Source organism: Cupressus sempervirens, chromosome 11 (genome assembly GCF_028749045.1).
Source record: "Cupressus sempervirens isolate cs-2001-9-10 chromosome 11, ASM2874904v1, whole genome shotgun sequence".
In the NCBI taxonomy this organism is placed as follows: Eukaryota; Viridiplantae; Streptophyta; class Pinopsida; order Cupressales; family Cupressaceae; genus Cupressus; species Cupressus sempervirens.
In genome coordinates this window covers 371,594,270-371,666,358 of record NC_143128.1, presented here as the reverse complement: position 1 = coordinate 371,666,358, position 72,089 = coordinate 371,594,270, and the positions used below count along the sequence as shown (strand labels likewise).

Here is a 72,089-nt window from a genome sequence, read left to right as displayed (position 1 = left end):
GGCATACGATACAATCACGGAACTCACGATAGAACTCCAATGGGTGTGCAACACTTTATTGTATCACGCCATATTGACACATGGTCATCCAAGAAAGCAAGAAAACTACTCTTAAGGGTCAAAATGAGGAATGAAATGGAAAAAAAACCTCCACACTAGGGAGTACCAAATCCACATAGATCAAGGAGCAAACACTGAAAGCAACATCATAGTGAACATAAGCAACATCACAATGTACAAAAATAATATCACAATAATTGAACAACCAAGCTAAGTATGCAGTTCCTCCCAACTATCAATAACATAATAAGACCATCATGGATCTTAGCCATCCCTTGTGCATAACATCCCAAGCCACTAACTAGATTGTTAGTACTATTGTAATAGGGATGTCACTACTAAAACATGCTACAATATAAGCATAAGGAAATCTAACATGCTAGTAGTAAAGCATAAGATAATCCTACAAGTAGATAACATCACCTGTCTAATGCTAAACGTCAATAAGCAATAGGTGCACCAACAAAGCAATTCACATCATCTAATCATATGCTAAACATCATAATATAAAAATGCATCAAATAAATTAGCATCATCTAAACATGATATCCAAGCATTCCAATGAAAGCATAAATCACAAGAAAGCATACTCTGGAACCCAAGAATCAAGTCAAAACATCCAGCAATAGTTGCACTAAGACAAAAGATCGTCTCTATACACTGGTCCTTAGCAGAGGTGAAGGTAGCTATGCCTCCCAACCATGTGGCACCCATAGGTCCACACCCACTATGCTAATGGAGATAATGATCCAATGACAAACACACAAAAAAATCATCCATGGCTAACACCCACATTAGAAAGTATGATGGCTATAACCAAGAACCTAAGACAATGCAAGGAGTATAGGTCTTGGTCAAAAAATCAATAGGCTACTAAGTAGGGGCTGACATCATGGAGAGTCACTTGGCATTAACAAGCCTAATCTTGGATCATGCAGACACACCATCCCTCAATAGAAAGACTTGAAACATACATTTTATTATCTTAAGTTTTATTACCACTCACGTATTTTATTTAGTTATTACTTAGTTAAAACTTCCTATCCTCCACCAACCTCTAGTGCCATGGTTGCTAACCTATGAGATAGAATCCCCTTCTAGATGCTACCCTACCTACCCATGCTCATCCTACGACAAGTGCCTGTGGAAATGTATACTCCCATCCCAAACCCAATGATCATAACTTTTGAAAGTACCATGGAAGATCAAGCCTCAAGGGTCACTTGAAAAATGTATGCACACATACTCATGTGTGGTGCACCACCATCATGAAGATCAAAACACAAGGACTAGATGAGAACATAATGCAAAACAAAACACCCAACCAAAAGAAACTCAAGAGGATAGATTCTACATGAATCCCAAAGCCAATAAAACCATACATCATGAAATCACTAAGCCAGCCTCAATCTGGGAGTATGGATTCTACACAAATCCCAATGATGCAACAAGACCAAACATTATGAACTCACTCAACTGGCCTCAATCCAAGAGCATGGATTCTACACGAATCTTAATGTCCACAAAATAAAATCAAAGCTCCAAAAGAAACCATAACGCTAGGTATAAAAAAATCACTCAACCGAACACAAAGTTGAGAGTATAGATGTGACACACATCCTAATGCAAACACAAAAGTGCAATAAAGGTTTGACTGATATCCAAATAGATAATCTATGTCCATGACCCAACTCGTGCCAAGAAAACCTAAGAAAATAGGGTGGCATTCAAAATGAGGTAAAAACCCTCAAATTTTGGAAAACTTCAAAATTAAAACCCATTTGACCTTTGGGTAAAAAAATCACAAAAATCCAAAAATAATTGAGTTTGGAAACCGTGTGCAAAAATGGCCAGCATAATGGTGCAAAACCCCAAAACCTCAACTTGAAAAATAGAGAAATGCTCATACCTAACCAATCGAGTAGAACCAACAAATAAAAATGGAGGGGAACACTAGTTCTCAGCCTCCAAACAAATGGATACCAAAAACAAAAGTAGAAATAGAGCCAAAAAAATAGAATAGGAAAGCCCTACCTCACAGCCAAAAGGGAAAAATGGAAATCTAAACCATAAAATAAATAGCTCATAGAAGTAGCTTAAAATTGCAGCAATCCAAGGTTTTCCTGAGCTAGATCCAACGAGCTCAACCTCATGAAAATCCCACACCTATAGCTCCCACAATGAACAAAACAATAAATTCTCATGAATGGGATTTTGGGTTTTACTCTCCAACTTTTTAATTCAAAAGTGAGAAGTGAGGAATTAAATTCCCTTTTAGATATTTATTCACTTTTTGAGTGAATAATCGATTAGGAAAAATAACTAGCCAACCTTGTTAAACCCCAAATCGACCCAAATGAAAATGGGCTATTCCTAGAAATAGAAATTTATCTATGGAAAAGCTTCCAAAAATTAAAATAAATCAATTAAAAGCCTAAAAACCCAAAAATGCATAAATTTCTTTAACAACTATTACGATAATGTGAACCTCTAAATGCACAAACACACTTACTGGTCTAATCACATAATGGAAATGAGTTCAGATTTAATAATCACCAAAAGGATTAATTAAATACTTAAAATAAGGATATGTTGACCATAAATGGATGACATTGGTAAAATATAAATAGTTAAATCACTAACTCCATGTGCCACTGCCAGGGATATAAATCTTGCACACTAAACAATAGTGCAATTGCATATAACAACATAGCTGAAGCAATAAATGCATTAAATCACCTATTTTAACCATTTATTTAATTATATCTAAATAATCTATTTACATCACTAACATTTGCATAAAGCATAACAATGCAAGAATGAAGTAAATACCCATAGCATTAAATCCATCACACAAAACAATCAGGGATATGTTCAAATACTAGATAACCAAATATCATTATAAAACACATTATCATCTCAAAATGGCATCATCATGCAATATGATCAACTGAGTAGCATAGTATTCTAACATTTATGACACTGAAATCAAAGTATAATATCTAACCCTCAGGTCATCTCAAATGTAAAACATAACATAGGTAAATATCTACAGCACATAACCAATGAATCCAACATGGAGAATCTATTTCTAACTATTTAAGCATTTAATAATTGTTGTTTAAACAACATAAAAATGCACTAAAACACATAATAGAACACACTCATAAACATGACTAACCACTACTATAGGAACCTAGTCCAGTGTAGCATGGTAATAGTACATAGTGCAATCTCTGCACACATCTCAGGGTAATTGCGGAATAACCTCATGATACCACATCAATCCTAGTAACCATTGGCACAAACCTCAGTGAATGATAATCACATCATAATCTCCTAAATTAGTCAAAGCATAAACAAAGCAACTAATACAATAACATAAATCCAATCATCTCAACAATGTAGACCACTCATAGTCACAATCATGATCCATCACAACAAAATATCAACAAGGTTGCATCCATCAGGATGATTTACATAAGTCAAATAGGAGAGGCACTACATAGATCCTTAAGAATCAAATTTATTTAGATGTAGAAAGTTGATAGGCTCAATGAGTTGTTCCCCTTAAAAGAAGAAATCTGATAAGCCCTAGATCCAAACACTATTGTGATAATGTAAGGACCCAACTAGATGGCTCAAATTTTTGCTTTTGTTCTTTTTTTAAAAAAAAATTAGGGTTATTTGGACAAACAATTTTTCCCACTTGGAACTCTTGAGGGTTGACCTTTTTGTTGTAGCTAGTAGATATCTATTTTGGATAGGCCCTAATGTAATCAAAAGAAGCCTTGCATTTCCCATTGAGGTTTTCTATCTCATTTATCCTTATAGTTCTATGATCTTCATTAGTTATCAACTCATGTAGGGAGACTCATAGTGAAGGAATATCAACTTCTAATGATAAGGCAACCTTAGAATCATAAACTAGTGAAAAAGGTGTAGCCCCTGTAGGAGTATGTATAGTGGTCCTATAATTCTAGAGTGTTCTATTAATTTGCAAGTACTAATCCCTACTAGATTTGTGGACTATTTGGTGTAGAATCTTGAGTGGTGTCTTATTAGAGACCTCAACTTGGTTGTTTCCTTAAGGATATTATATAGAGGACTAGTGTTGTTTTATCTTGAACTTCTTACAAAGTTTCTTAAGGTCCTTATTTTTAAATTATCCTCCATTGTCAGTAATAATAGAGGATGGGATATCATAGCAACAAATAATATGGTTGAGAATAAAAAAGGCAACATGTTTTCTTGTAGTAGCAAATAAGGGCACAACTTCAACCCATTTTTTGAAGTGCTTAAACATTGTAATGATAAGCTTGTGGCCACTAGATGAGCTTGGATGAATGTTTCCCACCAAATCAAATACCCACTACTGAAAAGGCCAATATGTGATAGAAGGGATAAGCTTGTGCCTAGAAGCATGAATTAGGTTACCATGTAACTGACACTTCTTGCAAGATTTATCATATCTGACATCATCATCCTACATAGTCAGCCAGTAGTAACCCTACCTAAATGTACTCTAAGAAAGTGTGTAATACTTCAAAATTGGCTCATTGCCATGATATCAATTCTGATCTGTTTTTGACCAATCCTAAAGTCCTATTCCATTAGGCAAATTCTTATTTGGCTACTTGCTACTTGACTTAATTGTCAGATGCAGAAAACCCTAATCTGAATTCATCATGCTTATTATTTAGTTCTTATAGTATTTACTCATATTAGTCACATTAAACCTATTGATTAATATTTAATTTAATTACTAAGTATTTATACTTTAATTAAATTAAATTATATCCTAAGGCTAATGTACTATGGAATTAAATTTATTTAATTTAATAAATGTGCCTATTTTAATTAATTAAATGAAATTATTTAATTAAATGGAGAACTTACTTCTTAATTAATTAAACAAAGTTATTTAATTAAATGGGAAGTCATTCCTAATTAATTAAATGAAGTTATTTAATTAAATAAGAAAAGTGTCTCTAATTAATTAAATAGAATTATTTAATTAAATAGAAAAGGTAATTATGAGAGTATATCTCATTTTATTAAATTAAATATCTCACCAAAATCTCTCTTCAATTCAAAAAAGGGAAATTCCTAGTTCACTGTTGATCAAAAAGGAAGTAAATCAATTAACTCCTTATTCTACTCAAAAGAAATAAGTTAACTCCCTTTAATTTGAGAATCTTCCTTTATGACTGAACTTCACCTTTAATCCTAACTGTTGATTGAAATTGATCTCAACCATTGATGGATTATAGGAAAGTCTATTTAAGAGACCCTCATCTCTTCATTTTAGGGAGAGGTTGAATGAGAATTTGCATCAAATTACTACTGGATTGTGCATCCATTTGAGCTCATTACTTTCATAAGATATTCATTTTCTAGTTTAATCTCGTTTAGCATAATATGCATACATTTTAGCATAATCTTCTTTTACACGTTCTTAGATTAAACATGCATACTTCATCCTAGATTAATCTACATTCTCATATAGATTAGTTGCATTTTTTTTTAAATCCTTCGTTCGTAGAGGGTCTGGTCGTTTAAGACCTCAAATCTAAAGATATCTAACAAGCAAGTCCCTTTAGATAGAAGGCAATAGGTCACCTTGCCAGCTAATTTTCAGATGAACAATCCAATGTTCACTCTAGGATGAATCTACAAATAAGGACTATGTTGAAGTCTATGTGTTAGCATAGGCCACATATTCACACATACATTTATGGCACCCACTGTGGGGTCGAGAAAATCATTTTTTTTTTGTCTCTTTCTGCATTTTTTAATCATTTTTTTGTTCTTTGTCCATACTATTCGATACAGATTCAAGAATATTTGTGCGAGATTGCTCATTTTCACGTGAGGATCCAAAATCTTCACATGAAGATTCTTTTTGTATCATGCAAAAATGTGCTTGAGCATGCAAATCTTCACACAGTGCTAGTTTCTTCGTACAGGCTGTGTTAGAAATTTGTGTGAGTTGAAAAACTTCTTCGCACGAACTGTCAAGAATTTCGCGCGAGACTCTGTTGACTGAGGCTTTTTTTTGGCATTAATTTTAGTGTTTTCTGGTTTTTCTGCTAATTGCTCACTGTTTCTGGTTTTTCTGTGTTTTTTGATTTTTTGGAACAACATAACAACGATTTGCAAGACAATTGGAAAAGCATGATAAAGTTGCTAAAAATAGGTAAAACATCTACTAAATGCATTGCGAGGATTAACAGGTAATTCTCTTTGGCTGATAACACTTCATTTGGACCTAAAATGAAAATCTCTCATGTCAAGCTTGTGTGTATTTCCTTTCATGTTCTCATTTTACAACACATGCATAATTTGATACTAGGTTGTGATCTCCATTAGTTTCATCTAGCAGGCTTAGTTACTAGTGATAGATCTAATTAGCTATCTTGGGTTATTGGACTCACTAATCTGTTGGCCCCTCGTTTCACCTAGTGGTTGCAAGATTAGCACCACGTTAAAGGGGAGGGGTCTATAGGAAAGAAGCATTAAATACTCCACTATGCAACCCTTTTGTGCTTTCTAGAACTCACTAGTTTATAAGTTGTGGACTCGTGTTGGCTTGTGTGAGAGGTTAAATGTTCCACATCTTTGGACTCACCTAAAATTAGCTAAAGCATTAAGTATACCACCTTGTGCTCTTTGATTGCTTTTGGATAGATTTTCTTTCAAGAATTAACATCTATACACACATAGTAATTTGGCCCCATGAACACTATTTGTGGATCTTGAGAGAGTGGGTTCCTAGTGAAACTCCTCTCTATGATGGATTCCTTGTAGGTGGGGAGCATACTTTGAGCATCTCACAGATAGATGAATCTTCAACTTGTTTATTGAGGCATCCTTTCTTTGAAGAGGTTGATAGATCACTAGGAGTTGATATCATAGATCTTTAAGAGATACTCTTAGTTTAGCGTGTCAGATTAATCTATCTGCTTTGATTGGGATAAAAGTGAAAAGGTGTCAAAACTTTGAATCTGGAAGCTAAGTCCCCTTGTGGTACACTATTGTGAGTTGGTCACCTTTAGAGAGGGTTAACCGTAGCAAACAATTCCTCTACAAGGCAAACTGCATGGATGGAACCTCGAGCGGTAATAGCCATTTTTGACGTGGTAGTGGCAATCGCTATATAAATTTCCTTGTGGAAGAAATCTCCACAAGTGTGGTTCATTGTAAGTTGTCAGATCTCCCCTGTAGCTCTTGAAGATTAAGTTCTCAGACTGTGTTGAAACCTCAGTGTGCTGGGATTGGAGGTCACCCCTCTGAGTCATAAAAGTTACAAAGTCAAAACATTACTAAAAACCTTAGAGAGGCCAACTTTTATTTTCTATGGATGTATGCATGATTGCAAAACCTTTTGAAAACATACACAATTAGCTCTCTTAGGAATCAGCGCATACTAAGTCATTTGATTGTTCATGCACAAGGTTGCTTTTGCCCTTGCTCATTGTTTTCAAACATGCTTGATATCACCTGCTTGTTGTTCTACATGCCTATTTATCTACTTGCTTACTAAAACGATCAAATTTAGTTGTTGTTGTAAAATTGGTCTGCCTTCTTGTGCAAAATTATTTTGGTCTCATGCAAAATCATATGGTCCTCGCACGAACTCATTCCATTCTCGCACGAAATTAAACTATTGTCATGAGTCTTCACGTGACCCTATGAACTTTCTCATGCAAAATTAAAACACTATCATTGACCTTCACATGAGCCAAAAAACTTCTTCGTGTGGCCTGTAAAACTTCTTCATGCATCCTGTAAAGGTTTTTCATGTGAGATCTTCTGTCAGCATTACCAATTTGGGTCTATTTTATCTATCTACGAACTACACACTATCTTTTTTTACATCTATTTATCAGTCTCTGTCTACAAATAGTCCTAAAATAGTGACACTTCACTTAGCTAAAGACTTGTGTCTTGCACCTTGACTAGTCTCATCTCATAAGTAATTTTTGGTCCTTGTCTTTATGCTTGTCATACTTTGTGTCGCATTGGTCATAATCTCTGGCTATTCTAGCCTTTAAATCAAACCATTTGTGCCTTAGTGAACAACATTCTTACTATTATCTTGTCCTTTTTGAGACTCAGTCTTAGTGTAGCCCTTGTCCAGGTTTTAGCTTCTTGTCCTTGTCTATGACTATCACAACCAGAAGCAACAACTTGTTTTATCCCTATAACCCTAGATGTGGTTGTGCTAGGGGTCATAATCACAGTAGAGGTCACTTACCTTTCATTATGCAATCTGTATCTAGTTCTACTAGTGAGGCATCTTCACAATCTCCCTCACCTACCAGGTCATCTCGAGTTCAACAAAAAAATTTCATAAATTTGCAACAAATTATGAATCCTTTTTACCAAGAGGATACTAAGATAGGTAGAGGTCCTACATTCCCAAACATGATGCATGATCCTTTCTCCAGGTACCCTTTTGAAACACAACATACAGAAACTAAACACATTCCTATAATGACTAATCGTGAACCTGAACATGGTAGTCATAGTTGACATGAAGAACCACCTAGGAATGACAAAGAAAAAGAGAAAGACTATGACACCAATGAGGAACAGGAAGAGGTGGAAATCCTCGTTGAACACATAGCAAAATGTCGAAGAGACAAAAACTTTCAAAAGGTCATGGGAATCCTAATCAACAAAGAGAAAGAAAAATATTTTCTCAAACTTGCCCAAGAGGAAGCAAAGTTACCTTCTCATTTCAATGTAGAAACCATTGTCAAAACTGAAGAAGAAACTGAGACTTCCAAACTCCAAAAACAATTGAAAATTATGCAAGACCAATTGGCTCAGATGATGCATGAGAAAGAGAAACCCACAAAGACATACACATTGGATGCTCTTTGTTCATTTCCATTTGACAAAAGCATAAACATGTCACCTTTCCCACAAGGCATACAGCTACCCAAATATGATAAGTACTTTGGTATGACTGATCCCCAAGATCACTTGTGGGAATTTGGTGCTTTGTCTATAGAGTTTATACATGATCAAACCTATCTCGTGTGTTTATTCCCTAGAAGCCTAGGTGGTCAGGCTTTGGAGTGGTTCTTACATTTACCTCTTGGTATCAAAACATTTGACAAAATTGCCAATCTCTTTTTTAAGAAATATTCTCATAACATACAACACCCTGTTAATATTTGAGATCTATGTAACCTTAAATAGAGGGTTGGTGAACATTTTCTCACTTTCCTCCAAAGGTGGAGAAAACTATACACTAAGTATTCTCGTAAAATGTCAGAAATGGAGAAGCTTGACATTTTCATTGATAACCTCCTACCTGATTTCGAATAACCTCCTACTTGATTTTGAATACAAAGTCCAACTTCAAGGTCCATGTACCTTTGAAGAAATGATTACACAAGCTATCCATATTGAAGAATTTATGGTCAAGAAAAGTGAAATCACTCTTCAGAGAGACATAAAACAAGGTTCCACTTCCAACAGGGATAAAACCAAACATGTCAACAAGAACTGAGAAGTTGTACATGATGGAGTTGTTGACAATGTCACACCAAAATTGGCTAAAGTGGCATTTAATCTCACAGACTACCCCAAAGTAGCCAAAAATACTGAGAAACCTTCCCTTAACAATAAGACATCTGGGAACAAACCGAGAAACTCATGGACAACATGACCCAAGTGAGAGTATATTCCTTTGGGAGAACCTTTGGATATGGTTTACAAAACATTGCTACAACACAAGCTTATTTCACTAATGGATAACCCTCATCCCTATGATCCACAACCATGCCCACCATGGTGGAATGAGACCTCATTTTGTGAGTATCACCAAAACAAGGGACACAAAACCATCAACTGTATAAACTTGCATCATAAACTGTAGGACATGATTGATGCTGGTGATCTTGTGGTAGATGGACATAATAAAAACTTGAACCACAAGGCGTTCAAAGAACCTTTCCTAGCTTATGAAAAAAGAAGAGCCTTCAAAACTAGAACCCTATAATTAGGTCAACTATACATATTCCAATGATGACAATGTCATTCATATGGTTGAACCTGTAGATTCTGAATACTGCTACAATATTACCATAAAGGGCAAGCAAGATAATGACAAACCCAAGACACTATTTTTCTTGAGGGGCCCTACTTCCAATGAAATGGATAATGCATCTTTGCAACACTGTGCTAACGTTGTTACTCACTCTCATGCTAAGTTGGTGCTCAAAGGTCCTGTGCCTCCTACTTCAAATCCTAAACAAATCAAAAACAAAGCCCTTGCTAGTCCATTCGATAAAGGTGAAAAACCCACAACGAACTTGGCCGCAACTAGTTATAATATTTTTGATCAATTAAAATGAACTAATGCTTAGATTTCCATCTTTGAGCTGCTTAAAATCTCACCTTCTCACAGGTAGATTCTAGACAAAGCCCTCGCTAAGGCAAATGTTCCTCAAGATCTTGATCTTGAGCAATTCCAATCCATGGTAGGTCATTTGACCTCACCTTATCTTATGACCTTCTCCGAGGAGGATGACAACTCACTGAATCACCCACAATCAGCCTTTGCACATTGAGGTTATGATCCACCAAACACATGTTCATCAGGTACTCATTGATAATGGTGCTGGCCTAAATATTGTCTCTACTGCTCTACTTAGACAATTGGATTATTCTGAGGAATTTGTTGATCCTCGATGAAAGATCACTATCAAAGTGTACGATGAAGTGGAATGAAAGTCACTAGGTCTTGTGGTTTCACCAATTCACGTCGGCCCTATCGAAAGGGATGTCACTTGTCAAGTGCTTGACATTCCCTTGGCGTACAACATTCTATTGGGATGGCCATGGATACATGAAATGCATGATGTGCCATCCACATACCATCAATGCATCAAGTTCCCATTTCATGGTTCTGAAGTTACTATTCCTACCACTACTAGCTACACTTGCAATATGCTAAAAGCTGCTAAAACTTTTGTCCCTGCTAACCATGAGTCCATTGATTATCATGATGATAAGTTGAAACAAATTGAGTAGTCATTCAAACTAAAAGAAACTAGTATAGGAGAGTACCACATTGAACCACTGCTGTCATTGACATCTCTCCCAGAGTATCCTCGACATTATGGGAGACCCTCAAAAGCAAAGAAGTTTTTCATGCTGACACCGTAGACCAAGTATAATGGAACTTTTGTTAAGGCTATAGTTCCTTTAGAATATGAAAGTGAAAATAGAGCCATTTCTGCATGGCTTTACAGAGAAGAGGCTCTAGTGGACCTAACAGAACAAGCTCAAGAAATCACTCCTAAGAAATATGGACCTGGTCTTAGGCTTATGAAGCTTTTTGGCTACAAGGGAATTGGCCCTATCGGGTGCAATAACAATGGCCTAATTGATCCTATCAAAGAAAAAGCTCAAGGCAACAATGATACAACTGGCCTAGGGTTTAAGAAGGTCCCTTTCTATTTGGGATCAAATCAATTCATCCCCAAATATGAGAGTTCATCTGAAAATGAGTCACAAGCTAACTTAGATACTCGATAGGAAGAATCTGATGATGAGGATTCCTACCCTCATCCTATTCCTTATGATCTTGCTAAATTCTTTACTGAGCCAGATAAATTTGTGACATGTGTTAGCACTGTGGATGATACTAGTGATTCTTCTAAGGACAATACTGAGAAACTCAAATATCATTAAAAAAAGGGAGAATCTAGTCAGTCATGCCATATTGAGTATTTGTGTAAGAATCCAGAGGCTAAAGGAGAGTATGTCCCTATCACTTTTGGGGAGTTTTATAGTCTCTCACCATGTAGCACCAATTCTCATGAATATGAGTTTGACAATATTTCAAAAGCTACTACTGATAAAGACATTGACCAAGTGCATGTCTATGAAAATTGAATTGAAGTGGGTGAAATGTCTAGGGTTAGGTCACAGGGGTCTAATCCAACTAGTGTCCTAGAGTTGTCAATTACTAATATTCATACTTTGAGGCATTTGAACATACCTATGGATGAAGTTGTTGTAGGTCTCGAATTGCTGTTCCATGCACTTAATGACTATACTATGAACATAATTGAACCAGCCACTCCTCTCTCACTCACACATCATGAGCTTACAGACTAGAACCCCAATGCATCTAATGAAGTCCCCACATTCTAGAATGACTATGCTCTTGCCTGTTACCTAAACACTATAGAACCTGTAACATCTTCCACCTATGAGAAGAGCATAAACATGACTGAGGCTGACATCAAATATTTTAGTCACACAATTAAAAAGAAAAAATGCAAGAGGTCCAATGGTGAAAACCACATTGTGGCAATGTCGGATCCCAAAAAAATAAAAACAAAAGACGTATCCAAGGGTGAAAACCTCTCTGAGGCACTCGCAGATGAGATATTTGATGTCCTTCCCAGTCACTTTCAAGAGAGATCATCAATGTTAATAAATCCAATGCAACCAATTAATCTGGGCACAGAAAAACATCCTCATATGATACATCTAGCGCAGTCACTATCACCTAAAGAGAAGGAACAATTCATTGCTTTTTTCAAGGAAAAGAAAATAAATTTTTCCTAGACATATTTTGACATGCCAAGATTAGATCCTAATCTTATCATGCATCATTTGTCCATAGCACCAGGCATCAAACTAATTAAATAGAAGCTTCAAAAAATGCACCCTCATTTTGCATTGCTCGTCAAAGTAGTATTGGAGAAACTCCGAAAGGCTAGTTTTATCTGTGCAATTGATTATGCCGAATGGATATCCAATATTGTTCCTATTTCCAAGCGCGATAAATCTATCAAGGTTTGTACAGACTTCTGTGATCTTAATGTGGCATGTCTTAAAGACAACTTTTGTCTCCCCAATATTGATATGATCATGGACATGACAGTTGGCTATGAGATGTATTCACTTATGGATGGTTTTTTTGGATATAATTAGATAAAAATTGTGCCAAAAGATCAGGAGAAAATAGCTTTCACATGTGCATGGGGAACCTTTTGTTCGAATGTGATGCCATTTGGTTTAAAGAATGATGGTGCTACATATCAATGGGTTGTTACTATAATTTTCCATGACATGATGCATAGAACCATAGAGGACTATGTTGATGATACCTTGGTCAAAAGTGCTAAACGCAATAATCATCTACAAGATTTGGGTCCCATCCTAGATCGTATGGAAAAGTTCAGTCTTTGACTTAATCCTAAGAAATGCACATTTGGTGTCACATCAGTAAAATTGTTGGGATATATTATTTCTGCAAAAGGAATTGAAGTAGATCTAGAGAAAGTACAAGTGATAATGGACATGCCACCACCTTAGAACATCAGTCAAATGAGAGAACTATAGGGAAGGCTTCAATCTGTTCGCAGGTTTATTTCACAATTGGCAGATAGATCATAACCCTTCACAAAGACCTTACATAAGGGTGTGAAATTCAATTGGAGCCAGGATTGTGAGCAAAGCTTAAAACAGATCAAACATTATCTTGTCAATCCACCAATCCTGATGCCTCCTATGCATGGGAAGCCTTTGCTTTTATACATTTCAGCCATTGAAACATCTCTAGGAATCCTATTGGCTCAGGAAAATAATGACAACAAAGAAACAACTATTTATTACTTGAGCCGAACATTGGTCTCTTATGAGAAGAACTAAAACATTATTGAGAAAACTTGCTTGGTAGTTGTCTTTGCTTCTCAGAAGTTGAGACACTACATGCTTGCTCACACTACATGGCCTGTGGCTAAAATAGATCCACTAAAGTACTTGCTTAGTAAGGCAGCTCTCACAGGATGATTGGCTAAATGGGTCATGATACTCAGTGAGTTTGACATCCAATATGTTGAATGCAAGGCTATAAAAAGACAAGAAATTGCAAACTAGCTGGCCGAGGCACCCATACAGAGTCTTCTACCAATAAATATTGATTTCCCAGATGAGTCAATTCTAACACTCACTCACCATACATGGGTTATGTTCTTTGATGGGTCCTTCACACAATAAGGATTAGGTGTTGGATTACTCTTTATTACACCATAGAGGTACTCATTTCCCAAAGCATACAAGATTCTATTTTCTTATACAAATAATAGTGCTAAATATGAGGCTTTCATCAATGGTGTGAAAATTGCAACTGAATGGAGAGTGGATCAGTTAGACATCTTGGGTGACTCTCAGCTTGTTGTCAACTAGGTAAACGATGTGTATCAAACAAAGGATGAGAAACTAATTCCTTATAATCACATGGTTGATGACTTGAAGAAGTATTTTGCACACATCACCTTCCAACAAGTTCCATGAGCAGATAATAAAGTGGTTGATGCCATGGCCACTCTAGCCTTCCTACTAAAAATGCCAAAAAATGATCTCCAACATGAGTTCTTGGTGGAAGAATTACACTACCCAGCCTATGACACACCTGATTCCAAGATGATCTATTCTATTATAGGACAAGAATCATCCCACTACCATCACATCTATTCCTACCTTTGTAATCAAGCCATTCTAGAAGGTCTGACCTGGAATGAGAAACGTTACATAATCTATAATGCTTCAAATTATGTCATTATTGCTTACGATTTGTATAGGAGAGGTCTTGACGGAATACTCCTTAGGTGTTTAGAACTTGAAGAGTCCAAACACGCACTAATTGATGTTTACGAAGGCATTTGTGAATCTTATTCCAATGGCCTGACTCTAGCTCACAAACTCCTTTGTGCTAGTTACTACTGGCCCAAAATGGAGCAAGAAGCTATCAAGTATGCTAGGTCCTACAAGCAGTGTTAGCTACATGGGAATCTCATTCACACTCTAGCCAAAGAGCTAATTCCCTCTACTACAACATGGCCATTTCAACAATGGGCCTTCGACTTGGTGGGGAAGATTCACACAACCTCTTCTAATAGACATAAGTTCATCATCACACCTACAGATTATTTCACAAAATGGGTAGAGGCAGTCCCTCTCATAGTTACTGATGGAAAAATTGTAGAACTTTTCATCACAAACTACATCATCTACAAATATGGTGTACCATCCTCAATCATTACTAACAATGGAGGACAATTCAAGAATAAAGACCTCAAGGAATTGTGCAAGAAATTCAAGATCACACAACATTAGTCTTCCATTTATTACCCCCAGGGTAATGGCCAAGCTAAGGCATATAATAAGGCAATCCTCAAAATTCTTCATCGCACAGTTCGCAAATTAGGGAGAGACTAGCATCTCGAAATCAATCCAGCTTTGTGAGTATATAGGACAAGCATTAGAACTCCAATGGGCACAACTCCCTTTGTGTTGGTGTATGGGGCAGATGTTGTGCTTCCAATAGAGGTCAAGATTCCTACCTTGAGAATCTTTATGAAAGGCCTTATCACTGATGATGACTACAAGATAGCTCGGCTTTAAGAGCTTGTCTTATTGGATGAAAGACAACAAGTGGCATGTGATCATCTGTGACCATATCAACAATGAATGGCATGAAGCTACAATCGGAGGGTCAGGCCACGTGACTTCCAACTGGGTGACCTCATCTTTAGAGAGAACCCTAAGAATCAACAACAGCAAGTGCAAAGGGGAAAGTTTGAACCAAACTGGCTAGGTCCTTACATCATTATTGCAGTATATGGATCTAGCACCTATCAGCTTTCCACAACCGAAGGAGAAGTTCTTAAAGAGCCGGTCAACACTCTCCACCTAAAGTGATTTTTCAGTTGATTTAATCTCAAAAAGCTCTTTGTACATATCTAAATGTCCTGAAAAAAATCATAAAAATTAGAAAAAGTCTTGAAAAAAAGTGTTACCCTAGTGAAAACCTAGCAATAGGCACCTTCGTAACACCAAAAAAAAGAAGAGAAAAATACAAAAATACAAAAAAATTGAAAAAAAAAAAAAAAAATTACCATTGGTGAAAACTTGGAAATAGGAATCATGGTAAACAAAAAAAAAAAAAAGGAAATCCTACCAAGAAGGTGAAAACCTAGTAAACAGGTGCCTCTTGTTCCCAATGCTCCATCCTGCAACGCACCTTCTGGCTATTTTGTATAATTTCTCTCATGCTTTTTCTTTCCTACTTTTCCTCCTTTTTTGCTCATGTATCGATGGATTGAGTCTTGTCATAGCTCTGGGGCATTCCCCCTTAGTGTCACTATTTTTGAGATTCTCTTTATAGAATCTCCTTCGCGACAGTCACCAGTGGTCCTCATTGCATCTGCCTATTGTTGCTAGTGTAACTCTTTTCAAAGATTCTAATCATAGAATCTCTTTCATGATAGTCACTAGTGGTCCTCACTACATCTGCCTACTATTGCTAGTGTCACTTTTTTCAAAGATTCTCTCCATAGAATCTCCTTTGCAATAGTCACCAGTGGTCCTCACTACATCTGCCTACTATTGCCAGTGTCACTCTTTTCAAAAATTCTCCTCATAGAATCTCCTTCGCGACAGTCACCAGTTGTTTTGATTGTGTCTTCCTACTATTACTAAGGTCATGTCTCCAGATTCCTTTATGGAAGATCTCTCTTGCATTGATCACCAGTCATGTTGGCTGTGTCTATCTACTATTGCTCAGTCCCTCTTACGTTCTTCATCGTGAAGATTCCTCTTGGACCTCGGTCACTAGTCATTCTAACTGTGTCTTCCTACTATCATCACCTTATTGAAGAGGTTTCTTTCAAACATGTTCTAGACACTGACACTTGACATCAATCCTAAAATATTGTACTCAAAAATGACATAATTGTTTGGATATGTTAAGCATTTTCTTTGTTTGCTTTATTTTTCTTTATCACATCCCCTCAAAAAACTTGATGATGTCATCTTCAACTAGAAAAGTAATGACTGGGGGCATGATCTTTTTTTTGCTTTCTATTTGTGGTTTAGTTCTAATAAGTTGATCTATTCCTATAAGAGGGGTGTCCACTATAAGAGCCTCCATCTCGTATTAGATGGCCATGTGTGCCTCGACTCCTTTTATTTGAATACACCAATAATGTTGGTTCTTCTCCTTGTTTGTTGGAGTAAACTCTTCATGCTACAATAAATATTTATACTTGTTCTGCTAAGTGAACATACGAGTCACTGCGAGTATATCTAGTGCACCTCTATCTCAGGTTACGAATGCAAGGGTCATTGCAGACAGAATAAATACTGAATGCTTAGCATAAGATGGATCTCTCGTGTGTTTGGTGTGTCTGTTATGCAAGCAGCATTCAATTCATCCTAGCATTTATGCTCTGATGCTTATGTTAACTTGCTACATTAAAAGGGACAAATGTTCTGATCATTCTGGCTTCTTGTGCCTTGAATGCTTACATTTAATCCCAACAAACCAATAACATATGTTATATTCATATTTCCATGATTACAATGTAAGTGGGAATTGTATGATCTATGAGCTTTGTTCTATATCCGGTGATGATTAATATCAAGGCTTGGTAACCAAACCTAGGGTTGCATTTAACATAGTCTTGCATTACATACTTCATTTGCATAAGCATGCAATTCGATGGTCATTTTATTCCTACCCTTTGTAATGAAGGATTGGGAGGCATATCCACATATATCAAATTCTTTCACAATTGCACAAGCATTTGGTTCGTCGATTCACACTCCTCAATGGAATCCCTATCACCGTCAAGCAAAAACACGCAACACTATGTCAGATGCTAGTCCATACATATGCATTCTATCCAATTACAACATACATCTCATGTGCATCAAAGTAAACCAAAATAGACAATGACATGTACATAGGAATACTCAGATCAAGATCTCGTATATATATATCAAAAGAATGGGTCAGTATAAATATGGGTGCTACTCGAGCACAACCGATCAAAAATGATACATGTGGTGCTGGCACACTAGTCAATATATAGCTAGGGATCAAAATCACAGTCAGCCACTGAGCATCTAGCTTTGTCCTATACCCTCACCTCCAAGAGGAGCAGAAGTAGTAGGTGGCAGAGGCAACGGTGGCATATCTGGCTTGACAGGAGGTCATGCACACCTAGACTCTCGCGCATACTAAGAAAAGCGTTGCACCTAGAGTGTCTCATCTAGCATCGTGCTGGTATATGTAGCATTGTAATATGCTGCCTAAGCCTACTAAAACTGGATCTCATCCTATGCCAACTCCAATCTCTTCTCTGCAGTCTCTGTGCACTCTCTCCAAAGATCTGTATCCTACTGTCGCTCCACTAGTTGCACATCTCGAACTTCCACTACAATTTGTAACTCTCCCAACTGTCGAGAGGCCACATGAACCCGCTCTCGGTACCTTCATACCATGTCCTACACCCCACCTACTAATTGATCAAACACATCCTCAACTAACATCTCTAGTGCCTACCATTGTGGTGGCACCTGTTACTGTGGAGCCTCCTACAAAGGGGCCTCCTCCTCCATCCTTTGCATGTGGCGCCAACTCTGTCCAATCCCACTGCTCCCGGCACCTGGGTCTGATCCCATCTGATGTGAGGGAATCTGCATCTACTGAACTCAGTGCCAAACTTGTGACTACTATTGTGGTTGAACTAGTAGCTATGGTTGTGCCTGCTACTTCTGGGGCACCTGTCTCTCTACCTGCCCTGCCATCCTCACTAGATCTGTAAAATGTGGAAATGGATGGCTAATCAAAAATGCCTGATATGTAGGTGTCATCCCTACATCTACTACCTCTAGAAGGTAGTCCCACTGAACTATAGCTAGGCTATGAATATCTATCATGGACCACCCTGGGTCCATCCGTGCTGTCCAGGCCCCCTCAACATCCTTCTGCAACCTAGCATAGGTGCAGTACTCATCATAAATGTCCTGTGGTCAGCCATACTACTACCACACCCGTGATATCACAAATCTCTCAATGATAGACATTGTCCTACCTGCCAGAGGTCGAGAACTAAACATCCAGGGTAACTCTCTGGGAGCATCATCCCAGTCCTCTGTCTCTCACCAAGGTCACCATAGAATGGACACCAATTCATCAAGACGTATCCTCCATTTCTCTATCTTACCTAGGTGGGCCTGGGTAATATGCCCTCAATATCTGCAAATATAGGGCTCTATGGGCTCTTAGGCATCCTCAAAAATTGGCCTACATATAGGAAGATGCTCCTAGGCCTAGATTTGCAAAACATACACTCTGGCTGCCATGGTCTTCTTCTTGTGGAAGACAACCTCATGCATCTCATAGAAAAGGTGAGCCAGCATGCACTAACCCATGCCAAAAATCCCAGGTGCCTCTAGCATCCTACAGAGCATGACTCCCCACCCACACTCCAAACCATGTTGTCCTCTATCAGGACATAGGAAATAGCTCAAAAATATAGCCAACACAGCTACCAACCTATGTGTCGGTCCATAAGTGTGCATAAGCTCATCCCAGATAATGGCCCTACCCCTTGGTAGCTCTTTCCCAAATACAATAAACAGTGCCTCTATCCCTACTTGAGGCACTATATCATAGACAACCCGAGTGCCCTAAAAAGGAATCTGCAAAATCCTCCATATGTCCTCTGGTGTGATGGTCATCTCACCCATCGACAAGTGGAAGGTGTTCATCTCCGAATGGAAATGCTCTACCAATGCAGTGGGAAGGCCATGATTCACCATCATGGCTGGAATTTGGCACAAAGAAGACAAACCTAATTGGGCAATGTGGGCCTGATTAGCATCATTGAGACTTTGCAAGAGCTCCCCATATGGTGGGAAATGCGATTTGAATGCAACATTACCAAAGACCTCCTGCATGCACAACAAGAAACAACAAAAGAAACAATCAGTATCAAGTCAAAATGATGCATCAAAACAAATTAAAATGTAATTTTTGAGTGCAAAATCCAAATTTTTAAGCATAACTGTCATGAGATTTTGTGCAAAATTTTTGAAATCTCCCGCGAAGTTCTCCTAGTTTCTCACGAAATCATTCTTTCTTCGCTCTAAGAATCATGTCATCGGGAAAAAAAAGAGCTGCCTGCATGAAAAAATATTTGGTCGCACGAGAAACGAAATTCTTGCATGATAAATGAATCACCTTGTGTGAAGAATCTCATTCTTCATGTGAAACCTAATGCTTCCGACGTAAAGATCCTGCTGCCACATGCAAAGAAATAGCGCACCCTGTTACTTCGTATGAAGAAAGAAGATCTTTACACAAAAGGATATAGGTCTTGGGTGAAGACTGATTGAATAATCCTAAAACATGCTAAAATGTGCAATAAATGACATCAAAATGCATGAAAGTGAAAGTACAAAGGAAGGGAATCAATGACTCACCAATGGTCCATAGTCTGCTAGGCGGCTGTGATGTCTAGAGCACTCAAATCGATGATGTCTCATGCTAACTACCATGTCTCTCTCAGAGCTCAAATCAATAGAAGACAAAAAGCACAAATGAATTGAAAATGACCCCTCGAGTCCTTATATGGCTATTAACCAAATTTTTCAAAGTGATCGAATTTGCGTGAAAATCACACCCCTAGCTAATTTGACCATTCTAAATCTATTTTCAGGATCGAATTCAAAATTTGACACACCTAAGAGCCTAAAAAATGCATTTTAAAATTTTGGGAACCGATGCGATTGAACACTTGTGCAGCCCAAATCTTTCTGATATTTTGTGATTCTTGGAATCCTTTCAACTTTACATTCTCAATATTTTCAAATTTCCATTTTGAAAATAGTCAACTCAAGTGAACTGTGGCTAAATTTGGTCAACTTTTAGTCAAACTTGGTCTTTGTGACCTTGTAATCATTTCATAACAACTCTAAATTTTCTTTAGATCATTCTGATCTCTTCTACATTCTGCTACATCTCAAATTTCTTTTGTATCTATTGCTATATTGTTTCACATCTATTTCTGGTGTGTCATCTTTTGATTTTGCTCCTGAGAGGGTAGGATGATTACATCATTAAATGCCTATTGCTTGGGGCATCTAGTTCCCATCTTATGTCCTTATCACTTGGGGTATCTCATCACTCGGGGCATCTTGTTCCCTTCTATTTGGCATCTTTGCCATCTATCTTATCTTTTTATCAATTGATCAATCTTATAACAACTCTTCTCAGAGTTTGATGGACAGGTATTGGGATAGTCTAAACCCTAACTCCTAAGGATCAAGCCTTTTTCTAGGGATGATTCTATGACTCATGATTGTACCTTGTTATCTTTTATCAATCTTAGGTATCTAGGTGTTCTATCTTGATTCTTGAAGGTTAAGCTTCATTCTACAAATAGTCTTCTAAATGCTTTCAATCTTAGGTATCTAGGTTTTCTATTTGGATCCTTGAAGATTAAACTCCATTTTGGAGATAATCTTCTAAATGCTATCAATTTTAGGTATCTAGATGTTCTATCTGGATCCTTGAAGATTACGCTCTATTCTGGAGATAATCGTTTAAATGCTACCAATCTTAGGTATCTAGGTGCTCTACTTGGATTCCTTGGGTTAAGCTCTGGTCTAGAGATAGTCCTTAAAATCTTATCAATTGGTCTCCATGTCATCAGCTTTGGAACCAATCTCATCTTCGCATCACGCTTTCTGATTTTCTTTGAATTGAACATTCTTCTCGCACATTCATTCAAAGAGGGGCAGTAATACTTCAAAATTGGCTCATTGACATGATATCAATTCTGGTCTATTTCTGACCAATCCTAAAGTCATATTCCATTAGGCAAATTCTTATTCGACTACTCGCTACTTGACTTAATTGTCAAATGCAAAAAACCCTAATTTGCATTCATCATGCTTATTATTTAATTCCTATAGTATTTACTCATATTAGTCACATTAAACATATTGATTAATATTTAATTTAATTACTAAGTATTTATACTTTAATTAAATTAAATTATATCCTAAGGCTAATGTACTATGGAATTAAATTTATTTAATTTAATAAATGTGCCTCTTTTAATTAATTAAATGAAATTATTTAATTAAATGGAGAACTTACTTCTAGATTAATTAAACAAAGTTATTTAATTAAATGGGAAGTCATTCCTAATTAATTAAATGAAGTTATTTAATTAAATAAGAAAAGTGTCTCTAATTAATTAAATAGAATTATTTAATTAAATAGAAAAGGTAATTATGACAGTATATCTCATTTTATTAAATTAAATATCTCACCAAAATCTCTCTTCAATTCAAAAAAAGGAAATTCCTAGTTCATTGTTGATCAAAAAGGAAGTAAATCAATTTACTCCTTATTCTACTCAAATTAAATCAGTTAACTCCTTATTCTACTCAAAAGAAATTAGTTAACTCCTTATTCTACTCAAAAGAAATCAGTTAACTACCTTTAATTTGGGAATCTTCCTTTATGACTAAACTTCACCTTTAATCCTGACCATTGATTGAAATTGATCTCAACTGTTGATGGATTCCAAGAAAGTCTATTTAAGAGACTCTCATCTCTTCATTTCATGGAGAGGTTGAATGAGAATTTGCATCGAATTGTTGCTAGATTGTACATTCATTTGAGCTCATTACTTTCATAAGATATTCATTTTCTAGTTTAATCTCATTTAGCATAATATGCATACATTTTATTATAATCTTCTTTTACATGTTCTTAGATTCAACATGCATACTCCATCCTAGATTAATCTACATTCTCATATAGATTAGTCACATTTTCTTTTAAATCCTTCATTCTTAGAGGGTCTTGTTTCTTAACACCTCAAATCTGAGGATATCTAACAAGCAATTCCCTTTAGATAGAAGGCAATAGGTTGCCTTGCAGGCTGATTTTTGGATGAACAATCCAATGTTCATTCTGGGATGAATCCGCAAATAAGGACCATGTTGAAGTGTGTGTGTTAGCATAAGCCACATCTCATGCATACAAAGTGTACTTCTCTAAACCTTTCTATCCAAATAATTCCATAGATTGGAATTCTTAAATGATGGCTCAGAGCTCCCTATCCATGGAGTGCAAAGGTGTGTGCTTGTGCATATGAGAAGCTCTCAACTAAGCCTTAGAGACATAACCCTTGCTATTAAACCCTACAATGGGAGATTCCTTAGACAAGAGCAAGAGTAAAATGTCAAAGGGATTCTCAAACATGAATGCAAGAAATGAGCTAAGCTAGAATGAAATGCATAATACAACTATGCTAACAATAGGATAATGTCAGCAAACCATACTAATTAAACTAGGTTGGCTAAGCTATTGCAAAAGGAATTAGACTACTTGAAAATGGATCTAAGCTAGCATGAAAATGCAAAGAATGAGATGAGAAGAATAGAAGTTCATAAATGCTCCAAGAATTTGTAACTAAACCTGCAACATAACATTGTCTCAAAATTAGGATCCTTATAGAAAGAGAGAGCTCTCCCTTTTAAAAATGTATAGATGGTTGAGATCAAGAGAAATAAATGGATGATGAAGGGTGGGGGTTGACTTTTGGCATGATCATGTGAAAGATTAAGTCAACCAATGAGAGAGAGTTCACTTTTCATTTGAGACAAAAGCTTTTTCTTTTAATTTGTAAATAGGGACAAGATTTTATTTGTGCACATTGAGTGGGTTAGAAGAATGGGGACTTTTATTTAATTATAAGGGTGACATGTTCTTTTAATAAAATATGGACTTAGGATAATAGGGTCAAACTATAGGTTAAAATTAAATTAATTAATTTTTAGCAATTTGGCCTAGGGAAATGATTAAATAATTTAGCCAAAATGCTAAGAAGATGGCTAATAGTCTAGATGACCGTGTTTAGGTAAGGATCAATCATCTAGATATGACACTAAAATCAGATAAAAAATTATCTCACAAATAAGGTTTGACATCAATGACAACATAACAATTATTCCAATTATAGTTTCCAATAATCTCCATGTTTGGCATTGATGGCAACATCGCTATTTACCATGCAATCCAAAACATGTAATGCATCGAGAAAGCTCCCTCTATGTACAATATCATATCTTCATTAATATTCTTTGTTTCATTCTTTTTTTCATCTTTGTGTCCAAAAATCTCTCTTTTTAGTTTCATTTTGATTCTCAACCATGCAGCTCTGATATGCAACACATAAGCTCCCCTCTATCATCTTAGATCATGAAATCAATCATATTCTTCTATATTGCTAGTAGCACCTCTTAATTTCTATGAACTCCTTACTGATCACTATATACATAATTGAATTACATATTCTCCCTCTTTCTTATGGTAATTTCTTCACAACATCTCCCTCTTTGATAATAATGTCAAAGATAGTATGTCTATTTCATGCATCTTTTCCATTTAGATATCTTCACATCAGTACTAAATTCATCCTTCTCCATATGTGTATGGCTGATATAATATGATTCTCTCCTTCTTCCTTCACTACTACTTTAGACAACTTCAAAAGTAGGACTATCTTCGTCAACTTGTAAAATATTTTGATCAACACATTTCATGCAGAGCACCATTTCATCTTCAGTAGCCTTTCCTAGGGGAATCACCCCTAATTTGTCTCTTAGATATTCATAAGCATACTTAGGTAATGATCTAGTGAAAATTTTAACTATTTTCTCCTTAGAGTTTACTTACTCCAATATCACTTCTTTGTCTTGAACTAGCTCTCTCAAGTAATGATACTGGATAGAAATATGCTTAGTCTTTGTGTGCATTATAGGATTCTTTGATATGTTAATAGAACTAGTCTTGTTACAATAGATTAAAATTGGATCAATAATATCTTCCTTCATACCTTTCAAAAATTTCTTGATCCATATGATATTTGAGCAATTCATTTTTTCTACCACATACTCCGCTTCAACTATTGATTGAGAAATGTAGTTATGCTTCTTGCTTGTCCATGAAACTAGTCTCTTTCCTAGAAAGAATGCTCCTCCACTATTACTTTATCTATCATCAACATTTATTACCCAATCTAAATCAATCAACACCTTCAATTCAAACTTATCATACTTCTTGCAACATAATATATAGTCTTATATTCCTTTTAGATATCTTAGTATCTATTTCATAGCCATCATGTGATTCTCCTTAGGACTTATAGAAAATCTTGTAAATATCCCAACTCCTAATGCAATATCAAGTCTATTGTGAACAACATATTGTAGTTTTCCAATCATTGATCTATACAATGTCTAGTTCACATTGGTAGAATCATCATTCTTAGATAACTTATGTCCTATGTGTTGGAATTAACAATGGGAAAGTAAAATTTGAGAAGGGGGGGTGAATCAACACTTCAAAAATTTAACCATAAAAAATGTTCACCACGCATCCATCTCACATTTTGTATGTAAATTGAAATATTAGGCTAACCATGTTCATCCATGGCATGAAAACAAATAACATATAACATAGTAAATTTGTTACCTAGAAACCCTTCAATGAGAAGATAAAACTAGAGCGGGGATGACACCCACAAATCTTCACTATTATAGTTGTAAAGTGTATCCAATGAAGGTTACAATTGTTTGATCATAAAATATGATCTACCCTATGAAAAGTCTACCCTATTAAAGGCTTAGAAAGACTGTTAAGTCTTACCATGTTAAAGTATTTCAACACCCTATTAGAAGTGTGCCTTGTTAGAGCACTTCATTTTACAATAAAGTAAGCACCCTATTAAAGGATTTACAAAAGATTTCTAGGACTACTTGGTTAACTGATCTTTACTAATTCACCTTTTATAATGTTTCAGCCTTGATCCTTTGGTTAGCACATCTCTACTAGATATTAGATGTCCTCTTTCCTAATGTATACTTGATCCTCCTGATCAGATGTATCTCTTTTTTCCTTTAATTTTTCTTCTCTATTATCTCTAACTAATTCTATAATTCATTGCTTGATCTCAACCTTCATAGTCACCATGAATTCTCTCTCTATACTTAGCATTCACCCTTCTCTTTTCATCTGTACATACATGATACTACAAATTGTTTAGGGTTTTTCCTCCTTAAGAAGACTTAGGTCAGCTAGGGTTAGGTAGGAATCAACAATTGTGATTCATCCATTTCTTTTCTTAGAACATCTATTAATCTAATTGGTTGTATGTATTGCATAGGGGTTCTCAATATTCCTTCATATATATCTTCTAGAATCATAAAACAATCCTTAAGTTGGCCCAAAAAATAGTTTACATAGGAGTTTGTTCCATTACAAACAACTATGTCCAAAACTATTTAATTGGCAATTGAAAGCTCTGATGCTCAACATTCACTGTATCCTTAATGTTGTAACTTGGTACCTAAATGACTTAGAATCTACTATTTTACTCAGCATAAGAATCACTCATCATATATATCTTGCTCAGCACTTGGGTGACTCAGCACATAACTGTTGGAAGATTGCGGAGATTATTGGAATATTGGTTGGAAGCATGAATATTGATAATATTCATATGGGGGAGTACTACTATGATGATATGTTACATTCATGACCAAGTTTTTTATTGATGTCAACAGTGCATGTTTTATATCTATGTAGCAGTTTTTTGTGGTATCTGACAAAACAATAGTGGAAAGATCAAGTTGGTATGAATGGCTAGTTGAGCATGATAACCACCCAAGGATATGAGAGGTACTTTAGAGTATCTTATATATGTAGTTAATCTCAAAAGAATAAAGGATAAGTCTAGAAGAAGTTTTATAATTTTTGGTGATGTTTGTTCTGAGATAGAGTTTATAAAGCCATGTTCTAGTAAACGTGTTATATCTTTTAGCAAATTTAATATCTTAAGGATCAAGGTTGAGGACATGGAGAAGACAAGTTGAGAATGATGTGGTTAAGCTTGCTCATCATAATATTGTGTGTACAAAAATTTATTCAAGTTGCAAGACAAAAGATTAAGGTTATCACTAAGTGTAACATATTCTTAATGTGGTCCTATAATAATTAACTAAGAAGGTCTAACTATTGACTCGGGGAATTATTTTATGGACTCAGTATAAAGGAAGGATATTTTCCTTTATCATGATATGGCAAGAATGTGAAGTGTGAATGTTTAATAAATATCAGAGAGTGTGACATGTGAAGTATAGCAGAGTAGTGTAGAAGTGAAGGAAACTTCATTACTGAGGTTTTTCTAAGTGATCAAAGGTTTAGTATTTGGATTTGAGGTTCATGACTTGGTCTACAAGTTCTAATAGTGATTGGTCTAGTTGATAGGATAGAGGAAAGGACAAAGGAAAGAAGATAATAGTAAAATTACTTGTTTAAGCAATGATCTCTTCTTGCAATTGAAATTTCATGTTTGGGTAGTGGGCTCTTCTTGCATGCATTATACCACAACTCCTAATAGGGTTGGAATCTCCTAACAAGGATTCAAAGTCTCCTAATAGGGATTCATTTTACTAAATATTGTAACAGAATCCTAATAGGGTCCATCCTCTAACAAGGAATATTTATATTAGTACATCATCTTGTGGGCATCATTCCCATAGGGGTTTTCCCTCTAATCAAAGATTTCCCTAGTCAACATATCTAGTGTAATTGTCTATGTGCATCTTTATATGGTTGTTTTTTTACTTTGGTTGAATGGTTAAGTTTGTTTAAAGAAGATAAATATTTTAATTATTGGATAACTGATTCACCCCCCCCCCCCCCCCCAGTTATCTTGCTAGACTATTGTTTCTAACAATTGGTATTAGAGCCTCAGTTCCTTAAAGAAAAAGTTTAATAACTTTGGGAGATCCATGGTGAACATGTTCAAGAAAGATAGTCTAAATTTTGATGAAATAAACTATGACAGCTAGAAGGAAAAGATGAAGACACATTTTTTGTGTATGGGCCTGGGATATTGGATCTTGAAAAAATTAGCGAAGATGATCATTGAAGAAAAGGATTTGGAAACTTGCAATGAGGTAAAAAGAGATCTTTTCATGTGTGACATGAGAGATAGAGAAGCAATATTTATTGCACTACCTAAAATTGAGTAAAATCAAGTAAAATCACTTGCTACTTCACAATTGATTTGGAAAGCTTTGAAGAATAGTTTTGAAGATGATGCACACTCTAAGAAGTTGAGACTACAAAGTTGGATTTGTGCATTTCAAGATGCTAAAATTATGGAAGATGAATCTGTAAGAACATATATAGGCAGGATATCAAAAATTATTGTAGATATTAAAGCTCAAGGAGGATACAAAGAGGATGACAAGGTTATATGGAAGATATTAAAGACTCTAACACCACCATTTAAGTTAGTAGTTTAGATGATACAATTGTTGATATCATGTACCAAATATTTCACATAGGAGACATTGCTTGGAAGACTTGAAGTAGTTGAGAATGAACTTAGACAATCTGAAGAATTAACTAGAATAGAAATAGCTTTTAGTGCCTTGAATATTCAACCTAACTTATCAAGGAGCACAAGTGCTAGAGGAGATTTTGCTAGTAGTAGTAGATTTGAGAAAGATGGAAAGATTGAAGAAGGAGTAGCCCTTCTAGTAAGAATGAAAAAAGGAGGCAAGAAAATCTTTAAATGTTGGACTTGTAATGAATATGGTCATTATGCATCATTGTCCTAAAAGGGAGAAAAAGTATAAAGGAAATCATAAGCCTAAAGATTTCTTGTATGAAAAATGAAGATATGATTCTGATGAACAAGCATTAAGTGCTAGTGATGATGAAATTGGATTTGTGGTAATTAAAGAAGAAATTCTAGAGAAAGTAGCTTTCATATCATAGGTTGAGAAGAAATCTAATTAGATAATTGAAAGTGATTTTTCATATCATATAACTTGTGATATGAATAAGTTTGTTGACTTCAAAATTTAGGATGGAGAAATTGTCAGAGTTGGAAACAATGTAGCATGCCAAGTTAAAGGTATTGGATCTATAACTCCTAATGGTAAAACTAATACTAAGGATGTATAGTTTGTTGATGGTTTAAATCATAATCTTTTGAGTTTTGGACAACTAGTAGACAAGGGTTATCAATTCCAATTCATAGAAAAGACATGCATGATCAGAGATAAAGATGGAAAGGTAATTGATATAGGAACCATATCTAGAGGTAATGTATTTCAGTTGAATCCTACTAAAATGACATGTTTGGTTGCAAAGGTAAATGGTAGTTGGTTATGGCATAAGACATTCTATCATATAAACTTTGATAGTATTGTGAGGACTAGTAGAATGTTTGTTGTTAGAGATTTGCCAAAGATTGTAAAGCCTACTAATACAATTTGCAAGGAATGTGTTTTGGAAAACCATAACAAAACTTCTTTTCCCAGCAAGAATTTTACTACTATAATGAAGTTGGAGATTGTACACATAGATCTTAGTGGTCCTACAAAGACTAGAGGATTCTATGGTGAAAGGTATTTTATGATTCTAGTTGATGATTTTTCTAGAATGATATGTGTTGCATTTCTTAAATAGAAATCTAGGGCATTTGACAAGTTTAAGATATTCAAAAATAGATTTGAGAATGAATCTAGCATGAAGATTAAATGTTTGAGATTAGATAGAGGAGGAGAATTCACTTCAAATGAGTTTAACATATTTTGTGAAGAAAATGGAATTAAAAGATAGATATTAGCTTTAAGAACCCCTGAATAGAATGGCATTGTTGAGAGAAGAAACAAGTCTACCATACAAGCTACAAGAGCTATGTTATTAGAGAATAATGTATCCAAGACATTTTTGGAGAGAAGCTATGAATACATTAGTTTACACTATGAACATAGTACAAGTTAGGAAAGACACAAACAAGACACCTTATGAATATGCTTTGGTCACTCACCTACAATTAAGTATTTTAGAATACTTGGTAGTAAGTGTTGCATAAAGAGAGATGATGACATCAATAACTTTGATTCTAGAAGTAATGAAGGTACATTTCTTGGTTATTCATTGAAAAGAAAGGTGTATAGATGTTATAATCAGAGAACTAAGACTATTATGGAAAGTGCAAATGTGAGAATTGATGAGAAGTTCATAATACAAGAGAGAATAGTTGATTACAATTTAGATGATGATGTTATTACTAATTTAAGGAATGATGAGGTATTTCTTGAGATGAATGATGATTTTAGAATGAAGAAGAGCCAAGGCAAGAACAAAGCTTGGAACCTTCAGTAGAGCCAAGAGTTGAGATAACAACTCCTCCTTTAGGAAAGAACATGATAAAGAATCGCCCATCTAAGCAGGTCATCAGAAGCAAAGACAAAGGTGTGATGACAAGAAGTAGAGTAAATGAAGAACTATGCCTGATATCTCAAGTTGAGCCTAAGAATGTAGATGAAGCATGCAAAGATTATTACTAGAAAAAAGCTATGAAAGAGGAATTGGATTAGATAGAAAAGAATGAGGCATGGAAATTTGTCCCTAGACTAGAAAACAAGAATGTGATAGGAACTAAATGGGTATTCAAGAACAAGATTAATGAGCAAGGAGAAGTTGTAAGAAACAAAGCAAGATTAGTATATAAAGGTTACTCACAACAAGGAGGAATAGATTATGAGGAGACTTATGCTCTAGTAGCTAAAATAGAAGCAGTAAGAATATTCTTAGCCTATGTAGCACAGAAGAAATTCAAAGTATATCAGATGGATGTCAAGTTAGCATTTCTAAATGGAGAACTTAAGAAGAGGTATAGATTGAGTAGCCTAAAGGATGTCCTTTGATAGATGACAAGGACATAGTATGCAAACTAAGGAAAGCATTATATGGATTGAAGCAAGTACCCAAAACCCAGTATGCAAGGTTGGAAAAGCATTTGACAAAGCTTGGATATAGTAAAGGTATGGTAGATAGTAATTTTTATTGGAAAGAAACTAATGATGGTTTGATGATTTTAGTAATATTTTTTGATGAAATTATATTTGGAGGAAATGATGAAGAAAGTAAGAATTTTTCAGATGAGATGAAGAAAGAATTTGAAATGAGTATGATAGGAGACATGAAATATTTCTTAGGATTGCAAATTATACAGAATAAAGAAGGAATCTTTATTTCTTAGGCTAAGTACCTAAAGGATTTACAGAAAAGGTTTGGTTTGGAAACCTAAAAACCCATTCAAACACCTATGGTAACTAGACACAAGTTATCTACAAAGGATGAAACACCTATTGTTGAGTAGAAGAAGTATAGATCCATTATAGGAGGATTACAATATCTGACTCACACAAGGCTGGATATAACAAAAGTAGTTGGAATTGCTACAAGATTTTAGGCTGATCTTAGAGAAGCACATTATGCAGTACTTAAAAGGATATTTAGATATCTAAAAGGAACTTCAAAATTTGGATTATGGTAAGATCTAATGATTTTAATCTAAGTGTTTTTACTGATGTAGATTTGTCATATAGTATGGATGATAGAAAGAGCACCAATAGAGGAGCTTTCTTTCTTGGAGGAAGATTGGTCTCTTGTTTAAGCAAGAAGTAGGATTTTACATCTTAAAGAATAGTAGAAGTAGAGTATGTTATAGTAGCAAATAATTGCAATCAAGTAATGTGGATGAAGTAGTTACTGAAGGATATAAGAATAGAAATCTTTGAACCTATTGCTATACATTGTGATGACACAAGCATGATAAATATGTCTAAGAATCTAGTGTTGCATTCAAGGACTAAGCACATTTCTAGTAAGTATCATATGTTGGGAGAAAAATTTGTGAAAAAAGTAATCATATTGGAGTATGTGAACACTAAAGATAAAATTGTAGATATATTCACTAAGCCTCTTCCCAAAGAGACTTTTGAGTATTTGCAAGGTATGCTTGGGGTTATGCCTCTTCCTACATCAAAGTAAGAAGATGTAAGAGTAAATCAGTCCAGTGTAATAGAGCACCATTATTGTCTGGACTAAATGCTAATGCTTCCTAGATGGAGGAGTATCTAAGATGGATAGAGACATCTAGGACTATTTTTTATTTTATTTTCAATAGTGTCTTTTGACATGAAAGCTAGTAAGTATTAGTTGTTGCAGAATTTGATGTAGTAGAGTTGGTTACTATTGTCACAAAAGTTTGCACCCTTGTCCAAATTTTTTACCTAAGGACAACCTTGTGAAACATGGAAACAACCTCCAAGCTGTGGGACTTGAACTGTGAGGTTGAGTCTCTGGAGAAGGCCACCTTCCTTTACTATCAAGGTGCACCTAACTACTCTTAGAGAGAAAAAGGGAGAAGGAATGCATAGAAGAAAATCTACCTACTCTAACCTAAGGGGGTGATGCACTAAAATAGAGTGTGTGAACCAATCTCTGCCCATACATGCACTATTGAGCCATTTTGACACCAAAGATATACACATCTAGACTTTCTTTAATCTAAAAATCACATGAAGACCAAAAAACCCAAATAAATGACACAAGGAAAGGAAAGATTCACTCATATATCATTCATAGGTCAAAAGAGATATAGTCATGCAATTTTACAGATATCCACAATACATCGATGGGAGGTAAGTAATTTTTGCACTTTACATCAATGGCTAGAAGAGATAAAGCATAATGTCATACAATTCAGAGGCAAAAAAGGAATTTACACTGAAGTTACAAAGTAATATCAAAGAAAACAGAGAAGAGTCCCACCTTTTCAAAATCTACAAAAAATTCCTTTATGGCTTAGGCAAAACTGAGATATTTTTTGACTGAAGTTACTCCACAACCACTACCATTAAGACTTATAGAGAATAACCATGCAGCTTTAGGGAAAATCTAACCTTAGCATAGACTTAAATACAATGACATCCAAAATCCTGTCAAAATAGGCAATTCTAGCCAAGTAGATGGATAGGATTGGAAGTGGCAGATTATTTCCTTCATCCACTGAGTGTAGCATTCATTCGAGGGTGGTTGGAATCAATCATGAAGATTATATTGTGCAAGAAAACTATATTCCCTTCATTTCTATCCTTTGAGTCAGTAGAGTTAGCAAGTCAAACAAGTTCTATAACCAAAATGAGCCATGTGGGCCAATGATTTTATTTCATTTTTCCACCCATAAAGTCTTCATAGAATTGACCACCTTGCAACTAACTGAGTGCCCCTCCTTTTTTCTTTACCCTCTTATGACAGTCATAAAATCACAAACCCTTAGAAATTGACCCTCGATCTCATGACATAGGCTTGTTGTGGCATTGTATACAAAAAAAATTCCTTCCCTAATGGTATGACCAAATGGGCCATCATAGCATCAGATACTATTGAAATTCACCTTGCAACCTTATGGTAGACTATAACATCGAAACCCTTAATATCTGCATCTCTCGATCATATGACAAGGGGTCCATTGTAAGATTAGAGCATCACTTTTGGTTTTACCCAATCACATGGAAAGGAGTCTCACTGTAGCATCAAAGAACTACTGCATCTTCTAATCACGTGATAGACTACCATGTATACCTTCCTTTACTGGTGACAACAGAAATTGGACCCACAAACCCTTAAGCACACATGTCATTGAGTCACTACCTCACTATACATAAAGAGTGTGCATGTAGTCATAGCAACAAAGTGATAACCCTCGATCACATCTTGATCTGATGGAACACATTAAATGTACTGTTTAATACCAGGGTGGTGGGTCCCATCTTCATCTGCTTACTCACTATGTCACTATCCTTATATTTCAAGCAACTCTCCATAGTGACAAAGCGACAGCCATAGATCCAATTATGATCTAAAGGCAAGGAACTACATTCATATTTCTTTTATGATCCCATGATGAACACCTTATCAAAAGGTTGTAACTGGCCCTTTTACTACTCATGACATCATGATGAGCTTTTCATCATAATATTGGAGAAGACAAGAATGCAAACCAATTAAAATGCTATACAATTATATGATACAAAGGATATCATTTGATCAAAGAAACTTAAAATTTGGTCTATGATAACATGACACAACCTTAATCATTAGATTAGAAAAGGCTACAGCCCTTGATTATGATATTCTGCCAACCCTCACTATAACATCATAAGAAACAATGTGCAAGGAAAAAAGGGATCTATCAAGGTGGGCTTAGACATTTGAATTCAAGTTTTTGGCTAGAAGCAAAAATGACTAACTTTTCTAGTGACTCAGAGGGGATGCAAGCTAACTATGCATATGACTAGTGACCTTATACATCTATTGGTCCATAGATTTGTGAAAAAAATGGATTAGTGCATTATGAAACCCTAACCCTACCTCTACAACTGGGACCAGAGACCAAAACTCCTACAACCTTAAAAACTTGAAAAATTGACTATCTTGCAGAGAGAAACGTGTGCTTATGCACTTCTTGGAAAGAAGGAAACCAATAGAAGGAAAACTACTCTACTTATATACATGAAACCTTAACCCTCATCAGAAGCATGGTTTGAGGTTGATCCCATTGACTAGGATAGGTAAAGTTTCACCATCAGACCTACTTAATTAAAAAGCGTTAGCCTACTTGCAACTGAAAATTACATAGGGACCACTCCATAGTGAATCAAACTTTGAGTGCCTCCCTGGCTTTGCCCTATCTACATCCTATTTCAGTACTAGATCACCCTCTCTAAAGATTTAGACCCTAGCCTTCCTATCAAATCTCCTTTTCACATGTTGTTGATATGTTTCTAAGGTCTGCATGACCTATTTTCTTTTTTCTTCTAGCTCCATCAGCTCTACCATTCTCACTACCATGGAATCATCTTCAATTAGCTCCAGCTAATGAGCTAGTTCCAAGGATGGAAACTCTAATGAAATTGGAAGCCTTGCTTCCCTACCATATACCAACATAAATGGTGAATTTTGTATTGACCTCTTAGGTGTTATCCTATCAGCCCATAGGGAAGTCTTCAACTTCTGATGCCAACACCTCTGGTTATCTTCTATTGTCCTTTCCATAATCCTAATTAATTTTTTATTGGATAACTTAGCCAAACCATTTTCCTAAGGATAGTAGTTTGAGGATGTGCTCAAGTACATATTATGGTCAACTGCCCATGCACAAATCTGAGCCCCTACAAAAAAAATTGTGTGATCTAAAATGATGGTTGAAGGGACACAAACCTAGTCACAATTACATCAAGAAATTCAGCAACTAAAGATCTAGTGGCCTCCTTTAGTGTGACTGCCTCTATCCATCTAGTGAGCAATCAGTAGCAGCTAGAATACATTTATGACCAAAAGTGGAAGAAGGATTTATAGGGCCTATGAAATCCACTCCCCATTGAGCAAAAGGTTGGTCCACCTGAATGGGGTGAAGGGAAAAAGTTGTGAGATTTTTCTTACCTAAGAAGAAGGAACATTTTTCACACTTTCTCACATACTTATGACAATCATGAAAAAGGGATGGCAGTAGGAACAAGCCCTCATGATCTTTATTGCATTTTTTCTTGTTGAGAAGTGACCACCATTAGGACTATCATGAAGCTCTTTGACCATTCTTTGAGCTTGGTCTATGTTAATGCATCTTAATAGAGCTCCATTAAAATATTTCCTAAAAAGGATACCATCAACTATGATGTAAGGAATTGACTACAATCTATATTTTATCCTCTTAGTTCTATCCAATCCCTGAGGATATCCATTACCTAACAAGAAATTATTTATATCATCCATCCAATTCCTTGGGTCATTGTTTCTTGTCTGCTATAATTCTGTTAGTATCATAGCGACCTCTTTGCATGATCCATAAGATGATATAATCTGTTTACACAACCCTCTACCTCTTACCAACTTGGTGATCTGAATGTTCACATCATATTCCATTACTTTAGTAATCCAACCAACTCTCTTCTCACTAATATCTTTGCTCAAAAGGAAATCCTTCATATTGGCATGGGGTGCTAACAAATGGATCTTATTATGAGATAGAAGGTGTCTAAATTTATTTAAAGCTATGATGACTACAAGGGCCCACTTCTCTACATAGTTGCATTTGTCTTCATACTCTTTAAGCCCTTCACTAAAGAAGGCTATGGGTTGCTCTTCATCTTTATCATTTGACAGGGGAAATGCTTGAATCACCATCTAGGGCATAAAGGATGAAATCCTTTTCAAAATTTGGATTAATGAGGTTAGGAGTTGAGGCTATGGTTTCCTTGATCTCTTCAAAACTCTCCTTTCCTTCCTTGGTGCATGCAAAGATCATATTTTTCTTTAGCATAGATGTAAGGAGTTTTATCATGGTAGCAAGATTAGGGATAAATCTTCTCACAAAATTTATCCTACCCAAAAAACTTGGAAGCCCTTTCTTATGTTTAGGAAGAGAGAGAGAGAAAGTATTGCTTTTGTTCTTTCAAGATCAGTGGTTAAACCATCCTTAGATACAATGTATCCTAGTAATTTTTCTTGATTGGTAGCAAAGACACACTTTCTCAAGTTGAGAGATACCCCAAACTCTCTACACCTTATGAACACCTATCTAAGATGATCAAAATGATCAGTTGCATTCTTTGAATATATTGTGATATCATCAAGGTAAACCAATACAAATCTTTCAACCATGTTCTTGAAGGCCATCTCCATTGCCTTCTAAAATGTAGCACCTACATTAGTTAGTCAAAATGGCATCTTACAATAAGCATATGTACCCCATTCAATGGTGAATGCAGTCTTGTATCTATTAGACTCCTTGACCAGTACTTGATTATAACCAAAGAATCCATCAAGAAATGAAAACCTCTCTAAACCACTGACATTGGAAAAAATCTACTCTATGGAAGGGAGAGGGTGGCGATCTCTAAGGGAAGCTTGGTTAAGGTCCCTAAAGTCCACACACAATCTAATTTCTCCATTCTTCTTCCTAATATGGACAAGATTTTCTACCCATCACAAGTGCTTGATGGGGAAAATTATATTGGCCTCAATCAATTTGGACAACTCTTTTCTCATTAGGATTTCAATTTTAGGATTCACTAGCCTTTGTTTTTGTCTTACTAGTTTGACATTATCAATTAAATCTATGGTATGCTAGAACAACCTTGGGTCAAAACCTTTTAAATCATCATACATCTAGGAAAATACATCATTAAATTCCTGGCATAGATGAATAAAAATTTCTTGCTCAATTTCATAACATACCTTCCCCATGTTTAAGGATTTTCTATTAGCAACCTTCACTAGTACATTTGGGTTCATTTTTTGACCTTTATTGGTCGAATTTTTGACCCAATTTTTGACCAACTTGCTACCAACTTTGACCAACCCGTTGGTCCATATTTTTCTAGTTGTATTGGTCAAAAACCTACCAAAGCCATTGTGTGGGTTCAAATAGGAATTGGTCAAAATTTTAACCAATGAAGGTCAAAATTTTGACCAAAAAAGGTAGAAAAAAATTTGCATGTTGGTGGAAATTTCGACCAACAAAGGTGGAAAAAAAAGTTAGGCATTGGTGGAAATTTGGACCAATGAAGGTGGAAATTTTGACCAACAAAGGTGGAAAAAGAATTTAGACATTGGTGGAAATTTTGACTAACAAAGGTGGAAAAAAATTTAAGCATTGGTGGAAATTTTGACCAATGATGGTGGAAATTTTGACCAACAAAGGTAGAAAAAAATTTAGGCGTTGGTGGAAATTTCAACCAATGAAGGTGGAAATTTTGACTAACAAAGGTAGAAAAAAAATTTAGGCGTCGGTGGAAATTTTGATCAATGAAGGTGGAAATTTTGACCAACAAAGGTAGAAAAAAATTTAAGCATTGGTGGAAATTTCCACCAATAAAGGTAGAAAAAGCCCAGGAGTTGGTGGAAATTTCCACCAATAGCTAGCTGTAAATTTTTTTTAGGCATTCTATAAAACAGTTCACATGTCTTGCTTATGATATGACATTTTACATGCATCCTACACTCTCTCATCTAGCTAATGATGGATTATGCAAAGTGATCTGAAACCATGATTCTAAAAAACACACAATCAAATCCAAAATGAACTTGCACTACAAATGGATTGTGGAAATCTGATATTGTTAATTTTGCATGCATGTCTACTATGAAAAATGTATGTTTAAGTTGTGATTGTCCTGGTAGACATGCATGCAATTTTACCAATATCAGATTTCCACAATCCATTTGTAGTGCAAGTTCATTTTGGATTTGATTGTGTGTTTTTTAGCATCATGGTTTCAGAGGGCTCTGCATAATCCATCACTAGTTGGATGAAAGAGAGTGCAGGATGCATGCAAAATGTCATATCATATGTAAGGCATGTGAACTATTTTATAGAATTCCTGAAAAAAATTGACAGTAAATAATATGAAGAATATATAATTAGTTATATGATTGAGACAAATCATGTACTAGTGAGTTGGTTGAAATTTCAACCAAAAAAATTTTGACCAATGGGTTGGTCAAATTTGGTCAAAAATTGGGTTAGAAATTTAACCAATAAAGGTCAAAAAATGAACCCAAATGTACTAGTGCAAGTATGCTCACCAAGTTGACTCTTTGAGTTCAGTCATCAAGTCACTCCACCAAAGTGCCTCATCAAGGTCAGTTGTTAGGTCCACTCATCAAGCTTGCTCACCAAGTCAGCTCACCATGTTGCGTCTCTAAGTGGCCTCGCTAAGTCGGCTCACCAACTTGCCCCCCCAAGTTGCCACTTTAAGCCCACTCACTATGTGAGATTGCTAGGCCGGCTCCCCAAGTTAGCTTGTCAAGCTAAAAATTGAAGTACACTCACCAAGTTGACTCTCTAAGTTCACTCACCTAGTCTGCCCCCTAAGCCAACTCTCCAGGTCAGCTCACCAAGTCACCCCCACTTGCCCCACCAACTCGCTACTTTAAGTCAACTCGCCATGTTAGCTCACCAGGCCGACTCCCCTAATCTAAACTCCTTATACATAAATAAATTTTATTATCAAAATCTATAAATCACATGTATTTGTTCATTGACATTTTTGCATTTTAAAGTTAATACTAGCACCACCTTTGACTAAAGATAACCACCAAATGTTTGTTGAATGGACATAGTCACATGTTCTATTGGATAAATGGCTTCCTCTCCACTAGCTTCATCAAAGCATATCGACTACATAGTATCAACTGCAAATCTAAAAGGAAAAAGAAAAACAAGATATCAATCTGTGTGTGCACGCGCACATGCGAGCATGTATGCGTGTGCCATGTTAGTATGTTTAAGAACATCAATGGAGATTAATTTTTGTGTGCAAATAATTTGTAGCATATCCTTAAATACTCCTTTCTATGAGCATTTCTATCTTGATATATGTTAGTATGATTTAAAAATTGAAAGACTCTAAGCACTTTGCAATTCATGTTACCTCAAAAACTCATGAGCATCTTCCTATTTTCCATATCCAAGGTGATTGCCAATGTTTTTAATTCTAGAAAGTATTATAATTGGTGATAAGGCACCATCTCCTCCTCTCACCCTCAAGACAAGAAACTCAAGCTCACACATGAAGCACTAGTCTTTCTTCTGACCTGAGCAAACCCAACAAATAGTATAGGTTATTGTTTTTTCAAGCCGCAACTAATATTGCAATGCCTGTGTCTAAGGATAAATCTACTGAGAAATGATAACATACATTTTTGAGAATGTGATCCATGGAGTAGATAGGCTGCAAGAGGTTTTGTGTATATCAAGCATTGAAGCACCACATTAGCAAAGCAGCTGCCAATAGACCAGTGGAAAGGCAAAGATCATGAATAACAATCTACCTAGAAACTAATTCTTTATGTTTAAAAATTACAAGAATTCACAAACAAGATGTACCCTAACCCCTCCCCGAATTGAACCTGCAATTTAACCTATTATACTTATATTTCAATGTAAATGACACAAGATTATAAATCAACTCATGAAGATATTAGCATTCTACCATTCTAAACTTTGAGATTGGTTTTTCTAACAGTCATTTGGATTTCCATAAACCATAAAACAAGAGGGAAAAGCATGTGCTCTCAAATAGAATAAAATGTTGGCACATACCTATCTTCCACATTACAATTCCAATGGACAAAGTCACCAACATAGATATTATGCTGAGTTATTGATAATAGATTCTAATGCATACATTCAAATGGAAAATATGAAAATAAACAAGTGGAACAGCCTCAGTTATTTACCTTTGGGAACACCCAGTTTAGGGAAAACTCTAGTGCATGTTCTTGCTCTATTTCCTATGTACCTTTCTATGCAATAGTGTTCTCTCTCACATGTGGGGGTAGGGGAAACAAGGAGGCTCCTTTGTTATCTCCTTGGCTATGCAATAGTTCTGCAACACCCTACGCCCCTCTCTCACTATGCAATAGTTCAAAGGTATAATCCACATTTGAAATGTGTAAAGTTACCAAATTTATTCTAGTTTACTCTCTTTTGTTCTTTTCCATGTAATAGGAGACCCTGTAGTAACTGAGTTGTGTTTCTTTAGCTTATGATCTAATTCATCATTCAATGCAAGACCCTGACCAAGAAGCTCCTTGTCCCTACATTAAATTTGAAATAAAGGTGAACCAACTAGATAATGGGCTAATAAAACATGATTTATTGCTAGTGAGAAGCATTAAAAACTATTTCACTTTGCATTTGTAACCTTGGGTAGGTTCTTAGCAACATGCTCACATTGAACCTTTGATGTAAAGGAGAAGTACACAAGCTCACAACCCTCAAGAAGGCTTTCTTAGATATGAAGTTTCTGATCAGACACAAATCCTCACTAATAATGTTGCTATGATTTTCTTATTTAAATCCAAACAAAGTTGTATTATCTTGGGTAGAGGAGACTACTGTTGTTTGTGGTTAAGGATCCTTTAGGTCAATAGAATCACATGCAAACTGGATGTGGCATTGCAGTAAGGAAACTGTAATAAGAGCTAGGAGCTTGCCTAGTGATGAAGGCTTAAGACTGGACACTGCATGAATTATTTGTAGGCATTTGAGTCTCAAGCATCACCAGCTCAAAATCAAACTGAAAAGGAAACTTGGAAAATAAAACTAAATAAAAATAGTATTCTTGAGTAAGCATCAACATTGTATGAACAATACCATTACAATGCACTATACTTGGTACAAATATATTGTTGGCTAAGTATAAGAACATTGGTGGTGAATTCAAGTCCAAGTTACAAAAGCAAAGACATTTACATAAAAACTAAGCAACCCTGTCTAGAAAGAAAAGATATATAGATATTTCTGACTGAAATTACAAATTGATGCTAAAAAACTTAAACCATAAGAATTTTTCTATAGAATAATAAAGAAGAAAGATGAAGAATCAAACACCTGAAGGATACAATGTTGATGTAGCTTCAAAAAGATCGTCCAAAAGACATCATATGCTCAGGCTAAAGGAGCTTTGAGATTCATTACTACACTCAGAATGGGCTCATCTTCAATCTTCTAAAGACTAAAGATGAGCCCATTCCCGAGTGTAGTAATGAATCTCATAGAATGAAACAAAGAAATGACATCAACGAGAGTAACCATGTAATCTCTTAGCATTCTCAGTATTGCCATTGGCACATAAAGAACTAGGATACACTTCACAATGCCAAAACCTTGAGCAAAATTCATTGTGGGAAGAAGCAAGTTATGTTTCCTTGGCAGGTGTTAGCTAGCAATCATTTCATATAACATCTTATAAAAGAATTCCTAAAGCTAACCACATTTTGAAATGAGATAACAACTAATATATATCATTTCAAACTCAATTTATTCCTATTTGTGCATAAAAAATTTGCATAAAATTCCAAGCAACCCCACTGCTTTAATATCAACATTTTCTCAGCAAAAACCCAGAAAAGCTTACCTATGCATTCCTTATTAATGATTCTAATGATGCAAAGTAGTCTTGTTGTTGGCAGATATAAACTAAAGTCTGAAGGATACAATGTTAGAGCAGCTTCAGAAAGATCATCCGAAGGACATGATATGCTCATGCTGAAGGAGCTTTGAGGTTCATTACTACAATCTAGAATGGGCTCATATTCAATCTTCTAAAGATTGAAGATGAGCCCATTCCTGAGTGTAGTAATGAATCTATAACCTTGACACCCATCTCTTTGCAGATTTGCACATAGGCTTCAAAATACTAATGACACAATTCATTTGTCCATACAATTAGAGCAAAAATACTACTGTAGAATCCAAAAAAGTTAGGCCAAATAGGTAGATTACAAAATCATGAAATTGTGAACCATTACACACACACAAGAAGAATAGTACCTTGAAGCACTACTAATCAAATCTTCATTAACAGGTGGGCAACCTAAAAAAATCAAGCATGTTGACTCTGAGAGGTCCTGATTTGTTTACCCCAAACTCAAATTAGATAATTTTCATCATAAAAATTGAAATATCTATATCTTTCAAACGGAATTGAAGAAATCTAAACACAGAATACTGATGAAAATTGTACCTAGAGATAGGTTGTCATTCTCTTAATGTTCTCAATGTATTCAGGAAGTGGTACATGAGGACCTAATTTTGAGGGGTGAGGATTCAAAGAATCATTTCCACCAAAATATACAATGATTAAAAAGGCCTACTAAACTACATCCTGGGTGAGCCAAAGCAATAAATATATTAGACTAAGAATATCCAACATTTACATATAGAACAGCTGCAACACCAATCTCATAAAACCTATGAGGCAAGCATGAATCTCATAATCATAGGTAGTGTTACTATTTACAGCCATTGAATAAATATGTTGAGAACATACAATATTTATAAATATATCAAACTCCATGAAATACTATGCAGTAAAAAGCAATAATAAAATAACTATGCTAGAGGTGCACAGTTACATGACAGATCCATTTTTACTTATGAACAAAAAGAAACAAATAATAAACAACCCAACATATATAGTTTTTCTATAGCATGGTGTTAGTCCTTTCCCATTATCTTTTTTCCAACAGTTCCAAAAAATGCGTGCAGTTGTGATTAATCCAAGCAAGACCTGTCATAAATTGACTAATGGAGATCACACAAATCTGATATATAATTTGATAGCTGTAACATATGATCCATGAGAGAAATTTAGCTTAAAAGATGCACTTTCTAAGACTTCTATAAACTCAAGTTTGAGGATCCATGTAGTATCCATGGAAATATGTTTGTAAAACTACTATATTGCAACTAGAACAAATTCATAGTAAAAATTTTAGAAAGGAACTTGAAGAACATACTAACCACTCATCTTCATCATGTTGTCCAGATGAACAACTTTAGTAGCCATATGTTGAGATAAATGACTTTAATTGGCTAAATAACTGAAGATTTGAACCTCGACAAGTACCCCATATTTTCCTTGCACTATCGGTCTACTATGAAACACAGACGTACTTCTTGTGTGGTGTATATGTGAAACCCAATAGTCTTTCATTTATTATGTACAATTTATTATTGTTTCCCTCCAATTTAATAGCTGAAGTAAAAAGCTAGACTAAATATAATAACATTGACACATCAAAGATACATAAATTGATTACAAAATCACCTTATTTGGATGCACATACACACAACTTAAAAATTGGAAATGTGAACTTACTTCAAGTATTGTCAGCCATCAAAGCCACCAAGAGCATACAAAGCTCCATCCAAAACTACTCCTGCTAAAGCAAATCACTGCCAAAGTAGAGATCCAGACAAACAAAACACAAAACATTTATATTAGTAATAAGTACAAACATATTTAGTAAACAGGAAAAAACCATAGTCAAGGGAAAAACAAATTGAAGTAATGAAATAACTTCTTGAGAGATCACTAGGCCAAGGAAGAAGAGGGATATGCACTCAACTATGCCAAAGAGGGACTTTGAGTAGAGCAATGCAAGCTTGCCTGAGAGAATCGGATCGATCATTCATTCCAACATGGAGTTTGAGTAAGCTAGTTCACATTAACAATGAAACATTTTTTAATTGATCATGATTTGTTTACATTGGTAGTCCAACATGGAGATTGTGTATGTTCTAATTCACACCAACAATGAAACATTTATTAATTGATCACAATTTCTTTATCTCTTACAAAAGTTTGAATTATAGATTGGAGATTATATAATATTTTTGAACCATCTAACATTTATTTATTACATAAAGTATTTATTTTTGCTGAAAAATAAGTTTGTAAGACCTGTATTTGTCAAATCAAATGCAATGTCTTTTATGAAAACTATGTCTCTAAGAACTTTATTTGTAAAATCAAAAGCAATGTCCTTATTTCTTTATAATGCGTATACCACCTTGATTGAGAATTTGAAAATTTTATTTTTTCACTGTAAGATGAATTTTTGGATTTAATTGAGTATACATTAAGAGACTTGAATTAAAATTTGACTACTCTACAACTTTTAGAGCTGGTGTAAAGGTGAAAATGTTCATGAGGCTGACATTACACATATTGGAAGGTCCATTTAAGTGCTTATGTCATGGAATTTTTCATTAAAACAAGTACCTACGACCGTTTGTATAACATTTTTATCCACAATATAAAAATGTTCATTTCTTATCATATGATAAAGTTGTGGATTTAACAAACATGACCTTAAATTTGGCTCCTATACTTCTTTCAGTGCATGATGAAAAGGTGAAAATGTTCATGGAGCTCGCATTGAACATGTTGGAAGGTCCTTGTCAGACATGGGTGTAGTCCTCATAATAGGATTTCTTTCAAAGAAGTTTGTTGGCTTCAGTTCAAAAGCAAAAGAGACTATTGGCATGATTGGATAGTCCTCTTGGCAAGGAAGATGATGGAAGCCCATTGTGTACCAAAGTACAATGTCCTTTTTCTCAATTGGGTGATCCCTGAAACACAAAATCATAAAGAGCTTCATATAAAGATTGAGTCCCTTTTATAAATTGAGTCTAATAAGTTTGGTTATTAAAACTTAATAGAAATTTAGGGAAAGTGATTCTTACATTTCAGATTTGAGTAAGTTCAACTTATAGAAACTAATTCAATGCAATTCAATCTATAGAAATACATTAATTTTTTTGTGTCCATGAAAAACTCATTGTAAATGTATGGATTCCATGGTATTCAAACTTACCTGTTAGACCACGCAGCTAGAGTATCATCACCTTGACTTTGATAAGAATATAGCCCACCAGCCCACTCCTCACTACAGTTGTATGGAGTTATCCATATCTAATACATGAAAAAAAATTTAGTGCAATCAAGTGAAGTAGATTCAAACTTAATGTTTAGTTTTGATTCTAAATAAACTTCAACAAAAACAATGGACAAAAATAGGCATGGCCAACTACAGTGCACAATTTGGTTTTGGCCACATATACCAACATTAATTTCAAAAAAATATATAAGAGATGAAATTCAAAGTCTTATTGGGTTCATCCCATAGTGTTTTGGTTTTATGATGGTGATATTGTTGTGACCATAAAGGCTCAAACTCATGTTGGCTCATTATAATCATAGTTTTGTACCCTTAACAATCTAATGTGCTAGTAGGTTTGAGCATCAATATTGATAATTAGGAATGAGGTTCATTTTTTGTGGCCTCACTGATTTATAGATCTAGGTCAAAATAATTTCGTGTTTCATGTATTAGAAGAGTTTCATGCCAACATCACTGGTCACCTTCAATACTCTAATGTGCTTGCAGGTTTGAGCATCAGTATTGATAATTGGGGATGAGGTCCCTTGTTTGTAACCTCACTAATTCATAGCTTAGGTCAAAAACATTTCATGTAAGGGAAGGGTGCCATGCTAGCATCACTGATTACTAAAAAATTTCACCAACATTTAAAAGAAAAATGAAATTCAATGTTTGGTATAGACCTGGTTGTTAGTGAAGGAACCTCGAAGTTGAGGAGGATCATTGTGATCAAGCAAGCTTGTGGTTGTGCCCCCAGGGAAAATTTTGTATCCTACTAGATTTCCTATCATTATCTTCCTTAATGGATTGATCATATGAAACTTGGATGGATGATAGAGGTTCAGCTGAATTTGAGCATCCTTCTCTATTTTGGCAATGTATATCTCTGTTATCCAGAAATTTTTCCTTGGAGTTGATCCATCCTTCACCCTATGCTTCACCATCTTCACCTGAACAAAGGAGTTTTCTCTACCATCAATATCCATGTCCAAGTAGAATGTCAAGAAATGTTCATGAATAACACCAATTATGTAAAGAATCTACAAAGACCAAGAGAAAGAGAAAACCATAGGAATTTCCTGCAAATAGTTTATAGACAACATACATATCTAGAATAGCAATCAACTCATTCTTATGTGAAGGTAAAAATAATTAAACAACACAAAGAGAGTGAGGAGATGAGAACAAGGCAATTTCATTGATTCTGAGGCATTGAACCAGTTTCACTAGATCAAAAATAGCAAAAAGAATCAAAGGAATTTCTCCTTTGTATTTAACTTTCAAAATGAGAAGGAACCTCTTGAAAATGAGAAATATGGAGCTTTTATTCCCCTTAAGACTAGTGACAAGGCTTAAAGCTGACAACATATTCTGGAAGAATGTGTGTATCCATGTGAGTGCTCCAAATAATGTAATGCTTTGGAATGGCGATATCATTAATGTCAAAATCAAAATTTTCACAACTCAGATGAAACTAAAGAGAACCTAGAGGAACTTCCTCAACATTCCCCAAAATAAATTGGCACAACATAGCATATTGTTCCTCATTGATGTCCAAGTCTAAAAATGGAACACTATAAAGAATAAGCAATAATAGTAAGTCAAATGTTCCTTCTTAAATAAAGAATATGCGTATTAAAGGAAAGAATATTCTAGAATTCAAACATTGAAACAAATCCCCACCAAGACATCATCTTTGAACATAATCTTTCATACCTCAGGTAGGAGCAATCTTCAAGAGCAAGATAAACACCAACACCATGTGCCAAACCACCATTCATTAATCTATTATTGCTAAAACCATGTATTATAATTGATGATATACTTGTGAACATGCAACTTCAAGTATCAATAGATAAGTCCCTAACTGAAAAATTTAGAATCATGTACTTCATAATTACCATAACAGAATAAGTAGACTCCAGCAAAAATACTAAGAGCATTTTACTCTTGGGATATGAGATGAAATAAGTACCTCAGTAACATCCTAAAAAATTCTCAAATATAAACATTAAAATGGATCACAAATCTCAAGACTCATAAACCCAAGGATGCAGACTGCTCTACCAGTCAGACACACCCTCTAGAAACCATAGGTCAATTTCTTTCTTTGCACTTTCCACTGCATCACTACCATGGATGACATTCCTGCAAGCATTGCATATTATTAGAACAATAGGATACAATTTTTTAAAATAATCCAAAAAAGAGTTTCCCAAATTGTTATAAACATTAACCCTAAATCATTTCCTACATCAACTAGACATCTATGATTATACTTTTATGAACTTTTATGAATTAAAATCAAACACTTCCACTGAAAGTCAACATTAACAATAACAGAAAAATAGATCACAAATTGCACTATTAGTTACACATAGATGTCAAAAAACATGTCGAACATCTCTCAATTTTAAATATATTACTAATTTAATCACAACTAATTTCACTTATTGTAAATAACGCAAACTACATCATTGAAATTCATTACAGGTTTGAACACTTACAAACATCAGCAATTTAGAACAACCCATTACTATAAGGTATAACATAAACAGAACAAAGGGGTCATTCTAGTGGTATGATAGTCTAGCCAAAAGGGTATGGGATAGTGATGCTTTGATAGTCTAAATTATAACTTTAACTCATTGACTGTAGATAGCAGCATCAATTGGTATTCCCCATGAACAGTCATACAACAACCTGAAGATTCAACACTTCTACATATTGGTGGTAATGACCTTGACAAAACAATCAAATCTAGGTAGGCCAATAGATTATTCAACATCTAATTACCTAATTGAACCCACAAATCCATCTAGTTATATTAAAATCTAGGCAAGTTGTAGCTGTATATCTATAAGGGAGAGTTACATATATCTTGAGCCCTCCTCTTGTACCCCTATCCATCATCAAATCCCAAAAGAGGTTTATGATGTTAAGAAAAATTAATTTGTGAAAGCAATCATTGGCCTACATTTCATAGAGGAGAGACATAAAAGGAGGAAGAGATTATGGATGAAGCAAAATGCCAAAAGAACAAAAAATGGAAAGTTGATGTGCAAAAAGAATCCCAATAATGATGATAGAATAAAGAAGTCCGTGAAGGAAAATTGAGAAGTCTCGTATGGTCAAAAAAAATGGGAACAAAAAAGACAATTATATCAAAGAATTCAAACCCTCGAAGATCACAAATAGAAAGCATATATTAAGGAGAAAATATTGAATGAAGAGCTAAAGTGCCCATAATGTAGCTTAGGACAAGCTCTCATCATTTGAGGAGTGAAATAGGTAGGTACTTGGGGAAGAATGAAAGGAGACAATATTTTGCAACATAGGAGTGATAGAGATAGAGTGGCATTTATCATGGAGTGCCCAACATACAATGACATCCACTCCATGTTTTGGGAGATTTTAGAAGGCACAATTCAGGTACTTTTGAAAAAATAGTGAGACATGACAGAAAACTTAAAGATCAAAATTAAATGTCCATGAACACACTTAAAGAAGCATATAGCAGGCACGTATGTATTTTCAATCTCCTCAAGTGTAGTCATTCCTTGGCTAGTATATATGTAATGTTTGATAGTATTCCTTAGCTTGTTTTTATTGCAATCATTGTATTCATTTGCAACAATAAAGTGAGTTTCAATATAATTGAAATCCATTGTTGAGCGGCCATTCTATGTTGTGAAACTCCAGTTAAATTTGTATTACAAAATTGCCTTTAACTTATAGCAGTCGAGTGCATATCATTTGTTTGTTAAAATACTTGATTAATGAAACCATTTTTGTAATGAAGTATAAGGAGAGTGTTGTAGTGGGATGACCTTAGTGGCTTTGCTTAAGTTGTTTGTTTGCAAGACAACTATTTGATAAAATTTCCACCGGTCGAAGTACTCAATATCTAATTTATTCAGGTGGAAAATATTACAGTGGTGTTCAGTTATTTTCCTTGACATTGAGATTCAAGTATTTCTTGAAAGTCTATTATTATTCAGCATAGTAAGGTTACAGTGGCAATAGTAATTGATATTTGGGTTGCACATCAACTGTTTGTTGAAATTCCTCTAGGCAAAAAATCTAAAATATTGTGTCAATTCCAAAAAAGATTGTTACAAGTACCCTTTATTGTTTGTTGATTTAGATATGATCAAGCACTTTCTTATGAACTTAAGGAATAACACTAGAGATCATTTTAGATTTATATAGTTGGGACTCTTCAATATCTACCAATTTTGAAAAATTTAGGTGGATACTTTTTGTCCACTGATTTAGAACAATAAAGTGTGATGCATAGATATGACCCCATTCAATATTTTTACATTGGCAATTCTCTTCTCTTTTGTTAACCAATCCCTTCTCTCAATAATTGTGGCATCTGAGGCTTAACGTCTATTCTTAAGTTATTATGGTTTTCCTTAGTGTAGCTCTATTTGAGCATAGGTTTTCTATATCTATAGTCCGATATTAGATAATAATGACTAATTGCATATGTCCATTGCACCTCTAAAATTATTTGACATTCATAATAGTTTGAGGAAATTCATGATGTGTTCTATTTATCGATTCAGCTTATGAGATCTAAGTTTAACTAAGAATAGATGATGTGTTAAATACTAGAATATGGCTATTATTTATCCCATGTATTATTCTGTGCATATGTAGTTGCAGTCAGCTAACAATATTGTTTTATTTGACAAAATTATACTGTAACCATTCTGGTTGCTACTTCAATTGCTTCATGGCTAGTGCTCATTTGAGGAATGTTTATGGCATTACTAAATAGATCTTTAATCTATTTGATAAAAATTGCAACGGAGTCATTGAATTTGGAGAATTTGTTCATGGTCTCAGCATTTTCCATCCAGATGCATCCCAAGAGGCCAAGATTAACTATAACTATAGAAAGATGTCTCCTTTTCTATGTCATTCATCCCTTACTCCATACTTTCATATGTTGCACCATTTCAAAAATGAAAAAGCAACTTATGTTTATAAAATTGATAAGATAATTTTCTCTGGGATTTCACATGCAATTGCTTTTAAACTTTACAATGTGAGGCAGACGGGTTATATTGAGCATGAAGAAGTATGATCTTTTTGGTGACAATTCTTAAGTTCATGTATGAAGTTTGGAGATTCAAACTCTCCAAATGTAAATTATCAAACTAACTAGAGATTTGTGACAGCTTCAAAAAGAGGCCTCCAACTTTCTTTTATAAAAGCTTGCAAATCTTTGCAAATTGCTTTAATTTTCTTGGTGAATATTTTATTTTATTTTTTAAAACAAATTATTTTTTGATGAATATTTGCATATTTCAATAGAAATTTGTACAAAATTCTTGCAAATCTTGGAAAATAGTAGGTAAGCGCATTTATTATCATGGTGAATTCTTCCTTTAGAAAAACTAACTTTCTTAGAGAAACAAATTATTCACTTGGGATAACCATAAAATCAAGTGTTAAAAATATTGTGGGTCCATCATATTGCATATGATTGGTTGACATGGTTTTTCCATAAATTATTTTGTTTTTCTACAATGTCAAATCAGGGACCTAGGGGCAGCAAACCTTGTGGGGATTGACTACTCTCTCATGGGGTCCAATGGAAAAAGCCATGGCAAGCCCATATGGAAAAGTCAAAGTCCCTCAATAATGAACACAAACCAACTGTTTAGAAAGCATTGGAGTGCATGCTAATTGAATATGTTATTTCAAATCCATCTAGAGATGTTTATATGATGACATTTAAAGAAATAAATGAATCTATACATTTGATGATGCAAATAGAAGTGACCTCTCGATATATTACACTTATATAAATCAGTAAAGGCACTTGCACATACAATGCAATTCAAAAATTCTTCAAACATCAAAACTTTGAAAAGAATGAAGTTTTTTCCTCAAACCAAACCACTTGAATGATGATAGCAAAGCATAACTGAAGTAGGAAGTGAAGGCACTTTCCCTGGAAGAAACATCCTACCTTCTCCTCAGAAGGATGAGGTGATTATCAAAACTCCTCAATTATTGTTTAAATGACATTTTACCTTTTTTATTTTATCTAAATCCACATAGTCTCTAATTTCTTTGGTTGACAAATAGAAGCAATGTATTCCATTACAATTAGGAGTGTATTCTATTTCAATTGCCTTGCGCATGATTATGACCTTATCTTCTCTTATGGTTTGATTCTTGTATTCAAGAAGACTTGGACTGTTTAGACTTGTTGACAACTTGTAAGAGGTCTGGTAGCAACCCCTTGCTCCATGAATAGTAGTTCCTAGAAAGAAAAAAGGCATGTCCCTTTTATGCTCCCAAGTCCCCCTTTTCTTAATAGGATTGGAACCCATGACCCAACTTTGATATAATTTGTTAGAACATAGTTTGCAATTAGGTATAAAGATTGACCTTTATAGGAGGTAGTTAGGATTCAACTGCATAGTTTTTTGAGTCAAATTCATTGACTTACATTTTATGAATAGTATTTCACATAAACCTATCTTCTCATACAAAAATGAATATAACACTTAGACCTCATTGGATGTAGGTGATGTTTATAGAGTTGAAGCACTGGTACTTCTCGAGAGGTTACCATCCTAGTACTAGTTGAGCAAAACAAAGTTGCAAGTCTCTATTCTTATCTCTATGCTTTAATGGTGGAAGAATCACCAAGTAACTTGGTACTTGTTAACCAACTTCTTTGTTTTAACTTGGTTCTGGTGCTGACTAATTTCTTTCCATGTTTACCAAATCATTTGGTCTTAGTGCTGACTGAGTTTGCTCAGTCACTATATTAACCGAGCTCACTTGGTCCCTTGTCTGACTCTGTTAGCAAAGCTCACTCGATTCCTCTACCAATCGAGCTCACTCAGTGTAGTGTGTGTTGTCTAAGCCCATTATTGTCAAGCTCTTTCCTTTGGAGATTGAGCCACTTAGGTTCCATTATTGCAAAGCAACTCAACATTGCTTGTCACTCGACTCCTTAAGGTGCCAAGTAACTTGGCACTCAATGTGTCACTTGACTATCAAGCAAAAAAAAATTGTGAAGTTTTTCGAGGATTGAAGCTCTACCCGACCACCACCTCCAACTATTCTTCTTCTTTTATCTTTGCTTTACCTCAAGCTACTTTTTTTCATGAAAATGTGTGTCATTCATATATATATATATATATATATATATAGAATTTTTTATTTTACTTGAATTCTTTAAGACTACATTTACTTATTTTTTCATGATTAATTCTCTCTTTAGTGTGTGCTATTTAAGAGTGTAGGTGTTTATCTGATGTCCAAGTAAAGTGCATATTTTTAGTATCATTTATTGAACATAAAAGGTTTTAATTCAAAGCATCCTACAATCAAAGAATGCATCACTCAACAATAAATATTTTATTTTATTAGGACTATTATGTACAAAGTTATGCATTACATGCACTTGAGTTTCTAGTTTTCAATGAAAACTTCCAAAGATCCTTCTCCAGAATATACTTTAACCATCAGTTATAAATGGAAGTCCAATTTTTTTTAAATGGTTTGAACGTAGTCAAAAAATTAGAAATGCCATAGATAATTAGAAAATGTGTAGAGAGTGTAGTAGATTACATAAAATTACCTTTGAACATTATACTTCTATTGTCTATCACTTTGCTAGTTGTCTAGAAAATGGTGTGGAACTTGATGAAAAACCATAATATCTATCGATATAATCAAACTCATTTTATCAGCCAAGTTAACTGGCCCTAATTCTACTACCACTTTCACTATTTCTACTCAAAAAGGAGTCACCTTTGGAGCTATTTTACTTGGATAAATAATCCCATCTTTGTTCCTATCAAGGAAAGATACATGTCTCTGAAGAACAGTCATGTTATTGTGCTGGTGATCTTTGGATCCATTTTAACTAGCTGGATCCACTGCAACCAATGCTCTTGCTAGATCTATATTAACACAAATTTTAACTCATCACATCTAATACTCAAATCTTCGAACATACATGTAATAAAAATCAAATCTTTAAACACAAATGCAATAAAAATCAAATCTTTAAACACAAGAACTGAGAATGCCATTAAAACATACAACTATGAGTACCACAAAAGTAACAAAATCTTTAGACATGAGAACTGAGTCTACTATTAAAGCATACAGCTATAAGTACCAAAAATGTAATAAAAATCAAATCTTTAAACATAAGAACTAATTCTGCCATTAGTAATGAGTACCAGAAAAGTAATAAAAATCAAATCTTTAAACATAAGAATTTAGTCAGCCATTAAATTTCATACATGGTTTGGGCATATGAGCAAAACTGCTTCCTTGACTCACAAAAGAACCCCAGCAAAGCTACCCACGTGAATAAAGCCAAAACTGCTCGCACGAATGAAGCCTCTACAATTTTCAACATAAAATTGAAACATAAGGTCATTTTTTCAATAATTTCATAATGTGATTTTCAAGTTGGTCAAAATTTTGACCAACTTGGGAAAAATTACATTGGTCAAAATTTCAATCAAATCAGGCAATTATTTTTAATTTTGAAAAAAACAGGAATGAAAAAAAGGAAAAAAAAAGAATTCATAGCTTTGGTTGAAAATTTTGGTAGAAAAACAAGTGCAAATGTACTAGTGCTTGACTAGGATGTGATCACTTTTGTTAGTAGCTAGGTTCATGGCTTTGCCTCTTGCTTGGTCATCAGGATTAAAAGCACTCTCTAAGGTAATGAGACCTTTAGGAAATTTTTTGGAACTAAGATTAATGATCTAATCACCATACTAATCTTGTAGTCTTGACTGGTTAAAATTTCAAAACTTTTCTTCATTCTACAAGAAGCTTACAATTTGTTTGTTAGATTCAAACACTTGCCAATGGATGTTGTTTTCAAGGATGGAAAGCCTTACTACCACTTTGATTTGTTACTTCTTTCTCTCCTATATATTCCCTGGCACATCATAAGATGCACCTATTGTTGCAAGTCTATAAGCATATCTATTTTCTTTTCTAGGGATTCTTTGAATATTAAATGCATTGAAACCTTCAAGAAAATCCCATACCCTATGTTTATAAGACTTGAGCAAACCATTCTTGGTGATATTTTAATTTCTTACTTGATTGACTACCAACTCACTATCTCCATATGCCCTTAAGGCCTGAATCCCTCTTTTTTGAGTGATTAGGAGACCCTAAATAAAGGATTCGTACTTGGCCACATTATTAGTGCAACTAAATTGGAACCTAACGGAGAAGTAGTACCTTGTTTGTGTAGGAGAAATTAACATCACACCCACCCCTGATCCATTCTTATTTCTTGATCCATCAAAGTATATGCTCCATACCCCATTCACTTCCTCATTGGTCTTTATTAGATTGGGAACTAGAGCCTCTTTCTCTAATATACAATATGTACTGAGGCCTATCTCAAGGGTTTCTAACATAGGATCAAATTGGTATACATTAGCCCATTCATCTAAGAGAAAATTAGGTATCTCTAATAGACAAGTGGCAGGCTCATTCACTATGTCATTCTCATCTATTTCTAGGATGGTGCAATTCATATTTATGAGATTAGGGGTGTAGGGTTCAATGTGATGCAAGGCTAAAGGCTCTACTCTGATTTAAGCTTTTGCCCCATATCTTGTTCTAAAAAACATATATGACCAATTAGAAGATATGTAACCACCAATTTTTGTTAGGATAAACCATGGATAGAAATAAAAACTACATACAAATATAACCAATAATAAAAAATAATAGATCACACATAAATGAACATAAGAAACCAAGATTTAATGTGGTTCACCCAATCCCTGGGCTACGTCCACCAAATAGCAAGTCTGATCTTATTACAATCCAGTGATTACAACCTGATTACAGTCTATAATCCCTTACAGCTCAATAAAGAAGCAATTTTGCATCACAACATAATGAAAATACCTAACCCTAAACCCTTTTATACAAGTATTTTATCCATTTTAGGGTTACAACATGTTGGCCATAATATGTCAACCATATTATGAAGTATGTATAGTACTTTCTTGATCAGTCACCACAATCTAACAATCTCCCACTTGGGGACCGATCAAGCTCCACACTAAACAATAATCTCCCACTTGGAGACTGATCTTGTAGCAATACAACTACCACATGGGGCTCCTACTAGATCAAACCACCCTAGACTCTGCTATTCTTTGATTCATGTTTAGCCTAAAAGACCAACCGAAGCTGAAGAGGAGTTCAGCTTCTCCCTTGTTACAACCTTTGTCAACATATCTATTGGATTGTCATTTCAATGGATCTTCTTCATCTTTAACTATCCATGCTCCAAAACTGACCAAATGAAATGGTACCGCAACTGTATGTGTTTGGTCTTAGAATGCAGAGCTGAATTCTTTACAAGATGAATGGCACTCTGACTATTTGTGAACAAATAATTATCCTTTTGAGGATGTCCCAATTCTTCCAAGAAGAAATGAAACCATATAATCTCCTTGGCTACCTCTGTAGTAGCAACATACTATGCCTCTGTAGTGGATAGAGCATTAATCTTTTGTAACCTAGAAACCTAGCTCACAGCTGCCTCACTAATAGTAAAGACATAACCTATAGTACCTCACCTAGTATCGATATTCCCTACCAAATTTGAGTCAAAATAGCCCTATAAATAAGTAGTAGAGTCCCCAAAGTGTAAACAATTATTGGATGTTCCTCTCAAATATCTCAGAATCCACTTGATAGCATTTTGATGCTCAAATCCTAGATGACTCATATACCTGCTAATGACTCCCACTACATGTGCAATATATGGCCTAGTACATACCATAGCATACATTAAGCTTCCTACAGCTGAAGCATAGGGTACCTTGGAAATCTTATCCTCCTCTTCCTATGTCTTAGGACACATCTCCTTAGTCAACTTCAAATGACTAGGTAAAGGTGTGCTGACAGCTTTAGCATTCTCTATAGAGAAACGTTGCAACACCTTCTCAACATAATTAGCCTAAGATAGCATTAATGTTCTATTCTTCCTATCTATGCAAATTTGGATACCAAGGATTTTTTTGCTGGCCCCAAATCCTTCATAGCAAATGCATGTGCTAACTGGTGTTTCAACCCCTTAATATGATCCATGTTAGACCCAGCTACAAGCATATCATCAACATATAAACATAAAATAATGTAGCTATCATCATCCAACCTCTTAAAATAAACACAGTAATTTGAATGACACCTATTATATCCATGCTCATGCATAAAACTATCAAATTTTAGATACCATTGCCGAGGTGCTTGCTTCAAGCCATATAAACTTTTCTTCAATTTGCACACTAAGTTCTCCTTACCTTTGACCTCAAAACTCTATGGCTAAGCCATATATATTTCTTCATCCAAATCACCATGAAGAAAGATTGTTTTAGCATCCAACTACTTGAAATGCAAATCTTTAGTAGCCACAAGACTTAAAATAGTATGAATAGAAGTCATTTTAACAACAGGATAAAATATCTCATCAAAATCAATTCCCTTTTTCTGTGCAAATCCTTTTACAACTAACCTGGCCTTAAATCTTTTCTGACCTCCTTCCTCTTCTTTCAACCTATAAACCCACTTATTCTGTAAAGCCTTTTTACCTATAAGCAACTTGCATAGATCCCATGTCTTATTCTTTAGCAAAGAGTCCATTTCATCTTTCATTGCAGACTCCCACTGAATCTTAGTATCCACCTGCACAGCTTCATCATAACTTTTAGGTTCACCAGCATCAGTAAGTAAAATAGAATACAAAGAGGGAGAAAATCTTTGGGGAGGTCTAATTTTCCTCGTTGACCATCTAACATTCAATGGTGTGTGTGGTAATTGTTGTTGCAGTTGTTGCACATTATCATGAATGGTTGGAACATCAGCTTTTGGAGTATCATCTAGCACTACATAATCATCTTCTTTCTTCTCATGTTGCTATATAGATCTTTGTACAACACTTTCTCATTGAATATGACATCCTAGCTTCTAAAAATTTTAAGATTTTCAAAATCCCAAAGCCTATAACAAAATTCATTAATTCCATATCCAACAAAGACACATTTCTTTGATTTAGCTTATAGCTTGGTTCTATTTTCAGAGTCTATATGAGCAAAAGCTTCACAACTGAAGGTCTTGAGAAAAAAATAACTCACCTTCTTACCAGTCCATGCTTCCTTTGGAATACCATAGCCCAAAGGAGTAGAGAGACCTCTATTAATCAAATATACAATAGTATTGATAGCCTTTGCCCACATGTGTAAGGGCAACCTAGCATGCAACCTCATGCTCCTTGCACACTCCATTATAGTCCTATTCATGCATTTAGCCACTCCATTTTCTTGCAGAGTCCTTGGAATAGTTTTCTATCTATGAATACCATTAGTGGAGCAATAATCTTCAAATTCATGATTGCAATATTGACCACCATTATCAGATCTGAGACATTTTAATTTCTTACCAGTCTCATTTTCAACCAAGCATTTCCATTTCTTAAAAGTTTGAAGTACATCAAATTTTTGTCTAAGGAAATAAACTCGTACTTTTCTAGTTGTGTCATCAATAAATGAAACATAATAATGAGAGCCACCAAGGGAAGATACTTGAGCTGGTCCCCATACAACTGTATGCACAAGCTCTAATTTCTCCTTTTTTTTTTCCTTCCCAATCTTTACAAAACTCACTCTCTTTTGTTTTTCATACACACAAATTTCACATAAATCCATATTAACACATTTCAGACCTAGTAAAACTTTCTTTGAATGAATTACTTTCATACCTTTCTCACTCATGTGCGCAAGTCTATTGTGCCACAACACTGTATGTACAGTACTTTCCTAATCAGTCACCATAATCTAACAATTTGGGTAGTGAAGTCTCTTGACAGATAGATGGTAAAATGTGGCTTGACTTTAGCAACGGATATATCTTGAGTTACACTACAACTAGGGCATGCATGTAAGGACATTTCCACATTCTTAAGGATCCCTATAGTCTTGATAGTACTACCATCCAACTATAATACATCCCTAACAATGGGCTCATATTTCATTCCCAAAACATCAACAAGACACCTAGGCATCACTGAACTACAAGCCCCTGAATCAATCATGCATTTATAGACTTATTTACCCCTTATAATTAGAGAGACATAAAATGGAGGGGGTCTAACCTTTTTACTTGTTTCTACCTCCTCTGATGGTTGTACTAGGCTTGTGGCACTTCCCATGCTAGGTGGTTGATCCTTTGGTTCAATACTTTCCAATTCTTGTTATAGCAACCTCTTCTATGCAAGTATAGTAGCAATAGCATCCCACATTAAAATATTTGCATTTTTCTTCCTCATTTTTTCTACCACACTGAATGGCATATTAGGTACTCTAGTAGAAGCCTTGGGAGTTGCATTTGTAGGAGGTTGAGATGGAACAACCTGAGGATCACTTACATCTTTTCTGATATTATTTTGCCTTTGCTACTAAAAGCTATTTGATTGATCATTTACTACTTCTACATGAGGTATCACATTTGAAGTTGAGGCTTGATTGGGAGGAGGACAGGGAGCATCTTCAATAGCTCTTCTTTTGCTCCTAGTTGTAACGCCCTGCCAAGGGACCCAAACGAATTAACCTAAAGTTTTTACTAAGTTTGCTAAACATTTTTTTTTTTTTTAAAGTAAGAAATTATAACATACACATCAAACACATAGTAGCAGAAGCAATAACATGTAATCATCAACAAACATACATAACAGGTTACATTCCTTAAGGATCCCAAGACATTAAGTCACATTTAAATTTAATTAATTCTAAGTCTAATATCTACCACATACATATGAAAGAATAATCAGAAAGTCCAATGTCCATAATATACATTTATTTCGAATGCCTCTTGGCAAATTAATTCGGAATGCTCAATCATCTACTGTACATGTTACAGGGTCTGAAAGGCTTAAAAAAATATACATATATAAAATAAAGATACATCATCCTCAAATCCATGATACAAAGTACAGTAAAATAAATGAAACTAATAATATACACGATACATCCATACATCCATAATGATTTAACATCTATCATAAAATCTAACCATCCATCATAATAATCGATGAACAGAATGAAAGTAAATGCCAACCAAGAAAACTCCAGCCACGGTGACCACGGATGGATCTCAATTGTAAGAGTAAAAAGCACTACCACCCGACCACGTGGAACGTAAATGGCCCACTCCCACTGTGCTGAGGAGATAGTCTCAAGTCCCAACCAAGATATCAAATTACATAACACAAGGCACAAGCACTCTCTAAGTCTGGGAAATCCTAAAAGTACAATAACTCAAAGGTTCCAACATAGATAGACATCTAGATCCAGAGGCACAACAAAGACACGTAGGAAACCTACCATGCAAGTGAGAAAATGTCATCCCAGAAGTCATGTTAGAAGTTACCCAAGCAATCCCTTAGGAATCTTGGGTCCCCTGTGATCCTACAGCCACTAGTATCCTCTCGTATTAACAAGGCATACTACAAAATGCAAGGTCATAACCAAGCATTCTCTCTACCCCATCCTAGTCTATACTAGCACTCAAGGCATGGGAGAGAACATATAGTTATCTTATTAGGTTCATTTAAGTCAGTATTTAGGTGAGATGTTTTCACTTATTAAAACAACTTACAATGGGTTTCTCCAAGTAGCCTCTTAGGGCCCCGACCCCCATTGCAAGCCACTTCTCAACACTACACATAGATAACCTACCCTAGGCTCATGAAATCACAAATCAAAGAATCATAATAAAATCACCTTAGTCCTATACAAGCGACTAAAAATATCATAAATATAATCCACAATCATCACATCAGTTCTCCATGAGCAACTGAATAGCATCAAATAATAAACATAATGATCACAACAAATCTCTATCAGCATCCAAAGGCATCAATAATAAATTAGAATATCCAATGGTTCTCCAATGAGAAACTAGAAAGAATCCCAATAATAGAACACAAAACTGATCAAAGACTCCAAAATGGTCAAGTCAAACATGTCACAACATGACATCATCAAGAGCATAGCAAAACACTTCAGTCCCATCAAGGCAACTGGAAAGAAACCCAAGTATAACTGATCGATGAATCAAAAATGGTTAAGTCAGGTAACACAAATACATACACCTCAACTTCACACAAGGAAACTAGAAAGCAATAAGAAACAGTAAAAATAGCCATATCATAGAGCACTCCATCACATTACCATGGTTGGGTTAAGAAAGATCGAGACCAAATAATCATAACATCACAATTGCATAACCCCAAAGCCTCTAGTAACAACCTAGGACTGGTCAACACTAAAATAACCCACAATACTCCAAAGCATAGATAGAACACGGAAAATATCATAGTGTCATAGTTGGGTTTAATCTAGAAAACACATTATTTGAGTTAAAAGTAAAGTTCCAGTTTTCCAGTTTAATGTTTATTTCAAGTAACTAAGTTTCATAGTTTACCTTACGAGTTAACTAATTCTTGTTCTTAGAAAATCATTACTTAAGAGCAATAAAATAATAATAATATCAATTTCATTAATAATCAAATTTTTAAATAATAATATAATTATGATATTTATTATTAGTTTTTGTTACTCCCAATACTAATTTACCTTGCTAAATTAATAATTAATTATTTAATAATTATTAAATAAATTAATAATTAATTATTTAATAATTATTAAATAAATTAATAAACAATGTCTATTAACAAAATACTCTAATAAATAATATTCATAATCATTAATTAATTCAATAATAACAACTATGGTTAACATTCATTTATTCAATAATATTTAATAAACATTAATAATGCATCAATATATATATATATATATATACACTTAATATATAAAACTTTATTATAACAAAACTAACAAAACAAAAAAATATATAAAAATGTTTAGCAAACTTAGTAAAAACTTTAGGTTAATTCTTTTGGGTCCCTTGGTGAGGCATTACATCTAGTATCTGAGCCCGAGTTTCTACATTGGGAGCTCTGGGTATATTGGAATGCCACTAGTGTGAACTAGTTGAACCAAAACTGAAATTTTACTTAAACCAAAATTATAGGCAAACTGAAAATTAAAAACTAGACATTTAATATCTTTTACTTTTAACTTATTTTAGAAACTTAATTGATAAAATATTTAATTAACTTAAATAACAATAATAGTTAGCATTTATTTAAAAATGAACTCTAAATATATATTATTATTAAATTAAATAAATATTACCACGTTCTAAATTTATACTTAAACTTTTATCTCTAAATTAAGTTATTTAATAATTCATTTAATGTGCATTGAAAGATAAAGCAAAGATTAATACAAGTTAATTTTAAAGTTAACTCAGTTGAGCAAAGAGTCCTCTTGGGTGAACGCACAATTAGTGCTCTGATTTGAGGAGAAAACTCCTTATCACAACTTTGGGAGTTCATTTTTGAGGGACATGAATTTCGACTATGAATTTTGGGAGACAAGAATTTTTTTGGGGAGAACTTTGGAAGCAAATTTTAGAAGGAGAATTCTAGGAAAGATTTTCAGAAGAAGTTATTGAAGAGGAGTGAGTTCTCTTATAGTTTTTGGGGTTTGCATATTAGCATCAGGTTCAGGTAGGGTCTGGTATCTTGACCCCTAATTGATTTAAGAAATTTAATATGTTTCTGTCTACTTCATGATTGTAAGAACTTGTCTTCTCAAATTTGTGAATTCTTCATTTTGGATCCCTTGGCGGGGCGTTACACTAGTGTTATGAGCAATGGAATCCTAGTTTGCATTACAATGTTCTTCCACTTGATGATTCATAAAAGAACAATCCCTTGACTACTACAAATGGGCAACATTAGTAGATTGAGGGTCATTACATTGTCATCTAGCATATGAATCTTGTGTAGTTATTTCTAGGAATTCTTCTACCTTTTGGCACATATAGGAAACATATGAATAATTACAATAAGTGCAAAAGTCTTGGTCCTAAGCCAATTTGTTTTGAGGGACTATAGCCCTACTTTGGTTTACATTTATGGTTGAAGCATGACTATTCTATCTACTTTGATCAAAAGAATTATTTCCATAATTATGATTTAGAGGCCTACCATTGTTTAGAGTTGGATATTGCATTTGATGAGCCTTATTACCTTCAACTTGCTACCTCTCCAAAGTTACCACCTTGTTGCTCACTTTTTGTATCATCAAGAAGCTATCCTCCAACTTCTTCTCCTAGCCTTGTAATCTTTTATCTATGTTTAGCATCATAGACTGCATCATCTCCTTGATTCACTCATCCCATTTGAAGATGTGGAAGCTTGAAGGACTAGAGCAAGGGGTTATGGTGTGGAAAATTTGGGAATAGGGGCCATTATTGGTTGACAACTTGGGACATCAGGGAAAAAGGGCATAGGAGGCCTTGGAGCTAGCTTACCTCCTTGTATTATGATATTTTCTAATTTTATTGCTATGTAATAAGCATCAGGCAAGGTATCTCCTCCCATAGTTTGGATTGTAGTGGCAATATCACTATTAAAAGCTCTAAGGTAATGCAAGAAGGCATTACCAGGGGTAGGATTTACTGAAGTGGTTATTCTATCCTATGCCTTTGGAAATCTACAGTTGAAATCAGTCATACATTCATAGGGGGGCCTTTTTATAGTAGTCTATTGTTCTAAAAGTGACAAATGGTCACTTTTATCCTCAAAGTGTTTACATAGTCCTACTCCTAATCCATCCCAATCTGTTATAGAACCATGAGCCAAACCTCTATACCATTTTAGTGCTTTTCCTTTCAAGGATGAGGCTAGGAGCCTAACTGCAACATCATCTTCTATAATACCATGGATATTGCAAACATTTGCAACTTCTTGAATGTGTTCTACAGGAGAGATAGAAGTTTCACTGATAAATTCTGGTATACTTTTGAGCACATCTATTGGTATGTCATGTCTTTGGGCCAATAAAAGAGGACTTCCATCATTAAAGGTGGCAAAAGCATGAGCTCTAGGCTGCACTATATAAACAAGAGATCTATTGATATGTGATGATGGCAATCTAGGTTGAGATCTAACAACAAGAGGAGTAGAGATGGATCTTGCAAGTGTATTTGTGACTATTGCACTCCTAAATAGTGATAAAGATACCCTAGTCTTTCTTTTTCCAATGCTTGAAAATGAAAGCTCTTGATACTTAAAGTTACCTCTAGAAGATGCCCTTGTCTCAACTCTGGGCATGAATCACTACAACTTTGGCCTGGAACCAGATGTATTTGAAACTCAAAGTTGCCAAGTACTTGAAGAATGATCCTCTTGAAGGCTTAAACACCAAAGCCAATATTATCTCTTTGGTATTAATCTTGAAATCTTCCTTTTGACACCAATATATTTGAAACTGTCTGAATATCTGTCCCACTAGGAGTGCCAAAATTTGTTGTCACAAAATTTTACTATCTTGTCCAAAATTTTTACCTAAGGAAAACCTTGTGAAACATGGAAACAACCTCCAAGCTATGGGACTTGAACTGTGAGGTTGAGTCTTTGCAGAAGGTCAGCTTCCTTTATTATCAGGGTGCACCTAACTACTCTTGGAGAGGAAAAGGAGAAGGAATACATAGAAGAAAATATACCTACTCTAACCTAAGGGGGCGATGCAACAAAATAGAGTATGTGAACCAATATCTGCCCATACATGCACTATTGAACCATTATGACACCAAAGATATACACATGCAAACTTGCTTTAATCTAACAATTGCATGAGGATCAGAAAACCCAAATAAATGAGACAAGGAAAGGAAAGATTCACTCATATATCATTCATCGGTCAAAAGAGATACAGTCATGCAAGTTTGTAGATATCCACAATACATCAATGGGAGGTAAGTAATTTTTTCACTTTACATCAATGGCTAGAAGAGATAAAGTAGAATTTCATACAATTCAGAGGCAAAAAAAGGAATTTACACTAAAGTTACAAAGTAATATCAAAGAAAATAGAGAATAGTCCCACCTTTTAAAAATCTACAAAAATTACCTTTATAGCTTAGGCATAACTGAGATATTTTCTGACTAAAGTTACTCCACAACCACTACCATTAAGTCTTATAGAGAATAATCATGCATATCTAGGGAAAATCGAGCCTTGGCATAGACTTAAACAATGAAATCCAAAATCCTATTGAAATAGGGCCTTGAGAAGATAGAAACAGCGCCATTAAAAATTTTTGTCCAAGTAGATGGATAGGATTGTAAGTGGTAGATTTTTTCCTTTTTTCACTAAGAATGACATTCATTTGAGCTTGGTTGCAATTGATCATGAAGATCATATTGTGTAAGAAAACTTGATTCCCTTTGTTTCTAGCCTTTGACTTAGCAGAGCCAGTAAGTTAGACAAGTTTTGTAACCAAAATGAGCCACGTGGGCTAATGATTTTATTTCATTTTTCCACCTACAAAGTCTTTACATGGTTGACCACCTTGCAACTAACTGAGTGCCCCTCCTTTTCTCTTTATGCTCTTATGCCAATCATAAAATTGCAAGCCCTTGGAAAATGCCCCCCGATCTCACAACATAGGCTCATCGTGGCATCATATACAAAAAAATTTCCTTCCTTGATGATACAACCAAATGGGCCATCATAGCATCAAACACTATTGAAATTCACCTTGCAACCTTACGGTAGACCATAACATCAAAACCCTTAATATCCCCATCTCCCAATCATATGATAAGGGAGCCATTGTAAGATCAGAGCATTACTTTTGATCTTACCTGATAACACGGCAAGGGGTCCCAACATAGCATCAAAGAACTATTGCACCTCCTAATCACATGATAGACTACCACGTATACCTTCCTTCACTACTAACAACACAAATTGGACCCACAAAGCGTTAAGGACATGTGTCATTGAGTTGCTACCTTGCTATACATAAAGAGTGTGCATGTAGTCATAGTGACAAAGCAACAACCCTCAATCACATCTTGATCTAACAACACACATTAAATGTATTCTTTAATACCAAGGTGGTGGGTCCTATCTTCATCTGCTTACTCACTATGTCGTTATCCTTATATTTTGAGCAGCTCTCCATAGCAACAAAGCAATAGTTGTAGATCCAATTTTGATTTAAAGGTAAGGAAACTACATTAATATTTCTTTTATGATCCCATGATGAACACCTTGTCACAAGATCCTATCCGGCCCTTTTACTACTCACAACATCATGATGAGCGCCTTTCATCATAATATCAGAGAAGACAAGAATGCAAGCCAATTAAAATGCTATATGATCATACAATTAAAAGGGTATCGTATGATTGGGGCAACTCAAAATTTGGTCTATGATAACATGACACAACCTTAATCATGAGATCAAAAAAGGCTACAGCCCTTGATTACAATATTCAGCTAACCCTCAACCATAACATCATAAGAAATAATGTGCAAGGAAAAAAGGGAGTTATCAGGGTGGGCTTAGGCATTTGAATTCAAATTTTTGGTGGGAAGAAAAAATGGCTAATAGTTACCTTTGAAATTGATATCAATGGGGGAGAAATTTGGCACAAAAACATTATGCTAAAGGGGAGAAGTTTGGTATGAAATATAGTATGTTGAGGGAGAAGTTTGACATAAGTATAGTATGTGGAATGAAAATTTGGTATTGAGCACATTGAGATATATCAATGGGAGAGAATGGTTGATAAAGAGGATTTGAAATAGTCTTTTGTTTGTATTCTTGGAACTAGATGTTTTTCATCTATGTTGCCATCAATGTCAACAGGGGAGATTTTTGAAAGATTGGTTGGAAGCATGAATGTAGATGATATTCGTATGGAGGAATATTACTATAATGATATGTTACATTCATGACTAAGTTTTTCATTGATGTCAACATAGCATGTTTTATGTCGACATAGCATTTTTTCATGGTATCTAACAGAAGAATAGTGGAAAGATCAAGTTGGTATGAAAGACTAGTTGAGCATGATAATCACCTAAGGTTATGGGAGATACTTTTCAATATCTATTATATGCAAGTAATGTTTGAAGAAGAAAGGATAAGTCTAGAATAAGTGTTTTAAGTTGTGGTGTTGTATGTTCTAAGATAGAGTTTATAGAGGCATGTTTTGGTAATCTTGTTATATCTCTTGGCAGAGTTGATATCTTGAGGATTGAGGTTGAGGACATGGAGAACACATGTTGAAAATGGTGTACCTAATCTCATTCATCATAATATTGCATTTAAAAAAATTTATTCAAGTTGCAAGATGGAAGATTAAGGTTATTGCCAAGTGTAACATGTTCTTAATGGTGTTCTATAATAATTAATTGAGAAGGTCTAATAGCTGACTCAAGGAATTATTTTATGGACTCAATATAAAGGAAGGAAATTTTCCTTTATCATGATATTGTAAGAATGTGAAGTGTGAATGTTTGATAAACAACAAAGAGTGTGAAATGTGAAGTTGAGTAGAGTAGTGCAAAAGTGAAGGGAACTTAATTATTGAGGTTTTGTTGAGTGATCCAAGGTTTAGTATTTGGATCTAAGGTTCATGGCTAGTCTAAAAGGTCTAATAGTGATTGGTTTGATTGACAAGATAGAGGAAAAAAAAAGATAATGGTAAAATTACTTGTTTGAGGAATGAACTCGTCTTGTAATTGAAATTGCATGTTTGGGCAATGGGCTCTTCTTGCATACATTATACCACAACTCCTAATAGGGCTAAAATCTCCTAATAGGGATTCAAAGTTTCCTAATAGGGACTCATTGTACTAAATGTTGAAATAAACTCCTAACAGGGTTCATACTCTAACAAGGAATATTTATATTAGTCCATCATCTTGCGGGCATTATTCCCACCAAGATTTTCCCTCTAATCAAGGGTTTCCCTAGTAAACATATTTGTTGTAACTCTCTATGTGCATCTTTATATGGTTGTTGTTTACTTTGGTTGAATGGTTAAGTTTTTTTAAAGAAGATAAATATTTTAATTGTTAGACAGTTGATTCACCCTCCCCCCCCCCCCCCTTCTTGGCACACTAGTGCTCAACATACACTACTTACTTGTCACGTACAAATTTTTGTTAAGTAATGACTTAAGTGTTTTGACACTACCTTGTCAAAACCAAAATGAGATAAACAATCTCCCACTTTGACATGAGTGGAAAAAATACTTTGTCATTAATATACAACCTAACTTATGTGCATCACTCAGATAATCTGTATCACATACAAAATTTCAAATTTTCATTTTGCACGACTAATGACTTAACTATCATACCTCTTCAAAATTTAATAACTCTCATAGAGTTGAGACTTCCTTGTTGTATCTAAATTTTGTATAACTCCTTTTGAGTAAATATGTTGTACTATTGATGTCCTTTATTTCTATCTCAAAACTTTGTTCCCTTTATCATCTTCATTCCCTCTTTTCTTTCTTATTCCCCCTTTTTCACACTTATGTCATATGGGTGGTACACTGATAGTGTGTTTGTCCATAAATGATTTGTGGACTTCTATTATGATCTTTTTTGTCACAAAATCTTGCACCCTTGCCTAATTTTTTTACCTAAAGGCAACCTTGTGAAACATGGAGATAATCTCCAAACTGTGAGACTTGAACGGTGGGATTGAGTCTCTAGAGAAGGTCAACTTCCTTACTATCAGGGTGCACCTAATTACTCTTTGAGAGGAAAAGGGAGAAGCAATACATGAAATAAAACTACCTAATTTATTCTAAAGGCAGTGATACATCAAAATAATTTGTTCAACCTTATTTCTGACTGACAATGCACTATTCATCAACATATTCCCAAGATACACTAATTCAACCTTTATTTCAATCCAATAGCCACAAACAAATTAGAAACCAAATAAAATTCTACAAGGAAGGAACTTCACTCTATAACATCTAAGGAAAAATAGATAATATTATGAAAATTGAAGGATATAAGACAAAACATCAACAAAGGCAAGGGATTTCTGCACTTATATTAATGGGAGAATGAGGTAATACAGGGAATAATTTCATACATAAACAAAAGGAAAATTATAGTAGTAGGACATAAAATGAAATTCCAATGAATCAGAAAAAGGTCGACCCTAAGAAGGGTTACAAAATTCTCTTGTATAGTTCAAGCATAACATAGATAGCTTCTACCCTAAGGCAAAGTGTAACTATTTTATTTAAGGTTGCAGAGAATAATCACTGCAAATCTAGAGAGGATTTGATCCTAGTAAACATCCATATGCAAGAAAATAAATCTTTCATTAAATGGATCCTTGAGAATATATAAATGGTGGCCATTAATGCATAACTAGATCAATGGATAACCATAGAGCAGTAATTGAATGTCCTTTATGTTAAAACAATATGGAGAATGATGAAAGTGGTTGTAGATGATCAAAAGGTCAATTTGTGATTAAAGAGTTGCTTTTCTTGATGTTTTCAACATGCCAAATTAGATATATCAGCAAGTCAAACAAATTCCACCTTTGCCTTTACAACATGGCCCAATGATAATGAAACATTTTGCCACCCTATTTAACCTTCTAACTTTATGTTGACCATTGACTACCTACTAGCATGACTTCATTACCTCTTTTTTTTACTTTTCTTACCATTTCCTACTGACTTTTCAACCTTCCTAGAGCATGCCACATGGCGATATTTGATTTTATTTCCTCTATTCTAGCTTTACCACCTGGGCCCACGAGGACACATGTCAACCTATCATTATGTCACTATGAATATTGATCGTACATTTTTCTATAGCAAAAAAATGATTACTCTTGATCTATTTTCAACCTAACTATGGAGGAAATACAACACCTTGTGAACTACTATAGGCCCATTGGGACACATGTTGCATCTTTGCTATCTCACTATGTATTTTCATTGTACAACTTTCCATAGAGATAAAGTGATAATAATTTATCTTGGAAGATCATATGGCCATTACAAAATACCATTTCTCTTTATGTTTATATATATAGTAAAAAGGAACCTCATAGCTAGAGCTTCATTTATGGCAGAAAACCTTTGGCAACTTCTCGCATGGGCTAGTCCTACCACCTTCACGTGGTGAATTGTCATCATGTTACCATGGCTAAAGATCTAGTAACATTCTATAGCAACAAAATGATAATCATAGTTTTACTTTGAGATCAATGGTGGATGAAGACACATTGAGAAACTAGCCCACTTTTGGTAAAGCACAAATAAAACTCAAACAATTGTCATCTCCTCTAACATCCTATCACCAGCCATAAAGAAGAAAGGGCCACCTAGGACATGTGGCAAGTTGTTTCTATGAAAAAAGATCTTACATCTTTTCATAGTGACAAAACAACAACTAGAGATCTATGATGGAGATGTTTTCATTGATTACTACACATGACTTCAAAGCAAGAGGCCCTACTATGCATGTCATTATGTCATTATGTCGCTATGAAAAAATTTTGTGCAACTTTCCATAGTAACAAAGTGACTTTCGTTGATCTCTTTAAATTGGATGGCTGAGAAGATGCAGGCCCACTAAGGTGTTTGTAACATGAAATGACTTGAAGACTTAGGATATAATGCAGATGATCAAAGTTTCATATATATCCTTTTTTACACATCCAATATTTAAAATTTCAAATACCTAACTATTGGACATGACTGCCACCCAAAATACCAACTTTTGGTGGGAGGAGAAAAATGTCTAACAATCTTCAATGTTGCATCCCAATTGTTACACACTACCTCTAGAGACTGTTACTAGATGTCTAGCTTGACAACAAAGATAACCAAGCCTTCATGAGTAGAAAGATAAGAATCTTTATTCATCAATGTGTCAGCAAAAAGTAGTTCATTGTGTAACACTTCCATGTGTGGGGTCAACACAGATTGGATGTTGATCAAGGTAGCACAAATTTTAGTATCTTGTGCATGTAGTGCTACTAGTTGACCTTATGTACAGAGTAATCTCTAAAAATGAGTCTAGTTTTAACTAAGAGATAGTTTCAATGTTGTACCTATGGATTGAAGATCTCCTTGCAGTCAATCAATAGCCCTCTGCATTTCTTGTGTAAATAAATTCACATAAAAAAATTTGTTTCTAGAAAAAACATATTCTCCAACATCTTTTTCACATCATCTATCTTCGTTGCTAGCTCAACCTATCTTAGTATAATGACACTAGATATCTATTCAAGAACTTTTGTCTGAAACTTCTTTTCTAACCACTCCAATAGTTTGGAATTTGCATCTAGGTCAACATCATTTATCTTGTAAACAATATTTACAAGTTGCTCAAGAATAGGTTTATCTTCATTTGTAGATGGGAGGCCAAAAGCATCAAGAAATATGTATTTGATTTCATGAAGAACTTGCTTCTATTTATGCTTTCTTCTCAAAAAATCTTAGCATTTCTTCCTATGTAGAGCTTCCTATAGAATTTTCATCTACTCAATGGTGATTGTTGTAAGATCAAAATTGGGTAGTTCAATCACTTTATAAAGACTCACAACTCCATAAGATATGTCTTTTGATTAGCTAGATGTCTCTGTACTTGGCCTAGATATTTGCAATGGTGTGGCTTGAGTGCTCGATCACTAAAGAACCTAACTACTGGTAGGATTCATAGAAACTAGTAAGGTAACCAAAGTTTGGATAGCAATTTTTTCCTCTAGAGCAATTTTCACCTCAATTTCTTTAAGTGTGACAATATGACTAACCTCCTTCTTCTCTTCACCTTTTGTCTATGGTGTAGGTATAGGACTTTCTTCTAACCTAATCTAGTTTCTATTCCATCTTCCTCAACTATAATTAAGGCTTGTTTGTGAGAAATGAATGGCACAAGAGGTAATGCAACTAGTGTTGTAACAACACCTTGCTGTTTAGTTCTTGCACTCTATGTTTCTATAGTTTTTACCTCTAGGGGCACAATAGATGTGTCAATTTTCTTCTCCCCTTCTACTATCATATCTGCCTTTGTAATTTCATTAGTTCTCACCAATACATGATTTGAGAATAAATTAGCTGCATCGGTGGAACTCTTCAATATATTCTTCAAGTAATCATCTATCAAGGGATTGATGTTCCAAGAAGAATTGTCAGAAGCATCTATCATTTTTACTAAGTCCTATTGACTTTCTTGGTTTTCATGTAGAGAAATGGCACTTGGCACTTGTACCTCAAGTACACTTTGATCATCTTTCTACTCCTCCTCAATTTTGGCCTCTTCTCTTATTGTTTCCTCAGTACCTTCCACATGCTCATCCTTGACTAACTCATCTTTTGCAGTCTCAACTACCTGTTACTCAACTTTCTTAGGATTTTACATTTCTTGCTCACCTTTCTCTATTATAGAAGAAATGTGTAACTTGTAAATAGATCTCCATAGTTATTTACTCTTAGTTACCAAATCCTCTATATTCTTCTTCAATATAGTGAATACTCTATATTTTGGAGTAAATTTACCTTTTTGCAACTCTAGAGCCTCATCTATCATTATCTCATATGGAAAGGGCTTAAGCCATCTGACCCTTGGTAGGTTTACCTACACATGTGTATAATTAGCATCAACTATAAATAAAACATCATCATATTTTTTCTCAACTAGTGACACTGGAATCCTTAATCTCTGCTTCATAAACTTCTCAAAGTCTTCAAAATAACTTATCATCACTAACTCAAACTTATCTCTAAGTTGCTCTATGAATTCTCCAATTTGAATTGCAATAGACCTGTTGGTCTTCCAAGCAACCTTACCAAATGAAGGAAATGTGTTTTGCACATAAAAGAATTTACAAACTAATAAAGAGCCAAATTGGCAAGATGCACTCTTGGTTTTCCTTATGGCCTACAAGTTTTTAGATAGTTGTTGAAGTTACAACTCGACAAGGTCATAGGTGTGGTCACTCTTTACTATTTTGTATCCCAAATCTATAGCCATGTAGGATACAT

The 72,089-nt window shown here is 34.8% G+C and overlaps 1 protein-coding gene across 1 annotated transcript; it reads right to left on the bottom strand.

Moving 5' to 3' along the window:
- Nucleotides 1–18,424: 18,424 nt before the first annotated feature.
- LOC149529621 (amine oxidase [copper-containing] gamma 1-like) lies at nt 18,425–71,253 on the bottom strand. The gene is made up of 5 exons (XM_089808167.1): nt 71,056–71,253; nt 45,769–46,125; nt 45,020–45,117; nt 44,610–44,774; nt 18,425–18,704 (listed from the first exon to the last, which is right to left on the bottom strand). The coding sequence occupies exons 1-5, from the start codon at nt 71,251–71,253 to the stop codon at nt 18,425–18,427; spliced, it is 1,098 nt and encodes a 365-aa protein (XP_089664293.1).
- Nucleotides 71,254–72,089: the final 836 nt, after the last annotated feature.

What these genes read in the sequence shown, in the direction of transcription:
- LOC149529621 (XM_089808167.1), bottom strand. Translation starts at nt 71,253, where the DNA reads ATGATAGATGCTTCTGACAATTCTTCTTGGAACATCAATCCCTTGATA. An exon ending in GTTCCTTCACTAACAACCAG is followed by an intron (nt 45,118 to 45,768) that starts GTCTATACCAAA and finishes TTCATGTATTAG; the next exon opens with ATATGGATAACTCCATACAA. An exon ending in ATTATGAGGACTACACCCAT is followed by an intron (nt 18,705 to 44,609) that starts GTCTGACAAGGA and finishes CACATTTTACAG; the next exon opens with ATCTAGTGAGGATGGCAGGG.